Source organism: Pleurodeles waltl, chromosome 6 (genome assembly GCF_031143425.1).
Source record: "Pleurodeles waltl isolate 20211129_DDA chromosome 6, aPleWal1.hap1.20221129, whole genome shotgun sequence".
NCBI lineage: Eukaryota > Metazoa > Chordata > Amphibia > Caudata > Salamandridae > Pleurodeles > Pleurodeles waltl.
In genome coordinates, this window is record NC_090445.1 from 1,160,699,310 (window position 1) to 1,160,771,398 (window position 72,089).

Sequence of the window (72,089 nt, forward strand, 5' to 3'; positions counted from 1 at the left end):
GGCCTCCTCACTAAGGGCAGCAGGGCTGACAGGGGCAGGGGCTGAGGTACCTGGGGCGAAGGAGATGCCCACCCTCCTGGGTGAGCGGCCACGGGGCACACGCTGAGGGGCTGCTGGGAGGGCGGTGCTGGTAGGGGGGGTGGCTGCTGTACCTGTAGATGCGGTGGGCACAGAGGGGCCTGCCACCGCAAGGGAGCTCCCATCAGAGGAGGAGTCGGTGTCGCTGGTCTTAGCTCCTGTCCCCGTCGTGGAGCTCCTCTCGCGCTACGTCCCACTGGTGAATTCGGAGTCCGTAGTCTCACCCTCCAGGGCTATGTGGGATGCAGCTCCGTCCTGCTCCAGTGGCACTGCTCCTCCGCGTGATGATGCTAATGCACACAAGAACAGGGAGACCACAAAAGGGGGGGGAAGAAAGTAGAAAGACATGTTCAGTGCATGCAATACCGCTACCGTTGGCGGGCACTACAGACACAGCAGCCCTCTGCACTACGCCATGCACTTAGAGTTCCCTAGTTAATCACAGGGCCATGTGGTACAAAGCCAATGCCCGATTGCTGGACACATGGAAGTCACAGGAGCCTGACTAGGGGTAGATGGCTCTTAACACTGGTGTGGTGGGGTGCCACATGGCCTACCTTACGAAGGGACCTTGCCTACAAAACTAGCCCTGGCCTAGGGGTACCCACAGCCCACCTCCCCCACCCAGACACCTCCAATGTGTGTCGGATTAAGAGAAGGTGACTGTACTCACCCCCTTGAGGCTGCTGTGATGCCCTCAAGCGCCCATCCAACTCCGGATACGCCACCACCAGGATCCGGAACATCAGGGGGGTCATGGTGCGACAGGCACCCCTCCCACGTTGGGAGGCCATTCCCGGCTGGGCCTCCGCCGTCTTCTTGCTCCAGCGACTAATGTCCTCCCATCTTTTCCGGCAGTGGGTGCTCCGTCTGTGGTGGACCCCCAGGGTCCGGACTTCCTTGGCGATGGCACGCCAAATATCCTTCTTCTGGTGGGTGCTGACCTACAGGAATAGTACAGGGGAAAAGGAGAAGATATAACCGTCCGGACCATCACAGTCACTGGCCCATGTTCCTACCCTTGCCATGACGCACAGACACTCACCATTGTTTCATGCACGCCTCATTCCCCCCCTCCTATCCACACCACTCCAAACAGGCATTGCCCAAACAGCATGCTCACAGTGTACTCACCTCACCTGTTTGTCTGGAGGACCGTATAGTAGCGTGTACTGGGGGAGGACCCCATCCACTAGTTTGTCCAACTCCTCCGATGTGAAGGCAGGGGCCCTTTCCCCAGACATTTGAGCCATTGTCGCTTCCAGACTGAGGTCACAGCAGCACTTGCAGTGCAGGTCCTCTCCTGTCGAAGATCAGGTGTCAAGTGAGTGAAGAGTGAGAAAATGGTGGTCACGTCCGTGGCGGTGCGTACCGCCGGCGTACATCGTCATTGGCTCCTGGGACCCATAGGTTCCAATGTTAACCAATTCAGGATTGCGCCGCGGTCTTCGACTGCCTACCGCGACGGTGTACAACGCCAGCGCTGTTACCTCATATCCCCTTGTCCCACCTTACAGGTCAGGCAGCCGCCATATCAGGGGGCCACATGGCATTAATTGTAAATGCGTCACACATATCTAGGTCTTGCATACACACTAAGACAGGCACATAGCGGATTGACAAATGTGTGCAATAAATATTCTATTTAATACCTCAGTGTTGGGTGACTCTCTGCTCGCTGTTCTCGTCCATAGGGCACGTCTGCTGGGGCAGGTGAGGAGATGGCGGCATCCTGTCGACAATGGAAGAGCGACGTGTAATTGTCACCTACAGAATTGATCGTGCCACAATCCAGTAACTGTGTGCCCAGTTGGAGCCAGACCTGATTTCAGCAATCCGCCATCCCACAGGGATCCCTCCTCTAGTGCAGGTCCTGTCAGTACTCCATTTCCTGGCAAGTGGGGCTTTTCAAACTACAGTGGCCATAGAATCAGGGATGTCCCAGCCTATGTTCTCCAACATGTTGTCCAGAGTGTTGTCTGCCCTGCTGAAACACATGTGCAGCTACATTGTTTTTCATCAGGTGGAGGATCTGCCTACAGTGAAAGGTGACTTCTATGCCCTGGGACATATCCCCAACATCATAGGTGCCATTGATGGGACACATGTGGCCTTGGTACCCTAACGCAGGAGTGAACAGGTGTACAGAAACGGGAAGAGCTACCATTCCATGAATGTGCAGATGGTTTTTTTTGCAGACCAGTACATCTCCCATGTGAACGCCAAGTTTCCTGGCTCAGTGCATAACGCTTACCTTCTAAGGAATAGCAGCATCCCTTATGTGATGGGCCAACTCCAGAGGCACCGTGTGTGGCTTTTAGGTGAGGACAAGGACCCTATACCATGTGAATAGTTGTCTTGGTCTGGGGTTGTCCCTAAGGGTTAGTTGCCCCTCGACATTTGCAGGTGACTCTGGTACCACAGCCTGTCATGGCTACTGACCCAAGTGAGGAATCCCAGGACAAGGGCAGAGGAACGCTACAATGAGGCACATGGGCGAACTGGGAGGGTTATAGAGAGGGCCTTTGGCCTCCTGAAGGCCAGGTTCCGGTGCCTCCATATGACAGGTGGTTCCCTCTACTACTCACCAAAGAAGGTGTGCCAAATCATCGTGGCCTGCTGTATGCTGCACAACTTGGCTTTGCGACGACAGGTGCCTTTTCCGCAGGAGGATGGTCCAGATGGAGGTGTTGTGGCAGCTGTGGAGCCTGTGGACAGTGAAGAAGAGGAGGCAGAAGAAGAGGACATAGACAACAGAAACATTGTGATCCATCAATACTTCCAGTAAGACACAGGTAAGAAGACATCACTGCCTCCTACATCTGATACAATTGTTTTACCTCTCATCTGTCTGTCACTTTCACCCAGTGTATGGACCCTGATTTGTCACTTTCCCTTTCGATTTCACAGATGTGGGTCCCACTGTGTAACCTCTGCTATGTAACCTCATGGACTAGAGCTGTGTGACATAGGTATGTTGACAATAGAATGGACATTGCTATTTCCCTCAGTTATTGCAAATACACATTTGTGAAAGCACAGACGCCCTCCAGATAGTTTTGTGATTTAAGGGTGTTTATTTAAGTGCTAAATATTGGAGGGGGTTGTAAAATGGTTAGGGGTGATGGTGGAGGAAAGTCCATGGCAGAGTCCAGTCTATTAGTCTCACAGGTGCATTGTCCAAAGCATAAGAAGTGGAGCTGGGGCAGTTAAAGGATGGACAGGGTGACAAAGTGGGACAGAAGGATGACAAGCAGGGTGGTCTCATTTCTTGGCGGGGGTCTTGGCATTGTTCTCTGTCTTTGTCCTGGATCTCAGGGACCGCTTGCGGAGTGGTTCTCCATCTGCAGGGGGTGGGGTGCTGGTGTCGTGGTCCTGTGGCGGTCCCTCCTGCCCACTAGCGCTGGCGGAGGTGGTGGGCATTTCATCATCCAGGCTAGTGTCAGGGGTCCCTTGTTGTGCCACAGTGTCCCTCCTGGTGTTCACGAGTTCCTTCAGCACACCTACAATGGTGCCCAGGGTGATATTGATGGATTTGAGTTCCTCCCTGGACCCCAAATACTGTTCCTCCTGCAGCCGCTGGGTCTCCTGAAACTTGGCCAGTACCGTTGCCATTGTCTCCTGGGAATGATGGGAGGCTCCCATGATGTTGGAGAGGGCCTCGTGGAGAGTGGGTTCCCTGGGCCTGTCCTCCCCCTGTCGCACAGCAGCCCTCCCAGTTCCCCTGTGTTCCTGTGCCTCTGTCCCCTGAACCGTGTGCCCACTAACACTGCACCCAGGTCCCTGCTGTTCTTGGGGTGGTGGGTTAGCCTGGGTTCCCTGTAGTGGTGGACACACTGCTGCTTGATGTGTCCTGGGGACAGAGGTATGGGCCCGCTGGGTGGGTGCTGTTCTGGTGTTTCCAGAGGGGAGAGGCTCCGTGGTGGATTGTGCCAGTGTGAGGGGAACCGACTGTCCCGAGGTCCCAGATGGGCCGGGCTAGTCATCTAGATCCAGTTGGACAGAGCTGCTGTCATCACTGTGGGCCTCTTCTGTGGGTGGAGTGGACATGTCTGGAACCTCCTGTCCGGTGACGTTGGGTAGGGGTCCTGCAGGGGTGTAAAGGCATGATTATTGCATCTGTGTGTGCCATGGTGTGCAATGGGTGGGTGACCCTGTACCCCAGTGCTTGCATTCCTGTGTAGGACCTTGTGTGCTAATTGTTTAGGGGTCTGTGTGGGTATGTGTAGTGGCCATGCATTGGTGATGGGTTTCCATGCTTTGTTATTGCATGCAGGGCTTGGTGTTGGGATGTGTGGTTTGTGAGGAGCTGGAGTGATGGGGTGAGGTTGAGTGTGGGGGTATGTGATTGCATGCAGGTAGGGTGGGGATATAATAGTTAAGATTTGACTCACCAGAGTCCATTCCTCCTGCTACTCCTGCGAGGCCCTCAGGATGCAGTATAGCCAAGACCTGCTCCTTCCATGCTGTTAGTTGTGGGGGAGGAGGTGGGGGTCCACCGCCAGTCCTCTGAACAGCGATATGGTGTCTTGAGACCACGGAACGCACCTTCCCCCGTAGGTCGTTCCACCTCTTCCTGATGTCATCCCGTGTTCTTGGGTGCTGTCCCACTGCTTTGACCCTAACAACGATTTTGCGCCATAGCTCCATCTTCCTAGCTATGGTGGTGTGCTGCACCTGTGATCCGAATAGCTGTGGCTCCACCCGGATGATTTCCTCCACCATGACCCTGAGCTCCTCCTCAGAAAACCTGGGGTGTCTTTGCAGTGCCATGGGGTGGTGTGGGTGATGTGTGGGGTGGTGTGTGTTGTGATGTGTGGGGTGATATTTAGAGGTGTGTTGTGTGAGGTGCGTGGATGTTGTGTGAGTGATGGTGTTGAGTGCCTGTGGATGCTATTGTTCTTTCTGGTGGTGTCTCTCTCTGGCCTTCTGTTGCAATTGTTATTGTTGGGGTTTGTGGGTGATGTGGGCAGGTGTTTTATATTGTATTGGGTGTGTGGGAGTGGTGTGTGGATGTGTATCAGGTGTGTGTATTTGGAATTGTCCAATGTGATAGTGTTTTGTAAATGTGTGTGTATTTTGAATGTGGCAGTGTGTACCGCCAATGGAATACCGCGGTTGAAAGACCGCCTCGTGGATTCGTGGCTCATTAGAGTGTGGGCATATTCCTGTTGGCGTGACAGTGGAGGTTTTGTTATCGCCAGTTTATCACTGACCTTTGGTGTGGCGGACTTGTGTGGGTGTCTAGATTTTGGCAGATTCCGAGCTGTGGGTCGTAATAGCTGTGGCGGAATTCCACGGCCGCGTCAATGTGTTGGCGGTCTTCTGCACAGCAGTAAGCGACATTTACTGCCAAAGTTGTAATGAGGACCTATGTCTTTCGTTGTGACATCTGTCAACAAATCAAAGTTTCCACGGCCAAGCGCCCGCCGCAGACACCCCTCTTAATTTCAAACTAACCATTACAGTGTGTGTACTTGGACCACTGCAGTCCTCTATCACCTGATAGTGCATACAAATATATATTAGTCGCTGTTGATTCATGCTCCAGATTTGTATGGGTGTGGCCACAACGCTCTGCTGACGCTAGGACTGTTATTAAAGATTTGCAAGTCTTTATCGGTACATATGCAGTTGCCGCGTTCCATTCGGACCAGGGCCCTACTTTTGCCTCAATGGCATTCAGGGACACCATGGCTTCATTGGGGGCCCAACTGCAGTACTTGTCTCCATTTCATCCCGAGGGAAATAGTGTAGTGGAGTGATTAAACCGCATTTTAAAGCAATCCTTAACAGCCAGAGTCTTAGGTACGGGTCGTAGTTGGCTTAATCACCTGTATGGAGTCAAGAGAGCCTTAAATAACCTGCCTAGAAGGTCCTGTTATTTTTTACTTCATATGAGTGTCTGTTCGAAACTTAAATGTTTGTTCCGGATCTTGATGGTCCTGGCGTGGAGGCAGCAGAAACACCTTTTGACATAAATGAACGTGTCACTGTCTTACAGGAATTACAATAGTTCAGTGATGATAATTCTTCCAAAAGTGCTGCCTCCACAGGAATTAAGGATGTGCCAGTCACATCTACCAGATGGATTCCCAGAGTTGGGGATCTTGTGCGTGAAAAGGTCGCATTGAAAAAGGAATTTGGCCCTTCTTATCGAGCACCAGTCCCTGTACTAGGGATGCACAGTACCAGAACTGTTATTCTACCACCGTTGGCAGGTGCCAAAGAAAATCGTTTTGTCTCTATTAACAATGTCAAATTGCACCATGTGGCCGATCCTGCACAGCCGACCAAGAGGAACATCCAGTAGTTCCCGAATCCTTCTCACTACTGGCGAAGAAGTTCCACTACAAGTTATTTATACCAACACTGAAACCTCTCCAAGCTTGGGGAGGGTGGAAGATGATCTTGCATAAGTTCCACTAACATCAACTAACTTAGAAACATTTGATCAAGTTAACTCGACTACTACTACAAGCCAAACAGATGGTGCTGTCTATAGTGTGCCACCACAGGAAACACCAACTCCACCACTGACAACGGCTACGCCATTTGCAGAAACTGCCTCTGGTTATTTTGCCGACTTCAATGATGATTTCTCGGACTCATATGCCTCTTCGACAGCTGATTTGTCAAGTGCACGTATGCTAACAAACTGGCTTAAAGAAACACATTTCATATTTCCATGGAACTATATATGGCTTTCTCTGACTGTCCCAGCCTTTCTACTTTGGATTGGTTTTGTTATTACCTTTTTCTTATCAATACATTGTCATTTTCTTCCTGAAAGATCAACAGTTGAACAGGTGGAGGAGGTTTTGAAACCACATTTTTCATCACATAAGGTCCGAAGACACTTATCCTTTGTTAACATTTCCGCAGTGCCAATTCCTGATGGGATTGTTTGGGACAAAATAATGTTTGATATATATGGTCCCACAAAAATGATTCAAATACCGTATGTGTTCAAATTATCAATGAATGATATAGTAATACCAGGCATTGTATCTGATGATTGGGATGTGAAAACAGTCGATTCTATGATGACAGAATTGCAATATTATGCTGTCTTTGAAAACAAAGATGTTTACCAATTCAAAGAAAATTATGGTGATATGTTTTGCTATAATTATTATGGGCACCACTTCATACATAGAGCGAGCAGTCCAAAAATTATCTTTAATTACACGCAATGGGAACATTGTCCAACTCCACCGCAAGGGAGTTCTAAAACATATTCTGAAAAGTTTGCATATTTTTCTAGGCACAATCAAAAGAATGCTGAGTCATATTACTTTAAGGTACCACCTACTAAGGATATACACATGTTATTGACTAATATGAAATGTATATATTTGAATCCTTTGTTTTCCGGTTATCAATAGAAGGCTATGAATATTGGTCCTAATCAATTGATCTGAAAAGTGTCTGGGGAACAAAAAATTGGCAAATTAAGGGAAAAGAAACATTGTTTAGAGCATGTCTCATTCCTGTTCAAATTATCTTTTTAAATTAAACTGTGCAACAAATGTGTTGTTTAGGCTTAGCAACAATCAGGGAATTAAGCATGCCCAGTATACCTGCCCCTGAAGTTTTTTACAAATGGCAAAAATACACAAATGCAACTGAAGATAAACTTGATGAGTGGGTCGAGAATGGTACATTTAATGCTTCACTGACACGTCCAGGCAGGTGTTTATTGTGGCCGATAGATATCAATGGGTGTCATAAACGTTTTATTAACTCCTCAGGGGGTTTTAGGACAAGTAGGTCAGACCCTCGCTATACATCACCAGAGCATGCAGAAATAATTACAACATATATTGTGGGAAAATTATGCCAACATTGGCTAAAATCATCCTCACTGAACCCAGTTAGAGAACACCTCAATCTCCTGTCTAACACTACTGACTTACAAGATTTCTTGTCAGGCCCCAAAACACCACGTAAAAAGCGTTAATTTTTTACATGCAGTACTTGATGAGATTTGGAATCTTTCCCAACAAGATGCTGCTGCCCGGTTAAGGCAAATAGATCAGGAAAATCTAGAAAAGGCATTAGCTGTTGTGGATAATGGGATTAGCACCTTGTCCGACCGTATTTATATAATTAACAACATTGTCTCTTCTGCTATAGACATTATACAATCTGATATGTCTTCTTTATACCATGGACAGAGTCAGACCAGGTCCATTATGCAGTTGGGTTGGATGCTTCAAACATTAAAGGTGGGTCGCGTTCCATGGCAGCACGTCAGTGCAAGTGGAGATATTTTCTTCTTTTATTCTAACGCGACAACAACAACTAATGGCTAAGAAAGAAGTCACTTATGTCATGGTTAACATCGAGAAATTAGAAAAGTTGCCTTTTACCGTGGCCGAAATACCATCAGCAGAGTGGTTAATTCATGGGGTTATTAATCTGCCTATTTCAACACCACAATTCACCTCCTGTTTGAAACACATTCCGGTAGTCAGATATGAAAAGCTGGGAGATAATTGCATCCATGAGGTGTGGGAGCTTCCCTTCTCGTACAAATGCTTCAATGGCATGAAAGAGGTCTTTCTTAGCAGTAGTGAACGTGAGACTTCTGTCAGCAGTTTGATGATTTGTAAACAGCTGTCCTTGCATGGGGAGTGTAATGCCTCGGCTGCAAACTTGGCTTGTTATCTTAAGGGAATTCCAGTCCCCTTGATTAGACCAACGTTCCAGGTGCTTTCAAACGGCAGCTACGTCCTTCTCAATAGTGAAGACTGTTGTGGCATGCGAGCCTGAATAGTTTACGTTGTTTTGGTCTCTAAAGTCGTTACATGCTGCAGGAACGTATTGTTTCCCGCCACTAAATTTAAGGAGGTAGCTGATATCTGGCCTTACATTGCTACTTCAAATGTGAATTTTTACAAGTTAAGTAGACTCAAGGCTTTATTGTTTCAAAAGCATCAGGCCCTTACATCTGCACGCAAGACCTGCGCACTTCAAGTGGCAAGGTCATCAGCAGAAATACAGTCCCTGTTAAATACAAACTTTCTGAGACACTTTGGTGAACTCGTGGGACGAATATTTAATGTGTCCAGCATGACTGGAATAGCACATTGTTTTCAAAGTTGTTGGTTCTGATTTTGTTCACACCTTCTCCATTATATTCGGTTTGATACCTTCAGCTATCCACTCAATTTTCGGTAGTATTTTTGGGGGATTTCCGATAACTTTGGCTTTATTAGCCGGCAATCTGCTGTTGCTGTTGTTTATGTGCAATGGCTGTCCCACCGCAACAAGGACAAATGACGGCGCTCCCATCAGCGCAGCTGTGTCGTGAACATATGATGCAGCATTTTGGAGCAACACTCCTGGAGCATTTGGAGTGTGACTGGTCATTGTCATTCAGACCGGTTTTGTATTGTGTGCAGCCCGTGTTCCGGTGCCTTTGGTGCTCTTTTGAACATGCACTGGAAGTTTGTCTTTCACAGCAGCGCCCCCCAGTAATGGATGCTGATCTGTTGATGTTCTCGCTGAGGGTTCATTACCAGACATGTGCGCTGAGGCTGCGTTTGCTACGTGAAGCTGATTATGAGACACCCTTCCTGAAAGAAGTTGCCATCAACTCATCAATAGGCACTCCATGGGATGCCGCCTTGGTTGATACTGGAACACATTTGCTCCGCAATCATTTTTAGCACAGACTTTTCGGTTCTGTCATCTGCCGAAGTGGAAGATCTCCTACTTTCCATGACTCATACTTAATTTGGAGCTTTTCTAAATTAACGTTTTCTTGAATTTGGTTATAAGCCACATGCTCATATTTTAAATTATCAAGTGGTGTGCTTGTGTTTCCTTTTAACTCGTCAAAATTGACTAGCACTTATATATGAAAAAAGAATACATAGAACCGTTATTAAAGAAAACAAACCTAGACCCGCACGACCCGAACAACTACAGACCAATCACAAATGGACCTTTCCTGGACAAATTGATAGAAAGAGCAGCATTCTCCCAGATGTCACAATTCATTAAAGACAATTCTTTCAGACTTCCAAACTGGATTCCACTAAGGAAGGGGCACTGAATCGGCAGTCATAGCAATCTGGGATGATCTTAAAAACACAGTTGACCGAAATGGAGTTCCTGCACTACTTCTCTTGGATCTCTCGGCTGCCTTTGAAACGGTTGACCATGACACCCTAATTCAAAGACTCCATGAAGCCGGCATACAAGGGGCTGCTCTCGACTTGATTACTTCCTATCTTCAAAAAAGATCTAATATCATCTACTCGCCCCCCTTCTCGTCCAAACCCTACCTCACAAAAGCAGGGGTCCCCCAAGGATCAATCATCTCACCTTTGCTTTTCAACATCTACATGATATCATTACGAGAATTGATCAATGATTTCCATCTCACATGCTACAACTATGCAGATGACACATACATACTACTTAAATTAGAATGCCCCAAAAACATTAAAAACTCAGACATCTTCAGTTTCCTCAGAGCCGTTGATCAGTGGATGACCTGGAGCCATCTCAAACTAAATACCTCCAAAACAGAAATACTCATATGTGGTGACTGGAAAAGTTATGACCCTCTGTGCATCTGGCCTGACGATCTCGGACCACCTCCTCAATTATCCAAGGAAGTTAAAAACCTTGGAATCACCATGGATTCCAAGTTAACTATGATGCCCAAGTGGACAAATTAGTGTTGGAAAATGGGTTATTGGTAGGGCAGGTAGGTACCTACACCTAGCAACAAGCCACTAACCTCCACATAGGTACAGTTAGGTCTCAGTAAATTAATCCCAGCTCAACCCTTGGTAGCTTGGCAACGAGCGTCAAGGCTTAACTTAGGAGACAAAGTGTAAAGCATTCAAATATCACAAAACAGTAATTAAATAAAACACAGGAAACAGTTTAAAAATCCAAAACCAATTTATAAAAATAGTTTATATTTTTATCTTTAAAATGACACAAAAACGATTAAAATCGGTTCAGGGGAACCGGAGATATGAATTTTTAAAGAATTATTACTTTTCTAGCGCTTAGAAACAAAAAGCGCCAATCGGGTCATCTGGTTGCACCTCGACCGGGGCAAAGTCAAACTTTCAGGCCGACCGCGATGGAGCCCTGCTCGGCTACAGGTCGCGGGAGGCCTCGGTTAAAAAGTTACCTTCTGACTTAGTCTTTATTTTGAAGTTTTTCTTCACCGGGACGAACCTGCCAGTTGAATCCGACCTCCTGGAGCCCTTGTCCGGATACTCGATGTGGGTTTCCTCGGTGGAGACTTTTACCTTCGGACTTAGTCGTTTTTTCGAGATGAAAATCCTTCGACCGGGGTAAACCTGGATCTTGATCCGACGTCCATGGAGCCCTTCTCGGATACGATGGCTGGGAGGTCCCGGTCAACTTTTTACGTTCGGACTTAGTCTCTTTTTTGGATATTTTTCTTTACCGGGACGAACCACGAAGTCAGGCCGGGTCGCGGTTGAGGCAAGCCGGCTAGAATTTCCGCGGCGGGTCGGTCCCTCTCTGGAGCTTTTTTCCAAAAATTCTCAAATCTTTTCCAAACTTCTGGGGCTTCACCCAGATGTTCTTTTAAGGTTCTTTTGGGGTCCACAGCTCACCCCAAGGGTCCAGAATTTCTGTGATGGTCCTTGGGGGGTGCGGACTTCAACTCCCAGAATGCACCTGCCGCAAACTCCTTTTTGGCCACTGGACAGTGGTCAGCTGGTCGCTTTCTTCAGGAGTTGGTGCAGGGGACTCTGGTTAGCAATTTTTCACCTGTAGCAAACAGGGAGTCCCTCCTTGAACCAGTTGAAGCCAGGCAAAGTCCTTCTTGTGGTGAAGCCCAAGTGTGCAGCTGGTGCAGTCCTTCTGAGTGCAGGGTCCAGGTGCAGGCCAGGGGTCCAGCAGGGCAGTCCTTCTTCTTCTTTAGTTCCTTTCTTGTTGAATTCTGGAGGGGATCTGAGGCGTGGGTGCAGGTCTGCCAGTTTTATCCTTGCTCCTGGGTGAAAAGCAGGGGGGCCCTGGTTCTCCAATCAGGGACAGGGTCGTCCCCCTGTGATGACCACTTCCTGGGAAGTGTGGCAAAAATCCATCCCAGAAGGCAACAGTCTCTAAAAATCCAACATGGATGAATCTGATTTTTGGAGGTTACATCTGGCTGAGCCCACCCACTGGTGTGGCTAAAAATCATAAACACACCCCTCTCCTGCCCTCTCCTAATCTAATCAAGGGGGCACCTAATTGTCTGGGGTTGCAGGATGTGGGGGTGTTGCTGGGTGCTGCAAATGTCCTTCTCTGCCTTTGAAGACCAGTTTGGCAGCCCTCCCCCTTCCTGCCTCACCATCTGCTGAGGGGAGATTCTCTCCCCCAAGCACATTCCTTTGTGTGAAGCCTGGCCACTTCACACCTCATCAAGGCAGCCTGGCAGAAGCTGCTGCAGGCTGGCCAATCAGAGCACAGCAGCAAAAACAATGCAGAGCTGAAATTGGCAACTTTTTAGGTAAAGTCTAAACTTTTTACCTGGACAAGTTATATTAAATCCAACAACTGGAAGTTGTGGGATTTATTACAACAATCAATTTGATACCAAATTCTTGGTATGTAACATTTAAGGAGACTTTAAAATTTAAAATAAAGTCTGCCCATTCTAACCTATGAAGGCCATTTACTTCAATGAGGGAAAAACGAATTTGGCTGTTTTTACCTCACCAGGATTTATAAATCTATTTTTATAAAGTCCCTGCTTATAGTTACATGGCACCCAGCCCTAGGGGCACATAGGGCACACCTTAGGGGTGACTTATATGTAAAAATAAGGTAGTTTAAGACTTTGTAAGTACCTTTAATTCCAAAGTCGAATTTGCATATAACTTTAATTTAAAAGCAGCCAGCAAGGCAGGCTTGCTTTTAAAATGGCACTGGGCACCTCAGCAGTGCACCTAGGTGTGCACCACCTATGCTGTGGTCCCTAAACCTACATGCCCTACCATATACTAGGGACTTATAGGTAGGTTAACTTAGCCAATTTTAATTAGCCTAATTTGCATATCCATTTTACACAGAGCACAGGCCCTGGGACTGGTAAGCAGTACCCAGGGCACCTTTAAAGTCAGGAAAACACCAGCAAAAAGTGGAAAATGGGGGCAAAAAGTTATGGGGCCTCTGCAATCAGCCCTGTTTTCTCACACAACCCCCCCCCCCCCCCAGCCCACACGCCCAGGACACTCAGCCCAACCCTGGGAGAGTCTTCCTGGCTTGTTAGGCGAGGAAGACAGTGAAGAAAACTGGCTGTCCCTTTGCAGGGCCTACTCTGCCTTATATCCTCCTGTCAGGGTCACTCCCTATGGGTAGTGAAGCCATCCCAACAGTAAAAGGACCCAACACAAACTGAAACTTTCCTCTAGGGGGGTCTTCCTCCTTTCTCTCTGCCAACTTGGGTAGTGAGGTGCCCACCTCCCCTACTCCAAACTTTGCTAGGGCAACACCTAGCTTACCCAAAGAGGTCACCCAACACTTGAGCAACCCCACCATGACCAATAGGGTCAGGGGGCCTACTTTGCTATTGGCCCTGGGGTCTGCCTCCCAGGCCAAGTACAGTGCTGCCAGGAAGGCTAGCACCCAGCAGAGGCTACTGACAGCTGTCAGTACCCAGAACCACACCCTAAGCTCTCCACTGACAGGTGGCTGAGCTGCTTTAGGGGCAACTTTGGGGTCCTGGCACCCCTCTTGCTGTCTAGAGTGGGGGGCTACCACCTCCTGTGGCAGACACCCTCCTTCCACTCTCCCTTCTGTCAGTGCAGGGGCAACACCTTGCATCTGGACAGCTGCCTGACTACTCAGGACTTCCTTGGGGTCAGGGGAGGCCTCACCAGTGCCAACTCTGGGCTCCCCCCCTACTGGGGCAGAAGGCCTTTGGCTCCCTGGAACTCTCTTTAAGATTGGCCTACCCTTCCTTTTCTTCTTTCCTTTTCTTGGGGACCCCTGTCTCCTAACTGTAGGGACTGACTCCCCAGGACTTTGGTTTGGGGGGGCGCCCTGGGCGACCACCCCATCTGGGACCAGACTCACCTCTGGGAGGTCATTGCCCAGGATACAATCTAGGGGGAGGTCAGCACTGACTACCACCCTAATCCAGTCAAGGATACCCTCCCTCTCTAGGGACACTATGGCTACAGGTTTGGAGGTGACCTCTCCTGTTGCTATCCTGACTTTCCTTGTCTCTCCTGGGACATACATGCCTGGTGTCACTAACCGGTCACTCACTATAGTGTGACTGGCACAGGTGTCTCTCAGGCCAGTGGTAGGGATCCCATTCACTTGAATGTGGTGGAAGTGCCTACTCCCACCCTCAGGGATCACCAGCTTACCATCTGGTCCTGTCTCCCAGCACAATGCTAGGAGGACTTCATCATCTGAGGAATCCTCCTCTATGGCTACACTGGACAGCCCAGTGCTAACCACCTTCCTTGGACAGGCTGCATCTCCTCTGAAGTGACCTGTCTGCTGACAGTCAAAGCAAGCCCTACTGTCCAAGAGTTTTTTTAACCCTGGGTCTCCCTGTCTCTGCTTGTCAGAGTGGGAGTGGGATTTACTCTCCTCCTTCTTAGGGTTCTGGGGTACCGAGGGAGTCTCTGTGGTGGGCTTACCACCTCCCTCCTTAGGTTTTTGGGGACCTGTCCCCCCCTTCTTGGAGTCTCCCCCCTGGGACTTGACAACCACCCTGGTTCTCAACCACTCATCAGCTGCCTCCCCTAGCTCTCTAGGGTTGGTCTGCTTAGAGTCCACTAGATGCTGGCGTAACCTTTCTTGGATACAATTGGTCAAGATGTGCTCTCTCATGATCAGATTGTATAACCCCTCATAAGTATCTACTTTGTTACCAATAATCCAGCCCTCTAGTGCCTTTAGTGAAATGTCCACAAAGTCAACCCAAGACTGGGTACTGACCTTCTGGGTGTCCCTGAACTTCATTCTATATTGCTCTGGGGTCAGACCAAACTTCTTGGCTAAGCACCTCTTCATACTAGGGTATGAATCTGCCTCCTCCCCCCTTAAGGTCAGAAGCCTATCCCTCCCTGAGTTGGGGACCAACTCCCACAAAAGGGAACCCCAGTATTGAGGCCTAACCCTTTTCATTTGGAGTGCCCTCTCAAAGGCCCCCAGCCACTTATCTATGTCATCCCCCTCTACATAAGAAGGAACCACCCCCTTGGGTAATCTGGGGCAAACTCCCCCACCCATGGACACCTCAGCTTCTTTATCGCTGCCTCCATCTCTTTTCTCTTTGTATGCCCACTTTTTCTTTTCTAGGGCCAGCTTCTCTGCTTCCAAAGCTATGTATGCTAGCTGGGCCTCCAGCTCTCTTTCTCTGATGGATGGGTTCTCTCCCCCTGAAAGGACCCCCTTCCCACCACTAGCTTTGGGTCTGCCCCTAGTGACTGTATTTACTGAGGACCGTTCTTCCTCATCCTCACTTGGGCTCAGATGCCTTCCCTCCCCTGAGTGGTTAGAGTTTGCATCCTCCCTTCTTTCTCCCTCCTCTGGAGCTTCCTCTGACTCTACCTCTTGGGCCTCAGCCCATGCTGTCAGGGATGTGATCAGGATTTGCTTCCTGAGATCAGTGGTTGCAGGCAACCCTCTTTCAATACACAACCCCCTAAGCTAGACTACTGTCAGTGTGGGTAGGCTAGCCAGATCAAGCTCCATGGTTCCCTAGTTTTGTGTCAACAAAAACTTTTTGCAAAAATTGGAAACACGAATTTAGAAAAATTACAAAAATTCAATAATTGAAATTAATCCAAATTAAAAATTAAAAACAATTTTTGCACTAGGACAATTTAAAGGATTTTTAATTTGTTTTACCCAAAACTGTAACGTGATATTGAACACAAGTACAGGATCCCGTCGCTGCTTCCAATTATGTTGGAAAATGGGTTATTGGTAGGGCAGGTAGGTACCTACACCTAGCAACAAGCCACTAACCTCCACATAGGTACAGTTAGGTCTCAGTAAATTAATCCCAGCTCAACCCTTGGTAGCTTGGCAACGAGTGTCAAGGCTTAACTTAGGAGACAAAGGCCCTCATTCTGACCTTGGCGGTCGGCGGAGAGGCGGCGGTCGGACCGCGAACAGACCGGCGGTATTAAAAATGGCATTCTGACCGCGGCGGTCACCGCCGCGACCGACCGCCACTTCCCCACTCCGACAGCCACGGCGGTCATGACCGACGGGCTGGAGTCTGCGCACTCCGGTCCGGCGGTCGACCCAAGACCGCCAACGCTATCATGACCCTGCTTACCGCCGCGGTTTCTTGCGTTCGGGAACCGCCATGCGAACCATGGCGGTAGGCACTATCGGGGCCAGGGAATTCCTTCCCTGGCACTGATAGGGGTCTCCCCCACCCCCCACTGCCCCCCGAGTCCTCCCCCCACACCCTCCACCCCCCTGCCACCCCCCAGAGGTGGTACGATTCCCCTCCCCACCCCCACCCCGACATGCACATACATGCACCCCGACATGCACACACCCCCAACATGCACATATACACACCCCCTACACACACACATACACAACGGGGACACATACCCGCACACATACATGCCGACATGCGCACCCGCCGAACTACACACATTGCCCATAGGCACAGCAGCACTCCCCGCCCGCATGCACGCACTCACACACCCCCTCTACACACTCCCACGCACACCCCCATGCACGCACACATCACACAACACCCCCCCACCCCCTCCCCTCACGGACGATCAACTTACCTTGTGCGTTGGTCCTCCGGGAGGCGACGGGAGCCATAGGGACGTGACCGCCAACAGAAGACCGCCAACAGAAGACCGCCACACAGAAATGTGGGTCGTAATTCTGGGGGCGGTGTTCTGCTGGCATGGCGGTGGAGGTTGACCAGTCTCCACTTTCCCGCCGACCGCCAGTGTGGCTGCTGGCGGTATTCCGGCGGAACGCTCCCAGCGGTCGGAATACGCGCAGCGGCATACCGCCGCGGTCGGCGGTCTTTACCGCGGCGGTAACTCGGCGGTCTTGCGAAAAGACCGCCAAGGTCAGAATGAGGGCCAAAGTGTAAAGCATTCAAATATCACAAAACAGTAATTAAATAAAACACAGGAAACAGTTTAAAAATCCAAAACCAATTTATAAAAATAGTTTATATTTTTATCTTTAAAATGACACAAAAACGATTAAAATCGGTTCAGGGGAACCGGAGATATGAATTTTTAAAGAATTATTACTTTTCTAGCGCTTAGAAACAAAAAGCGCCAATCGGGTCATCTGGTTGCACCTCGACCGGGGCAAAGTCAAACTTTCAGGCCGACCGCGATGGAGCCCTGCTCGGCTACAGGTCGCGGGAGGCCTCGGTTAAAAAGTTACCTTCTGACTTAGTCTTTATTTTGAAGTTTTTCTTCACCGGGACGAACCTGCCAGTTGAATCCGACCTCCTGGAGCCCTTGTCCGGATACTCGATGTGGGTTTCCTCGGTGGAGACTTTTACCTTCGGACTTAGTCGTTTTTTCGAGATGAAAATCCTTCGACCGGGGTAAACCTGGATCTTGATCCGACGTCCATGGAGCCCTTCTCGGATACGATGGCTGGGAGGTCCCGGTCAACTTTTTACGTTCGGACTTAGGCCCTCATTATGACCCTGGCGGTGTTGCACCGCCAGGGCCAACGTGGGCGGGAGCACCGCCGACTGGCCGGCGGTGCTCCCTTGGGCATTCTGACCGCGGTGCTTTGGCCGCGGTCAGAAATGGAAAACCGGCGGTCTCCCGCCGGTTTTCCGTTGCCCATTTGAATCCCCCATGGCGGAGCAGCTCGCTGCGCCGCCATGGGGGATTCTGACACCCCCTACCGCCATCCTGTTCCTGGCGGTTCGCCCGCCAGGAACAGGATGGCGGTAGGGGGTGTCGCGGGGCCCCTGGGGGCCCCTGCAGTGCCCATGCCAATGGCATGGGCACTGCAGGGGCCCCCGTAAGAGGGCCCCGCTAGTATTTCACTGTCTGCATAGCAGACAGTAAAATACGCGACGGGTGCAGTAGCACCCGTCGCACCTTCCCACTCCGCCGGCTCGATTACGAGCCGGCTTCATGGTGGGAAGGTCGTTTTCCCCTGGGCTGGCGGGCGGCCTTTCGGCGGCCGCCCGCCAGCCCAGGGGAAAAGTCAAAATACCCGCCGCGGTCTTGCGACCGCGGTACGGTATTTTGAAGGCGGGACTTTGGCGGGCGGCCTCCGCCGCCCGCCAAGGTCCGAATGAGGGCCTTAGTCTCTTTTTTGGATGTTTTTCTTTACCGGGACGAACCACGAAGTCAGGCCGGGTCGCGGTTGAGGCAAGCCGGCTAGAATTTCCGCGGCGGGTCGGTCCCTCTCTAGAGCTTTTTTCTAAAAATTCTCAAATCTTTTCCAAACTTCTGGGGCTTCACCCAGATGTTCTTTTAAGGTTCTTTTGGGGTCCACAGCTCACCCCAAGGGTCCAGAAGTTCTGTGATGGTCCTTGGGGGGTGCGGACTTCAACTCCCAGAATGCACCTGCCGCAAACTCCTTTTTGGCCACTGGACAGTGGTCAGCTGGTCGCTTTCTTCAGGAGTTGGTGCAGGGGACTCTGGTTAGCAATTTTTCACCTGTAGCAAACAGGGAGTCCCTCCTTGAACCAGTTGAAGCCAGGCAAAGTCCTTCTTGTGGTGAAGCCCAAGTGTGCAGCTGGTGAAGTCCTTCTGAGTGCAGGGTCCAGGTGCAGGCCAGGGGTCCAGCAGGGCAGTCCTTCTTCTTCTTTAGTTCCTTTCTTGTTGAATTCTGGAGGGGATCTGAGGCGTGGGTGCAGGTCTGCCAGTTTTATCCTTGCTCCTGGGTGAAAAGCAGGGGGGCCCTGGTTCTCCAATCAGGGACAGGGTCGTCCCCCTGTGATGAACACTTCCTGGGAAGTGTGGCAAAAATCCATCCCAGAAGGCAACAGTCTCTAAAAATCCAACATGGATGAATCTGATTTTTGGAGGTTACATCTGGCTGAGCCCACCCACTGGTGTGGCTAAAAATCATAAACACACCCCTCTCCTGCCCTCTCCTAATCTAATCAAGGGGGCACCTAATTGTCTGGGGTTGCAGGATGTGGGGGTGTTGCTGGGTGCTGCAAATGTCCTTCTCTGCCTTTGAAGACCAGTTTGGCAGCCCTCCCCTTCCTGCCTCACCATCTGCTGAGGGGAGATTCTCTCCCCCAAGCACATTCCTTTGTGTGAAGCCTGGCCACTTCACACCTCATCAAGGCAGCCTGGCAGAAGCTGCTGCAGGCTGGCCAATCAGAGCACAGCAGCAAAAACAATGCAGAGCTGAAATTGGCAACTTTTTAGGTAAAGTCTAAACTTTTTACCTGGACAAGTTATATTAAATCCAACAACTGGAAGTTGTGGGATTTATTACAACAATCAATTTGATACCAAATTCTTGGTATGTAACATTTAAGGAGACTTTAAAATTTAAAATAAAGTCTGCCCATTCTAGCCTATGAAGGCCATTTACTTCAATGAGGGAAAAACGAATTTGGCTGTTTTTACCTCACCAGGGCTTATAAATCTATGTTTATAAAGTCCCTGCTTATAGTTACATGGCACCCAGCCCTAGGGGCACATAGGGCACACCTTAGGGGTGACTTATATGTAAAAATAAGATAGTTTAAGACTTTGGAAGTACCTTTAATTCCAAAGTCGAATTTGCATATAACTTTAATTTAAAAGCAGCCAGCAAGGCAGGCTTGCTTTTAAAATGACACTGGGCACCTCAGCAGTGCACCTAGGTGTGCACCACCTATGCTGTGGTCCCTAAACCTACATGCCCTACCATATACTAGGGACTTATAGGTAGGTTAACTTAGCCAATTTTAATTAGCCTAATTTGCATATCCATTTTACACAGAGCACAGGCCCTGGGACTGGTAAGCAGTACCCAGGGCACCTTTAAAGTCAGGAAAACACCAGCAAAAAGTGGAAAATGGGGGCAAAAAGTTATGGGGCCTCTGCAATCAGCCCTGTTTTCTCACAATTAGCATGAACAAGCCTCATCACCTTGAAGACTCTATGTCTCATCTTCCCCCACCTCGGATTTCCACTCAAGGTGCAAGCTACTATCTTGCTTGTACTATCCAAACTGGATTATGCCAATAGTGTCTACCATGGATCATCTCTATCTATTGTGAAAAAACTACAGCGTATTCAGAACTCCGCAGCCAGGCTACTATTACATGTAAAGCCGCAAGCCCACATCTCCCCTGGCTTGAGAGCTCTACACTGGTTACCTGTTGCCAGAAGATGCACTTTCATGCTGCTTTGTATCACCCACAAAGCTATACATGGAACAGGACCGCTTTTATCAGAAACAAAATAACCAAATACATCCAACAAAGAAACCTCCACTCAAGATTGGCACCACGCCTTAGAACACCACTATGCAAGAAAAAAAACTATAGGTGGTACATCCTTCTCCGTTCAAGCATCCAAAGTATGAAATTCATTACCCCCAACTATAAGAGCCACAGATAACTTTCTTGACTTCAGAAAACTAGTCAAGATTTGGCTCTTTACTTCATAACCATCATATTCAAACAACTATGGACTGCTTATGCCTATGTTGATAAATATTTTTTCTGAATATGAGTCTATTTCTGGTTATGTATAGTTCTTTAGAAAATATGTATCGCTACTATGTCATAACAATAAAATACACACACACTCTTTAAAACTAGACTAAGGGGCTCATTCTGAGCCCGGCGGGCGGCAGGAGCCGCCCGCCTGGAGGGAGCCGCCAAATGACCGCACCGCGGTCAAAAGACCGCGGCGGCCATTCAGACATTTCCTCTGGGCCGGCGGGCGCTCTCCAAAAGAGCGCCCGCCGGGCCAGAGGAAATGCCCCTGCAACGAGGACGCCGGCTCAGAATTGAGCCGGCGTAGTTGCAGGGGTGCGACGGGTGCAGTTTGCACCCATCGCGTATTTCAGTGTCTGCATTGCAGAGACTGAAATACACAGTGGGGCCCCCAAGGGCCCCGCGGCACCCCCTACCGCCATCCTGTTCCTGGCGGGCGAACCGCCAGGAACAGGATGGTGGTAGGGGGTGTCAGAACCCCCATGGCGGCGCAGCTTGCTGCGCCGCCATGGGGGATTCCAAGGGCAGAGGAAAACCGGCGGGAGACCGCCGGTTTTCCTTGTCTGACCGCGGCCGAACCGCCGTGGTCAGAATGCCCTGCGGGGCACCGCCGGTCTGTCGGCGGTGCTCCCGCCGACCCTGGCCCTGGCGGTCTGAGACCGCCGGGGTCAGAATGACCCCCTAAGTATATTTACCCATGATTCTAACTATGTATTGTATGTACATATAAGTGTGCATGTGTGTGTATTCAAGTGTGTTTGTATGTGTGTGTATGTGTGTGTGTATATATATATATTTATATATATATATATATACATATATATATATATATGTATGTTGGTCTGTGCTTGGCATGTTCTACTGGGTGTGTTGTTATGCTAGTTATCTATGAATCCCTGCTCTCATCTTATCACACTTGTCTACCCATCATCATATGTCATGTCTCTATCAATCTATCCTCCATTCCCACTCTGACTCATCCCAAATCCATTCTACTACTTTCATCTCCTAAATTACTCTACCTAACCTCTTCCCTCCGCTTCCACATCTAACTCACCAAACCTCACTCTACTACCATGACCTCCCAAACATCCCTACTAAATTCTCCCTCATTTATCTCACCCTGCTACTATGATCTCCCTAACCCATCCCTCCTCCATCCCCCTTTACTCATCCCAAGCCTTTGGGATGAGTAAATGAGGGATATACTCCCAATTAACGTTTCTGGATTTCTTTCCTCCTCCACCCCTCCATTACTCCAGTCAATCTAACTAACAAACTCTCATATCCGCAGCTCAAATAAACTCATAATAATACTAAAACTGTACTCATATTTCCCAATACTAATCCATCACTAATTCTTCTTGGGTATCGGAGTAGCGTGCTACTCGCCGAAAAGCGCTTTGACGCCTCGTCAGGTGTAGTAAGCGCTATATAAATACTATTACAATACAATGCAATACAATATATCTTAGGTTAAGAAATTTTAGTTTTGTCTTGAACCACTTTCAACCGACAAGGGGAGGGTGTTGTGTAGCTATTTTAGTTATAGCTCCATGCACGTTTGTTTAATACACTAGGCCGCTGTGCACCTTGACCTAGATATATTTTATTCAGCTTCACATTGTTATTTTTACAATAACCAGTTTTATGGTCTTATTTTGCTTAGTCCAGCACTGTGTTCTCAAACAACACACTCTGTGCTTCAGTCAAGGCTACAATCCGGTACATTGCCGGTGAACGTGGTAGAAGTTTAGTCTCCAACATTCGTAGAAAAATACACATCTTTATGTAGGGACATTTTCTTAGAACATCAGCTGTGTTAAATATAAAAACACTTCTTAGTCCCATTACACGTCAAGAGGGAGATTCCAGCCAGGGAACCACAGCTGTACACTGAATGCTTTGCTACAGATGCTAACGCAGACTACAAGCCTTTGCTCAGGTATGAGGGTTGATGTCCCCCCCGGGGAAACCTGAAAGGCAGGATTAGAGCTTAACATGCTGTGATCGAAATATGATTTAGATAGAAAACAGTCCATTGATTCTAGTGGCAATATGATAGCATTATTCTTATGCTTCACTCTCATCGTCACCTTTTCAATATTGTTGTGTTGTGTTGTTCTGGTTATTGCAGCTCTCGCTTTGCTATCTAAAATGCAGTTGTTTTATTAAACCAATCTTTAAAACTTATACTGCTTTTATTGTCATTTATACATGAGACCGAATTGTGAATGAGAGAACCGGATGCAACCTGAGTGACCACGACTTCCCTGAGAAGTATGATATGTCATGCGTTCGGCTGCCCAATCATCTCTACCTTTCGGGAGAGATGAGGCACTGCTAGTTAGCCGGAGCAAAGCCCGGATTTGGAGTGACAGGTGTCACCCACGATGGGTCAGACTCAGTCTCCCACACTGTAGACGATCTTGCTGCTCAAAATCCAGTAGTCTCATTAGAATAATGTGAGCCTACACGACACCTGGTATTACAGATCCCAGAATGCATAGTATGCATTGGTATGACATCAGTAAGTGTTACCCTACCATGTATACTCGTGCCCAAAGGTGCCAAAAACGTGCAGAAAATTGTGTTCCTCTATCAGAGAGGGTGACTCTTGGAAGTCCACAAAGACGAACAATGTTTTCTAAGATGATAGTTGCTAAGGTGTCAGAGGTTGGGAGACCCTTACAGGCAATGAACTGAGGATATTTGGTAAGACTGTCCACCACCACTAAAATGTTTGTAAATTGCTTTACTTGAGGAAGAACAGTAATAAAATCCATAGAGATATGTTCCCATGGATGATTGGGAACGGGTAGAGGTACCAATAGACCTTTGGGCTTGCTATGTTCGCGTTTGCATCTTGCACATACTTCACATGATTGTAGCATTTGCTTTAAGTCATGAACAAATGTAGGCCACCAAAAATACCTTTTCGTGAGTGCGAGTGTGTTTTGAGGACCTGGATGTCCTGCCAGAGGATGACTATGCAATTAATAAAAAGCTGTCTCTCCTAAATCCTCAGTGGGCAGGAATACTCGAGATTTGTGTAGAGGTAGGCCTTGTTGAATGGACCCTTTGGTGTCTTGCTGTAACCACTCTTGCCACTTGGTGATATGAAAATGATTATGAATAGGATCAAAGAACTTCTCAGCTGTTATTAAACACAACACTTTTGAAGGTGTTATAATAGGCATGGGTTTTTGTTCAGTATGTGTGATCGAAGAATCTTGTCTAGACAATATGCCGGCCTTACGCTTATCTACTCCTGGTCTAAAAGTCGCTATGAAATCAAATTCTGCAAAGAATAGCCTCCACCTCAGTTGCCTGGGAGTTAGTAGTCTGGCAGAGCTCATAAATTGTAAGTTTCTTTTGTCGGAGTATACAGTTATGGTGTGTGTTAGAAATGGAGTTTTTGGTTGGCAGTCAGGTTACCCTCTGTCCAAGCGAGAACCCTCACTCTAGTCAGGGTAAGTCACACACAATCCAAATGATCCTGTGCCCACCCTCTGGTAGCTTGGCACGAGCAGTCAGGCTTTACTTAGAAGGCAATGTGTAAAGTATTTGTGCAATAAATCATACAATAACACCATATAGCACCACAAAAATACACCACACAGTGTTTAGAAAAATATAGAATATTTATCTGGATATTTGCAGATCAACACAATAAAAGATGCAATAAGAATTTGTAGAAATATCACTGAAAAGTGATATAAAGGCCCTAATTCTGAGTCTGACGGGCGGCGGAGGCCGCCCGCCAGACTTCCCCCCTCCGAAATACCGCTCCGCGGTCGAAAGACCGCGGAGGGTATTCCGAGTTTTCCCCTGGGCTGGCGGGCGGTCTTCGCAAGACCGCCCGCCAGCCCAGGGGAAAACTCCCTTCCCACGATGACGCCGGCTCGTAATAGAGCTGGCGGAGTGGGAAGGTGCGACGGGTGCAGTTGCACCCGTCGCGTATTTCAGTGTCTGCTTTGCAGACACTGAAATACTTTTAGGGGCCCTCTTACGGGGGCCCCTGCCGTGCCCATGCCATAGGCATGGGCACGGCAGGGGCCCCCAGGGGCCCCGCGACTCCCCCTCCCGCCATCCGGTTCCCGGCGGGAGAACCGCCAGGAACTGGATGGCGGGAGGGGGAGTCGGAATCCTCCATGGCTGCGGAGCGCGCTCCGCAGCCATGGAGGATTCCTACGAGCGGCGGAAAGTCAGCGGGAGACCGCTGGCTTTCCGCGTCTGACCGCGGCTAAACCGCCGCGGTCAGAATGCTCGTAGGAGCACCGCCAGCCTGTTGGCGGTGCTCCCGTGGTCGGTGGCCCTGGCGGCCACCGACCGCCAGGGTCGGAATGACCCGCAAAGTGTCTTAAGTCTTTAAAAAGCAAACAAAGTCTCTTTCAAGCACAAAGTACCTGGTTTGGAGTGGAAAATCTCTGCAGAGGGCCTGCAGAGGAGGAGATGTGTGGGAAAATGGTGTGTGCATCAGTTTTGCCCCTTCACACACTGACTTGCGTCGTTATTTTTCACGCGGGTAGACGTGCGTAGTTCTGCAGGAAGAAAAATGGTGTGTGTGTCGGTTTCGCCCCTTCACACACAGACTTGCGTCATTATTTTTCACTCGGGGAAGACGTGCATCGTTTTCCGGCACACAGGCCGACTCCTTCTATGGTTCGCGGGATTGCTAGATGTCCCAGGGTCTGTGCGTGGATTCCTCGGCTTGATATCCGGCTGCACGTCGTTCCGGGAGGCTGTGGGTGGAATTTTCTTTCTCACAGCAGGCGTTGCATTGATTTCCTCTCTGGAAGCCGGGCGGTGTTGTCCATGCGAGGCCGTGCGTCGAAGTTCCGGTCGCACCGTAGGCGTCGCTTCGAGCGGCGTCTTTCTGGATTGGCGTGCAGCGATTTTCTCACTGCGGAGCAAGCTGTGCATTGAATTTTTCGGCGCACGAGGAGTCCAAATGAAAAAGAGAAGTCTTTTTGGTCCTGAGACTTCAGGGGACAGGAGGCAAGCTCTATCCAAGCCCTTGGAGAGCACTTTTACAGCCAGACAAGAGTTCAGCAAGGCAGCAGGCCAACAGCAAGGCAGCCGTCCTTTGTAGAAAGGAGACAGGTGAGTCCTTTGAGCAGCCAGGCAGTTCTTCTTGGCAGGATGCAGGTTCTGGTTCAGGTTTCTTCTCCAGTAAGTGTCTGTGGTGGTAGGGCAGAGGCCCTGTTTTATACCCAAATGTGCCTTTGAAGTGGGGGAGACTTCAAAGTGTGGCTTAGAAGTGCACCAGGTCCCCTTTCAGTTCAATCCTGTCTGCCAGGGTCCCAGTAGGGGGTGTGGCAGTCCTTTGTGTCAGAGCAGGCCCTCCACCCTCCCAGCCCAGGAAGACCCATTCAAAATGCAGATGTATGCAAGTGAGGCTGAGTACCCTGTGTTTGGGGTGTGTCTGAGTGAATGCACAAGGAGCTGTCAACTAAACCTAGCCAGACGTGGATTGTGAGGCACAGAAAGATTTAAGTGCAGAGAAATGCTCACTTTCTAAAAGTGGCATTTCTAAAATAGTAATATTAAATCCAACGTCACCAGTCAGCATGATTTTGTATTGCCATTCTGGCCATACTAAATATGACCTTCCTACTCCCTTCAGATCAGCAGCTGCCACTTCAACAATATATGAGGGCAGCCCCAATGTTAGCCTATGAAGGGAGCAGGCCTCACAGTAGTGTAAAAATGAATTTAGGAGTTTTACACTACCAGAACATGTAAACTACACAGGCACATGTCCTGCCTTTTACCCACACAGCATCCTGCTCTAGGGGTTACCTAGGGCACACATTAGAGGTGACTTATGTGTAGAAAAAGGGGAGCTTTAGGCTTGGCAAGTACTTTTAAATGCCAAGTCGAATTGGCAGTAAAACTGCACACACAGGCCTTGCCATGGCAGGCCTGGGACAAGGTAAAGGGGCTACTTGAGTGGGTGGCACAACCAGTGCTGCAGGCCCACTAGTAGCATTTAATCTACAGGCCCTAGGCACATACAGTGCACATTACTAGGGACTTATAAGTATATTAAGTAGTCCAATTGGGTATGATCCAAAGTTACCATGTTTAAAGGGGGAGAGCATATGCACTTTAGCACTGGTTAGCAGTGGTAAAGTGCGCAGAGTCTAAAAGCTAGCAAAAACAGAGTCCAAAAAGTGGAGGGAGGCAGGCAAAAAGTTAGGGGTAACCACCCTAAGGCATGTCAGGTCTAACAGTGTGTTTTGCTCCAAATAGATAATTTCTCCATTCTTTGAAAGTGTTGCGAATTGCTAGTAATTCTTTTTCTGCTATGGTATAATTCTGTTCTGCTTCGTTCAGTTTTCTTGACACATATGCTATGGGGTGCAATTGTCCAGTTTCTCGGTGACGTTGGGATAGGATGGTCCCAACAGCGACCTCGGGTGCATCAGCTTCCACAATGAATGGTTCTTCTACATTGGGGTGAGCTAGAATGGGAGCTGAAGTAAAAGCCTTTTTTTAAATCTCGAAATGCTTCGTCTGTCTCTTGGGACCAGTTGAAGACAGCCTTTTCCCTTAGCAATTTGGTAATTGGTGCCACCTTTTGGGAGAAGTGATGGATGAAGCGTCGATAAAAATTCACAAAACCCAAAAAACATTGCATGTCACGTACTGATATTGGTGTGGGCCATTCTGATACTGCTTGAATTTTTCTTTCAGTCATTTGTATGCCATCAGTTGTTAAAATTACTCAAAAAATTCAACTTCTTTGTTATGGAATTCACATTTTCTTAATGTGCAAAACAAATTATGGTTTTGTAGAGTTTGTAATACCTTTTTTGCATGTTCTTCATATATGTCTTCGGAGTTTGAATAGGTCAATATGTTGTCAATACAAACGATGACAAAGATATCTAGATATTCTCTCAGAACATCGTTTAGGAAATATTGAAAAACTGCTGGGGCGTTACATAGACCAAACGGCATCACTAGATACTCAAAGAGACCATAACAAGTCTTAAAAGCCATTTTCCATTCATCTCCCTCTCGAATTCGAACTAGGTGATAAGCACCTCGTCAGTCAAGTTTGGTGTAAGTAATGGCAGATTTCACCTGGTCTAACAAGACTGGTATGAGAGGTAGCGGATATTTATTTTTAACAGTGATCTTGTTTATCGCTCTAAAGTCAATACACGGACTCAATTCGCCATTAGCTTTGGGGATGAAAAACAGCGTAGAAGCCGCTGGAGATCGTGATGGCCGAATTAGCTTGTTGGCTAAGCATTGATCAAGGTATTCTCATAGGACTTGATTTTCTTTCTCTGATAATGCATAGGTTCTACAATTTGGCATATTGGGGCCGGGTACAAGGTCGATCTGACAGTCGTACAGCCTGTGAGGTAGTAAGGAGCTTGCTTTGTTTTCACAGAAAACATCAATATATTCTGAATACTGTGGTGGCAGCTCAATTTCCTTCTCGACTGGAGTAGCAATAGAATGTTGAAGATTTCTTTCTTTGTCTCATCTTGGTTGAAGACATTTTCTTGAACAAGAAGAAGAAGAAAAACAGAAAACCTGGTTGCCCCAGTCTATGCATGGATTGTTTAACATTAACCACAGCATTCCTAAGATAAAACCATAATGGGGTGCTTGGGTTATATTGAAGCAAATTATCTCACAATGGTTCAGATTCTCATCATCTTTGCAAATCATTTGTATTTGTGAGGCTTGTTTAGTAACGGTGCCTCCTGCCAATTCACAAACATCAACTGCATAAACAAGTTCAGGAACCTTTTTCTTGACACTGGGTATATGGAAATCTAGTGCAGTTTGTGGGTCCACAAAATTTCCTGTTGCCCCTGAATCAATTAGAACTTGTACATTATGGGGGTCATTCTAACCCTGGCGGTCGTCGACCGCCAGGGCTAAAATGACGGGGGCACCGCCAACAGGCTGGCGGTGCCCCGCAGGACATTCTGACCGCGGTGGTTCAGCCGCGGTCAGAAGTGGAAAACCGGCGGTCTCCCGCCGGTTTTCCGCTGCCCTTCTGAATCCTCCATGGCGGCGCAGCTCGCTGCGCCGCCATGGGGATTCAGACACCCCATACCGCCATCCTGTTCCTGGCGGTTCGCCCGCCAGGAACAGGATGGCGGTATGGGGTGTCGTGGGGCCCCTGGGGGCCCCTGCAGTGCCCATGCCAATGGCATGGGCACTGCAGGGGCCCCCGTAAGAGGGCCCCACAATGAATTTCACTGTCTGCATTGCAGACAGTGAAATTCGCGACGGTTGCCACTGCACCCGTCGCACCTTCCCACTTCGCCAGCTCCATTCGGAGCCGGCATCCTCGTGGAAAGGTTGTTTTACACTGGGCTGGCGGGCGGCCTTTTGGCGGTCGCCCGCCAGCCCAGTGTAAAACCCAGAATACCTGCAGCGGTCTAATGACCGCGGTGCGGTATTCTGGAGGGGGGAACTCTGGCGGGCGGCCTCCGCCGCCCGCCAGGGTGAGAATCACCCCCTATGTCTTTTTCCCTGTACAGTCAGTTGTACTAAAATTAAAAAATGTTTGACATAGCGATTTGTGCAAGAACAAACTGAAGGGACTGTCAATTTGCCCAAGAGGTCCCCTTCGTTTTTCCTTGGGCACTTTAGATTTCCTGTGAATTTTGCAAAGCAATCGCTATCTTTTTCTTTGTCAAAAATGTTGGATCAATTTTACCTTTGGGTTTCTTTTGACTTTCCTTTACTAAATTACCCTTTTTTCCACAATACAGACGATGTCCATTTCTTCGTCGCATGTCTTTCTACTTTTTGGTCAATGGTGGGTGAACAGTTCCAATATCCATCAGCTCTATAACAGGATCTGAGGACAACTGAAGGTGTCTGGACCTTTTCATTCGTCAGTTGGGGTTTTTCCCATTTTTCCCTACTCCTTTTCTCTCTGAGAGTCTATGATCTATCCGCAGGGTTAGATTAATTAAATCAGTACAAGTTTTCGGTTGCGGTTCAACTTGGGCCAATACGTCTTTCAGTTCGTCTTTTAGCCCTTGATAAAATACTGCTGACCTTTGTTCCTCTGGCCAAGCGGTTTCCACTACTAACCCGTTGAAGTGTGGCAAATACGCTATCAAGGCTTTGTTTCCTTGACGTAGTTCTAATAACTCTGTGTCTGCAGACATAGTTATTGCGCACCTGTCAAACACATTTACAAATTCTTCTACAAAACAACACCAGTTATACAAAATGGGACTGTCTAATCGGACTAATGGCACTGCCCAAGTAGCTGCATCACCATTCAGAGATGATATAAGGAATGCAATTCTAGATTGTGCGTCTGGAAAGGCAATGGGACGACACGTAAAATGTAATTCCACCTGAGTGAGAAAAACCTGAACCTTATTGGGGTCCCCAGAAAATATTTCTGGTGCAGCTAGAGGAATCTGTGTCGGCATGTTCACAGCTATGTTAGTAGGTGTGGAAAGCGTAGGACGAGACTCAGATTCAGAACCGTCCACCTTACTCTGTAACTGGGTTACTTTGTTAACTAAATCAGCTGTAACATTTTTTGAGTCTGTCAAATTTCTTTGAATTTGAGTGACTACTTGCGTAAGGGAGTCTAAGGTGGCCGTTTTGCGCAGCTCACATACAGACCAAGAGAAAAGTATAAACTCGTGGGCTCACTATTCTGTCACAGTGCCCTTTCCTCAGGATCTGCACGCTGCTGAACAAAAGGCCCACCTCCTGGCGTCACCAATTCAGAAAGCTATTATAGCACAGAGTTATGATGAAGCCAGGTGGGGGGAAGGGAATTAGGGTAGGGAACTGCAGTGAGAGAGTTCTGAAAAGAAACGGTTAGAACAAATATGGATACATTAATTCAAAACAGTATAACTCACCAATAGACTCTTGAATAAAGGCGTCTCCATGATATCAGACTGAGACCCTTTGTGAATTGGGATTAGCCCCTTCTTTGAATCATGGAACAAGAAAAAACTGCAACCTTTGAACCTAGAGATGGCAAGAGCTTTGGACTATGGTCATACTCTGAATATCAATCATGTAACAATTATGCATTCATAAGAGAAACTTTTGATCTCATCCTAGTAATTCTCAAAGTCTCAAATATGTATCTCACATATTATGCTACCCAAAAAACAATTAAACTATAATTTGCTTATCTCTGAAACGTTTTCACATTTACTACCTAGGCCTGAAAGTTTACTCATTGAACTTAAAGTGTTTTTGTTTGTTAGGCAGAAGCGCCTTGCTTGTTGTTCATGAAGCGCTTTGATCATCATACATGAAGTGCTTTGTTCATTATACCAGAGAGCGCTTTTACTTGCTTTGTCTGAAGCGCTTCGCTCGTTATGCCAAGGGGCGCTTTACTCATGTGGCCTGAAGCGTTTTGATGCTCGTGCCCAGATCACTTTACTCATGTAGCCTGAAATGCTTTGATTGTCGTGCCAAGGGCACTTTACTCTTGTGCCTTGAAACACTTTGCTCGTTGTGCTAAGGGGGCGCTTTTACTCATGTGGACTAAAGCGTATTGATCATCGTGCCAAGAATGATTCACTCATGTGGCCTGATTGTCGTGCCAGGGGCGCTTTACTCTTGTGCCTTGAAGCGCTTTGCTCGTTGTGCTAAGGGGGCGCGTTTACTCATGTGGACTAAAGCGTATTGATCCTCGTGCCAAGAACGATTTACTCATGTGGCCTGAAACACTTTGATTGTCGTGCCAAGGGCGCTTTACTCATGTGGGCTGAAATGCATTGATTGTCGTGCCAAGGGCGCTTCGCTCATGTGGACTGAAACGCTTTGATTGACGTGCCAAGGGCGCTTTACTCATGTGAACTGAAACGCTTTGATTGTCATGCCAAGGACGCTTTACGCGTGTGGCCTGAAGCGCTTTGCTCGTTGTGCTAAGGGGCGCTTTACTCCTGTGATCCGAAGCGTTTTGATCATCGCGCAAAGGCCGCTTTACTCCCATAACTGGAAACGCTTTGCTCATTGGGCTAAGGGGCACTGTACTTTTGGGAAGTAACGACTTCCTTCAAGATTGGGCTCATCAAGACATGTCTGAATTCACCATGGGAACAAGGATACTCCGACTTGGTGTCAATCTGCCATGCAGGAAATCTGCTCTTCTTCAGAGGAACCCCCACGAGGTCTGACTGCATCAAAGTCTTCAAAATAGTGAGCAATGTGCTTGGGTGTGGCTGGGCTTTATTGGCCTGCCACAACCCAAGATGACCGCTGCCTCTAAAAACCTGGGAATTGTAGTCCCTTCATAGAATAGCACTGATAAGTGCATCTTGTCCACCAATGTCCTGACCCTGCAGCTACATGAGCTTTACCACAGGGCAGGCGACGCTGATGACCACTTTAGAACAGGAAGGGATGACAAGTGGTGCACATAAAGTGCCGCAAATACGCACATAATTTGGTGTATGCCATTTTGTGGGGGAAATTTCCTGGTCAGTGATTTCCTTGGCTTACAGAGCAGTAGAACATTGTTTTTCTGACGTTTGTCACAGCTACTAGTAATTATCTCAGACACAACAACCTAGAAGTAAGAATATGCTGACATGTATACCACCAGTAGGTAAGCAGAACTTTAGAGAATGCAAGGCAGATGAGAAAAGAGGGGTGATGGGAAAGTGTGAGAGGGAAGAGAAAAATCTTGGAAATTGGCAAATTAGAAACCAAGAATAGAATTCATTTAAATACTTTTGTCGTGCTGCTGCGTGCGGCACGAGCCGACATTCGGCCCGGGCCGTGGCACGCGGTCTGCAGACACGCCGCGTCCCCAGCCTGCTGTGCACTTTACGAGGCCCCAAATTGGGCATGGGGCCTCTTTCTTTCTTAGCGCGATGGGCTTCCAGGCAGGTCTGACCTCCCCGACTCACCTGTTCTTCTTTTCTTCTTCTTTTCCTGTCTTTCATTGTGCCTTCCTTTATGTTTTTTTCCCTTTTCCCATATTACCCCTCTCTTCCCAGCATGCCTTTGTTCCCTACTCTCTATGGCTCCTAGGTCATTATGTTCTATGTGTTTTTCCCTATCTAAGATGGTGTCCTTTTACTTCCTGTTGGTCGCTTCCTGTTTGTTGGTATTTAAGGGCTTTGATTCTTTCTCTCCTTGCACTGCAACACTTTCTGTTTGGATGGTGTCTTCGCTCCTGCTTCCTCGTATTCGATACTGGCTAATGTCTGTTCCAGTGTTTTTCCTGTACTTTTGCTCTTGTATTTCCCTATTCCAACGCTCCATTTTCAGGAACCTTTCCTTTTTGGAGGATTTTCCCCCTTTCATGGTTTTTTTTCCCTCTGGCACTACTTCTGAAGGACACGGCCTGCTCTTGGCGTTTCCATTGCCTCCAGCACCATGGCTACCAGAAAGAGATGCCCCTACCTGGGCCGAACCTTCAGGAACAAGATCCTCGCCACTCGTTCTGCAGACTCCAGGCTAAAGCAGCGCGTAAGTCGTGACAGATTGCAGCACCAAATACTCCCGACGTCGTCTAACACCATGGATGATACAGTGGCGGCTGCTGCAGATCCTGATCAATCTCTTCTGGCAACCATTCAGCAACAGGCTCTGGAACTGCAACAATTACGCAATGAGAATGCTGCCTTATGACAGGCTTTGGCTTACCGCAGTGCAGATGTTCCGGCCGTCTCCACCTCAACTCCTTGTTTCTCTGGTGAACCAACTAAACTGCAAGAGTTCCTCCATGCATTAACTGTGTATTTCGCCTTCCGACCCACCCAATTCTCCCACAACAAGACAAAGGTGGGCTATCTTATCAATGCGCTATCCGGTCCGGCCTTGGCAACCCCAATGGTATCATCCAATGACCCAGTATTGTCTGACTATCCAGCCTTCGCGAATCAGTTCAAACAGATGTTTAGTCGTCCAGGATTGGAGGCCTCTGCTGAAGAAGCATTATGTGACATCCAACAAGGCTCACAAGATGCCCTTCAATATATTACCCGCTTTCGACAGCTAGCGGCTGAGACAACCTGGGTGGAACGAACTCTGATGACTTTATTCCGTAGAGGACTTAAAGAGGAGATCAAAGATGAGTTAGTACACTCCACCCGAGTTGAAGATCTTCGTGGTCTGATGGATCTAGCTCTTTCCATCGAATACCGTCTCCAAGAACGACGTATGGAGAAGAGAAAAAGTAGAGGATCCTCCCAGCCAAGCACTTCACGTGTCTTTTTGCATCGTCCTGAGGAACCTCGTCCTCCAGTCAGAGACACAGAAGGTGAACCTATGCAGGTGGATACTACTTGAGGACCACTTTCCGTCAGCGAGCGGGAAGAAAGACGTAAAAAAGGATTGTGCCTATATTGTTGTGCTGCCGGTCACATGCTTCGTACCTGCCCCGTTCGTCCTCTAAGGCAATCGGAAAACGCCACTTCTCGTCCTCTGTTAGAAGGGAGGGGACGGAATCATCTGCTATACCTTCCATCAGTTCATTCAAGGACAATTCCACAACTTTGTTTGTGTTACCTGTGACGTTACAGTTACCTGACGGCCGTGAAGAAAGAACTATGGCTTTACTTGATTGTGGTGCTAGTGGCATATATATGGATAAGACTTGGACCACAGCACAAAAAATACCAATACGACCCAAAGAAGTCCCGGAACAAGTTCACACAGTGGATGGATCCTTAATATTCTCTGGTCCAGTGGATACTACCACCCTGACAATAAGTTTACAATTTGGGAACCACCAAGAACACATCTCATTTGACCTAATATCATCCCCCAATCATACTATCATTTTAGGAATTCCGTGATTCATAAGACATAACCCTTATGTAAATTGGGAAACCCGGACTATTTCCTTGTCCTCACAGTTTTGTCATGAAAACTGCTTTACTTCAGACACATACTGGTCACCCAAGAGGTTGATGCCCACTGAAATTACTACCGGATGTTCCATCGATACAGTCCAAGGAGTCCCCGATCACTATCTAGAATTTCAAGATGTATTCCAAAAACCATCCAGACCTATGTTACCCCCACATCAAGATTACGATTCTGCTATTCCCTTAGAACCTGGGGCGATCGTTCCTTTTGGGAGAATGTATTCACTCACGGAACCCGAAAGGGAAGTTCTCAAGGAGTATCTGCAAGAAAACTTGCATAGCGGTCTGATTGTACCATCATCCTCTCCAGCAGGGACTCCTCTCTTTTTTGTACTCAAGAAGACGAAGGATCTTCGTCCCTGTCTGGATTTTCGAGGTCTAAATAAGATCACTATAAAAGACCATTATCCTTTGCCCCTTATCAAGGATATTCTAGAAGCAGTCAGAGGGGCTCAACGATTTACCAAACTAAATCTTCGTGGAGCCTACCACCTTTTGCGTATCAAACAAGAGACGAGTGGAAGACTGCTTTCCGAACCCCATTTGGTCATTATGAGTAGAGAGTTATGCCTTTTGGTCTCACTAACGCCCCATCAATTTTCCAAAGATTTATGGACTCTGTGTTTTCTGATCTCTTGAACCATACGGTCGTCATCTATTTAGACGATATCCTTATTTACTCTAGATGTCCTGAACTTCATTCTACTCACGTGAAACAGGTCCTCCAAACACTCAGGGAACATCAACTGTCCTGTAAACCAGAAATATTTGAGTTTGACAAGACCGAAGTCAAATATTTGGGATATCACCTTAGCCCCACTGGAATAGCAATTGACCAGGAAAAGGTACAAGCCATCCTAGACTGGCCTTCCCCTTCCTCTATTAAGGAAATGCAATGTTTTCTAGGACTGGCTAATTTTTATAGACAGTTTATTTTTGACTTTGCAGAACAAACCGGCCACATAACTCAAACATTAAAGAAGGAGAATTTAAATAAAGGCTTTGTCTGGACAAGTGCGGCTGAAACAGCTTTTCAGAGTCTAAAAAAGGCCTTCACTCAAGCACCGATATTGAGACACCCAGATACCAACAAACAATTTATTGTTATTACTGATGCTTCTGAAAGAGCCATTGGAGCTGCCTTACTCCAACAACAAGAAGATGACAGTCTTGAGCATCCTGTTTTCTATTTATCCCTTGTACTCTCTGCATCAGAACAACATTACTCAGTACTAGAAAGGGAGTTATTAGCCCTGAAAACAGCCTGCCTAGAGTGGAGACAGTTTCTTATGGGTTCCAAAGAGCCCTTCGAGGTGAGAACAGACCATTGTAACCTCCAATGTTTACGTAATATTCTATGCCAGAACAGTCGTCAGACTCGTTGGGCCTTTTTCTTCAGTCAGTATGACTTTTATGTCACCTATATTCCTGGATCCCAAAACACACTGGCCGATGCTCTGTCTCGCCATTATCCAGATATTACTCCTACCCCATCACAATACCTACTTGAGGCTAGTAAAATCATCGGTGTAGCTCAATCTTTCCTGGATGAGGTATAACTGGAATATTCCAACCTGTCTGATCAAGAGTTAAAAAACCTAAACACCCTAATACGTAAACAGAAGGGGTATTATTATTATAAGAGCCTGTTGTTCCTCCCTACTAACGGAGTAAGAGAAAAGGCGCTACAAATGTGCCATGATTCTCCAGTTGCTGGTCATAGAGGCATCAAGGCCACGCAGGAACTGCTCTTGTGGTCTTTCTGGTGGCCTACCTGGAAATTGGGTGTCGAAAGATACGTTCAGGCTTGTCCCATATGTGCCCAAGTAAAAATACCCTGTACCAGACCTGCGGGATTACTACAATCCTTACCTGTTCCACCTGCTCCCTGGCACACCATTTCTACTGATTTCATGTATTCACTGCTTCCATCAGCAGGAAACTGGGCTATCATGGTCACAAAAGATTACTTTACAAAGATGGCTCACTTCACTGCCCTGAAGAAATAACCTACCTCTCAAGAACTAAGTCAGATATTTATCCATCATATTTTTCGACTCCATGGACTCCCACACAGCATTGTATCTGACAGGGGACCTCAGTACATCTCTCGGTTTTGGAAACATTTCTGTTGGATACTGAATATCAATATAGCACTATCATCTGGTTTCCATCCCCAAACCACTGGACAGACCAAGCGTCTCAACCAAGGATTGGAGCAGTACCTTTGCTGCTTTTGTAATTCTACCCAGAGCAACTGGAACACTTTCCTTCCTATTGCTGAATTCTCTTACAATAACACTGTCCATAGTGCCTCCAAGGTCACCCCCTTTTTCTGTTCTTATGGCTATCATCCTACCTCTTTTCCTACTAGTCCTGAGTCTACATCTTCTCTTCCTGCTGTCACTTCATTTTCCAGACGACGTTTACAGATCCATAGATTGATTTGATCTAACTTGCTGAACACTAAGAGATACAATAAGAGAACAGCAGGTAAAAAGCGTAAGGATGCTCCAGTATATCCCCTCCAGGATAAAATCTGGCTTTCTTCAAAATGTTTGCCTTTACGCCTTTCTCAGAATAAGTTCACACCTCGTTCTTACGGTCCTTTCAGTATTCTTCAGCTGATTAATCCTGTCACTGTCCGTCTTCACTTGCCTCGTACCTGGAGGATTAATCTGGTCTTTCATGTTTCCCAGCTAAAAGCCTACCTGATCCTTACTCTCGACGGTTTCCTTGTCCTCCTCCTTTGTTAGTGAATGATGTACCAGAATATGAGGTACAAGAAATTTGTGACTCTCGTATCTTTCACAAATGTCTTCAGTATCTGATTCATTGGAAGGGTTACCCTCTCAGTGAATGCTCTTGGGAAGAAGCATCTTCTGTTCACGCCCCTCTTCTGATTCGTCATTTTCACCGCTTGTTTCCGCACAAACCTGGACCTTCGGGGTGTGACCTACTGTCGTGCCGCCGCGTGCGGCACAAGCCGAACATTCGGCTCGGGCTGCGGCACGCAGTCTGCAGACACGCCGCGTCCCCAGCCTGCTGTGCACATTACGAGGCCCCAAATTGGGCATGGGGCCTCGTTCTTTCTTAGTGCGATGCGCTTTCAGGCAGGTCTGACCTCCCCCACTCACCTGTTCTTCTTTTCTTCTTCTTTTCCTGTCTTTCATTGTGCCTTCCTTTATGTTTTTTCCCTTTTCCCATATTACCCTTCTCTTCCTAGCATGACTTTGATCCCTACTCTTTATGGCTCCTAGTCCAATATGTTCTATGTGTTGTTCCCTCTCTAAGATGGTGTCCTTGTACTTCCTGTTGGTCGCTTCCTGTTTGTTGGTATTTAAGGGCTGTGATTCTTTTGCTCCTTGCGCTGCAACACTTTCTGTTTGGAATGTGTCTTCGCTCCTGCTTCCTCACATTCGATACTGGCTAACGTCTGTTTCAGTGTTTTTCCTGTACTTTTGCTCTTGTATTTACCTATTCCTTTGCTCCATTTTTAGGAACCTTTCCTTTTTGGAGGTTTTTTCCCTTTTCAGGTTTTTTTTTCCCTCTGGCACTACTTCTGAAAGACACGGCCTGCGTTTCCATTGCCTGCAGCACTGTGGCTACCAGAAAGGTTCGCCCCTACCTGGGCCAAGGCCCAACCTTCAGGAACAAGATCCTTGCCACTCGTTCTGCGGACTCCAGGTTACCACAGCGCGTAAGTCGTGACAACTTTAGGGCATGCAATTTATTGTATACCTTTCATCTGGGCAATTGACAAAACATTTTCCAAGGTTCTTTTTTATCTTAATGCATTAATGGTTACTTTTTGAATAAAAATGTAGATCTTGAATCATAAAGGAAAACATAATTGTGTCGTATCACACTTTGAGTACACCTGCTAGGTGTGCCATTCAGAAAATTTAAATTCACACATAACACCAAATATTAGTTAGGGGCTCTGTCGGTGTTCAAATAAACACTTATGTATGCACAATGTTATGGCTAATTCCAGAGAATAAAATATAGGTTTCCTAGGATGCCTATGCAAATCACCATGTCCTTTAACAGGAATAATGAACAGCCAAGAGAAGTATTTGATGCCAAAGAATTGCAGACATGCCTACTGCAGTAGTACTAAAATCCCTGGTGCAGAACATTACTTATATACAACATAGGAGTAAATCACACACCACACACCACACACAGGACAAATTGTACTAATGCAAAATATGCAGACAAAAAAACCACAATTGCATTGTTTTCCCACCCACATTAATTACAAATAAGGATTGGAAATGTCAAGTATAAGAAATTATATCACAATCAGTCATATAAATACATTTTGACCAAAATATGTCCATTGTGAAATGCAAAACACCAGCACAGCAGTAAAGCAATACACCAATTCACATCATTGATATGTAATGTCTAACATCCCATGGCAGGGATGAGTTGCAGCTCATAGTGAAATGCATTTGTGTGTGACAAAAACAGAAAATGGCAGTGACTTACACCTTACCACAATAATGACAAACACAGTGTCACATACTATTATCAAAGACTGAGTAACCCATCATTCCTGAAGGGAACCCACAGAACACATGCACTGATATTAGTAAAAAGGAACATGACTTTAGTCTAATGAAGGGCTAGTGAGGCATATCATTTCCACTTTTGAATCCCTTATCCAAAGTAACAATGCCACATGATTTGATTGACTGCCACTGTGTTAGCCCTATGCCAGACCTTGCTGTCAACCACCAACCACACAACCAATAATCATCCCCAGTGTGCATTAGGTGTCCATGGTGGGTGGAGCACAGCACCTGGTCTGTGGCCAGGCCCAGCAGCCAAACTTTGATGTGCCCTGCCTTTAAGTGCGGAAATGCCTTGGCTACCCATAGCAAGATGGGCATAGGTCCCGGGCAAAGACCAAGTCCTGATACCAACCCACACTCCACACAACTGAATGCAGCACACAACAGGGGCAGGCTATTTACAGCAGGTTGAACAAAGGAAACTGTGGAATGTGATACATTTTCAAAAGGAGGTAAACAACTCTCAGAAATAAATAAAAGCAAACCTGAAGTTATAGTTAGCTTTGGTTAATAGACCGAAACCTAGCTAAATATAAATCAGAATTCACTACAAAAAACACAGTTCATGTGAAGATATGGTTGTAAATTAAAAAAGAAAAAACACTGAAATTCACAACTTATGTCTTGGACCACAACCATGAACTCGCACAACAGACATGCAAACCATAACTTGCACTCCAAATGAAATTGTTATCAGTGCACAATATTCATACCAATATGTAAGAAAACCTAAAAGCACACAATTAACAATAAATACCTAAACCAATAAATTATGCTAATTTTTAAGGGGCTGTTCACAAAGGCAACACTTGTAAGTAATTTACAAGTGTAATGTACTCTTGTAATAAATGTACTACTTCTGGCTATTTCACAAAATGCCAAGGTAAAGTAATTTAAACATGTAGAATTACATGTCTCCACTCCCTGAAAAAGGTGGTGAGGCCAAATTCATGTGTGTAAGTTACTATTTCCAAAAACAATCTTTAGCAAGTCCAGCACCACAAAAGGCGAACCACTGTCCAGCAATAACCCCTCAATCTCAGACACTGGTAATTACACTGGGCTACATCCCAGTTAGTTGTTTTTTTGGTCAAAGTGACACCTCAGATTCGACCCAGCCATGGACAAATGATGGACTGGGATGAGGCCCAAGTAATTACCAGTGACTGAGGTTAAATCACAAATTCCATTCATCACTGTTTTGAAGTTTACATTGTAATGCCCCAGGTGTAACAGATATGCCCAGTTGTGGGTTCAGTGCTCACTTTGCCCCTGGAACAAAGCTTCACCGAACAGAAGAGGTCAAACTAGGCAAAAACCAGTCTTGAGTTACTTGTGTTCAGGTCTGAAAAGGCCTGCGTTAGACTTGGCATCCTTGGCGTGGTCTCCCCTAACTTTTTGCCTCTGTTTCCCAGATTGTTGATATGTGCTGGACTCTGTTTTTGCTGTTTGTGATACTCTGTGCACTTTACCACTGCTATCCAGTGCAGTTGCTTCTATGTAAAATGTATGTGTAATTGGCTTTCCATGATTGGCATAATTGATTTACCAGTAATTCCCTAGTACAGTGCACTAGAGGTGCCCAGGGCCTGTAACTCAAATGCTACTAGTGGGCCTGCAGCACTGGTTGTGCCACCCAGATAGGTAGCCCTGTAAACATGGCTCTGACCTGCCACTGCAGTGTCTGTGTGCAGCTTTAAACTGCCAATTCGAATTGGCCAGTGTACCCACTTGCCATGCCTAAACATTCCCTTTTCATGCATGTAAGGAACCCCTACGGTAGGCTCTGGGTAGCCCCAGGACCAAGTTGCAGTGCCTGTTGAAGGTGGGACATGTACTGATGTGTTTTACATGTCCTAACAGTGAAATACTCCCAAATTTGATTTTCAGTGTTGCATGGCCTATCTCTCTCTCGTAGGTTAACATGGGGGCTGCCTTTAAATATTATGTAAAAGCAGATTCCCTTGGGGAGCAGATCAAATATATGAAAGTTAGGGTCACTGAACCCACAATTTAAACATACATTTTTTAGTGAAGTTGTTTTTTAGATTGTGTGTTTGAAAATGCCACCTGTAGAAAGGAGGCATTTTCTTGCTTAAAACCATTCTGTGACTCTGCCTGTTTGTGGATTCTCTGTCTGGGTCAGTTTGACAGTTGGGCTATTTGCACCTCTCTCTAGACAGTGACACAAAGGGAGCTGGGGTGTAGCCTGCATATCCTGATGAGCCATCTGTGCTGGGAAGGAGGGGAGGAGGGGTCACTTACACCTGAAAGGGCTGTGCCTTCCCTCACAATGCAATCTCAAACCCCCTGGTGAGTGTCTGAGGCCTGGCCTGGGCAAGGAAGGATTTCCCATTCAAGGGAGACTTTGCTTTGAAGTATGCCTACTTCAAAGGAGAAATTGGGTATAAGAAGGGCACCCAAAACCACAGACTTTAGAACACTTCTGGAAACCAAGAAGAACCTCTGCCTGGGGAAAAGCTGAAGAGCTGAGGAAGAAGAGCTGCCCTGCCTGTGACTGTGCTTTGTGGAGCTATCCTGCTGCGTCTGCCAGAGTAAGAGGGCAAAGACTGAACTTTGTGTGCCTTCCATCTTGTGAAGATCTCCAAGGGCTTGATTTAGAGCTTGCCTCCCGTTGTTTGAAGTCTTAGGGACAGCAAAGACTTCTCTCTGCCAGCACCTGGAATCTCTGGTGGGACTCCTACTCTGCCAAGTGGTGCCCATCCAGTGAATGTGACCCTGAAAGGAGAAGCTGGCTGCCGAAGAGGAAGAAATCCACGCACAGAATGGCGTGCGGTGAAAAGATCGACGCAACTCCGATCTGCGGCTGAAGAAATGCCGCGCTGCCGGCTTCGCGGCTGAAAATCGGTGCTCGCCTGTAAAGCAACCGAAGAATTGATGCACAGAGCTGGAGAATTGACGTGCAGCATTGCTGACGGAGGCTGGGATATCGCACCCTGTGCTGCGTGGTTTTCGGAACATCGTGTGGCTGGATTTCTGACGCAAGCACCGCTGGGCATGTAAAAATAATGCAAGGCCTGCCCGGACCTGAGAGTGTTGACCAAATCCACGCATCGCTCTCCTGTGGATAGAAGATACGATGTACCCTGACCCGACGAAAGGAGAAACAATGCAAGGTCTCGCTTGTGAGTGAAATTGATGCATCGCAAGCCCTTTTTGATGCACACTCACCCATACGGGGTTATTTTTGATGCACCCAAGGTACATTTTCACACTAACAGTGCTAGTGTGTGTTTAAAATTACATGAACACTCTTTTTGCTTTTTAATTGATAACTTGACTTGTGTATTGTGGATTTTTGTTGTTTTCGTCTTGTTTTGTTTAGATTAATATTTCCTATTTTTTAAAACCTGTGTTGTGTCAATTTGTAGTGATTTTGTTAAGTTACTGTGTGTGTTTGTACAAATAGTTTACACCTAGCACTCTGAAGTTAAGCCTACTCCTTGTGCCAAGCTACCAAGGGGGCATGCAGGGGTTAGCTGGAGGTGATTCTCTTTTACCCTGACTAGAGTGAGGGTCCTTGTTTGGACACGGGGTATAGTGAATCCTAGTTTGTTTTAATGGGATAACAGGAGCTAGCTTAGCCTCTGGCTTGCAGACTTGTGCCCCTGTTATCTAGTGACTTTTAACCTACTTAGCTTGCTCTATCTTAGCCCATTTAATTATTTAATTCATCTAAGATCACTGCCTTGTTTATAGTTAGGCCACTTGTTATGCTTTGCATTATCAGTGCCATCGCGCTGAGGCGTCAAGATCAAGCAATAAAGACAAACAAACAGTAGGTGTTCACACTTAGGGATTTTCCCTCTCTATACTTTCAAGGGATTGTTTATAATAATTGCCGTCCCAAGCATGTCTGTTATCTATTGTTTGGGAACACACCTACGTCAGGGGTCCTGATAGATCTGTATAAATACATCGCACTTTAGACAGATAATCAGAGGGATTCCGACCAGAGGGCATCACCACCATCGCTGATACCAATGCTGCATGTCGTCTTGACGCTGACCCAGTCTTCGTGTCCATGCGGAGTCTGAGATAGAGACCTCATTCCAAGGTAACGAGGTTTGGGGGCTCCTCTCATGGACATGGCATTGGCATATTAGGTTTAGCAAACCCAGCTCTCCTTTAGGTAGGAGGTTAGGCCTATGGTATTAGGGTATTAGGGCATATTACATCTTGTTTGTCTTTTACATGCATTGCAAGATGGTGGGGTTCTTTGTCATAATGACTCTCGTCTTCACAATTCTGTTTCTTGCATTATTCATTATCCTAATCATTGCAGCCCATGCAACATATCGCATATTGCAGTTGTGTTAAATAAAAACTATTGAAACTTTACTGCATCTTTTTCATTGCCTGTGTTTGTATGAGACATGATATATCTGTGAGAAAGGGGTAATCTCAGTTTAACCATGACACTCTCTGAGATGTCTTATCCTCGAGTCCATGCGTTAAGGCTGCCACAAATCACCTTTTACTATTGTGTTTTTGGTGAGGTGCTGCTAGTGAACCAGTAAGGTTGGAACAACAGTTGCGACTTGTTGTAGGATAGGCATAGTCGCCTACAAACAAAAGTACTGTCATCCTTTAACCAGCAGTCTTGCCTAGAGCAAGAGTCCAAACTACTACAGGGGTAACCTGACTGCCAACCAAAAACCCCATTTCTAATAACCTGCAGCATAGATTGTACCACCCTCTTAAGTAGCCCTTTGAACATGTCTCAGGCCTGCCATTGCAGTGCCTGTGTTTGCCATTTCAAACTGCCAAAAGTAAGCTTTTGCCAGGTCCAAACCTTTGGTTTTTTATACCTATGTCACATCTAAGGTATTCCCTGGACAGCCAGATGGCAGGTACAATGTATTTAAAAAGTTTGATAGGTTCTTTTTTAGCTTTACGTGGCCTGCAAGCGAAAAATGTGTTTTTCACTACTGCAAGGCCTATCTCTCCTATAGGATAACATTGGTGTTGCCTTATTAAATTGTAAGTGTAATTTCCAAATGGCAAGGAATAATCAGTTCATTTTTTATGTCTTTGGAATTGGGGTAAAAAGCTTTATTTAGTGGTGAAGTTGGTTTTTTGATCACAGTTTTTGAAAAAATGGCACTTTTAGAAATGTGGCATATTTCTACCCTTAGCCCTTTTGTGCCTCTAGCCTAGCCTGGTTCACATGGCTGGGTGTAACTGACAGTTAGACTTTGTAATATGCTCCCAGACATGCACATAATAGAGGGATTAGGTGTGCCTGAGTGAGACATCTGCTGGCAGGATGGGGAAGGAGCTGAGCACAGCCATGCTTACATCTGAATAGCCTGGACTCTGGCTTCACACAAAGGGTCTGATGACCCTGCATTGTCACCTATACTAGCTTGGACCAAGCCAGGGAAGGCAGGAAATTCCATTCACTTCAAAGCTATTGTTTAGAAGCTTCTCCCACCTTCCAGAACCAGGGCACCAGAGAATAAAAGATGGATCTGAAACCCAAACTCTTCAGTACACTTCTGGACCTGTGGATACTGCCTCTTTGCTGGACTGTTACTCTGAAGGAGATACTGCCCTGCTGTGCTGACCTGTTGTCAGCTTCCCATGTGCCTGTGCAGGAAGAACTGAACCTGAAACCCATCTTGAATTCATGACCTCAGAGTGACTTCAAGGGCTAGTCTGCCGGCCTCTAGATCTAAACCTCAAGGACATAAAAGGCTCCCCAACAGCTCCTGGATCCGTCTTCAGTGGTTTCCTGACCTCCAAGTGGTGGCTCACAGGCTCTTTAAATTATGCATTTGGGCTCTTCACAAATGGGCCCATTCGCACCAAGACACGCAGCTCACATCAAATTCCAGTGCGACGTGCCGCCAGCAAGTATCTCTGCATAGCAAGCATTGATCACAGGAATTTTCATAGCATTCAGGATTGTGTTCTCTTTCATTCAGAAGTCTCCTTAATTTGCAATACCTACAGCCTCGGGCTTCCATGGGGTGACTGCTGGGCCAACAACTTTTCTTAAGATTGCCTGTTGATGAACAACATGCATTGACTGTGAACGGTCAGATGTCACATCATCTATTTACCATAACCAGCCGAGTATCCTAAAAAGATTATGGACACAAACAGTCAAAAGAGGCAACCGTTCTCAATCTTTTAGAACCTCTTTTGAGCAGTCATTTAGGCATCAGCCAAAATTATTTTGGACTTGAAGAGATTTAATGGAAAAGCCATATAGGCATCTTAATTCCTATTGTAGGCGTTCATTTATATAAAGTGTATGTTGGGCAGCACAACAGCCACAGGTAACGTTAAAAAGCACTTGGTAATACGTTTCTGTGCTCCTTCCAATCAAACAGGAGCAAATTTGATGAAAATGCAGTGCTAGACAGGCCACTATTTCAAGGCTTTTGGTATTGAATCACTTTTTATATACATTGATTTTCTCTCTCCGCATCATGAATAATGGTAAACTCTGCACAAACGGCTTACTCAACTCCCATGACACATGTGCCACATTTCTGTGAGTTATGCACATAACCACAAGCCCTGCCTAGTATGGGCACAGATGGGTAGCATACATTTTTTATCAGTAAGTGGCAATTTTATTGAGTTATTCTTAACTACCAATATGTAAAAAGAAAAACTCTTTCTTTGCCCCTTTCTCAGTTAGGAATAATTTCATAAATTGCGCTAACCAATGAAAATGTAACGTTTATTTACTTAAGGTTTCTTATATAATCTTATTCTGCCGTTGGGTATTTGCACGCATCGCAAAGATAAAGATGGCATTCTGGGACTCCTGTTCCTTGGTGAATATGGTTGGCCTAGCCCAGTGTGTTTCTCGCAGCTATTACACTGCAGTAAGTTTTCTGGTTTATTACGTTATCATCGGCAAATGATCCACCAGCTCCCTCTCTTAGCAGCCACTGCCTTTCAAGGAATATTTTCTCCACCAAGTTACACATTATAGAACTAGAATTTCCTCCTCATCCTTTCCCTCATACAAGCTAGACACATTTTTAAAGGCAGCACTGGTTCCTTTCAGGAACACGGGGAGCTCTGTTAAAAAAAAAAGTTCCTCATTTGGCAAAGCAAATACAGGGATGTTGGTTTGCTTTTCTTTGTAGGCCACCGTCCATGTGTTTGTGTCAATCACAGGCAGTAAAAAATAGCGACTTATTTAAATAATATTCATTGGGCATATAGGGGGTCATTACGACCCTGGCAGTCGGAGATCGCCAGGGGTAATGTAGCGTCCGTACCGCCAACAGGCTGGCGGTACGGAGGCCATTATTACGACGCTGCGGTCGCATCGCCGGGGCCGGTGGTTTCCCGCTGTTTTAGCCCCGGCGGTGATAATCCGCCAGGGCAGCGCTGCAAGCAGCGCTGCCCTGGGGATTATGACACCCCTACCTCCAGCCTGTTTCTGGCGGTTTGCACCGCCAGGAAGAGGCTGGCGGTAAGGGGTGTTCTGGGGCCCCTGGGGGACCCCACACTGCCCATGCCACTGACAGGGCCCCGGCCAGCTTTTGACAGTGAAAAGCGCGACGGGTGCTACTGCACCCGTCGCACGGCCGCAACACCGCCGGCTCCATTAGGAGCCGGCTCCTATGTTTCGGCCTCATCCCCGCTGGGCCGGCGGGCGCAAACTTGGTTTGCGCCCGCCGGCCCAGCGGGAATGTCGTAATGGGGGCCGCGGGAGTGCGGCTGCATTGGCGGCCGCATGGCGGTTACCGCTTGGTGAGCGGTGGTAGCCGCCTGCCAATGTCAATCAATCAATCAATCAGAGAACTTATTAAGCGCACTATGTACCCGTCAGGGTTTCGAGGCGCTGAGGGGGGGGGGGAGGGAGCTGCTAGCGTTCGAAGAGCCAAGTCTTGAGGAGTCTCCTGAAGGTGAGGAGGTCCTGGGTCTGGCGTAGCGAGGTGGGGAGAGAGTTCCAGGTCTTGGCGGCGAGGAAGGAGAAGGATCTGCCGCCAAAGGTCTTGCGCTGGATTCGGGGGACGATGGCGAGGGCGAGGTTGGCAGAGCGGAGTTGACGTGTGGGGACGTAAAAGTTGAGTCTGGTGTTGAGGTAAGTGGGTCCGGTGTCGTGTAGAGCCTTGTGAGCGTGGATGAGGAGTTTGAAGGTGATCCTTTATTCCACGGGGAGCCAGTGGAGGTCTTTCAGGTGGGGGGAGATGTGGCATCGGCGGGGTATGTCGAGGATCAGGCGGGCGGATGCGTTCTGGATGCGCTGGAGTCGTTTGATGTCTTTTGTTGGGATGCCTGTGTAGAGTGCGTTGCCGTAGTCAAGTCTGCTACTGACGAGGGCTTGAGTTACCGTCTTTCTGGTTCCTATTGGAATCCACTTGAAGATTCTGTGGAGCATTCGGAGGGTGTTGAAACAGGAAGAGGAGACGGCGTTGACCTGTTTGGACATGGTGAGAGCGGAGTCGAGGATGAATCCGAGGTTTCTTGCGTGGTTGGCTGGGGTGGGTGGGGGTCCGAGTGCAGTGGGCCACCAGGAGTCGTTCCAGGTCGAGGGGGAGCGTCCGAGGATGAGGACTTCCGTCTTGTCGGAGTTGAGCTTCAGGCGGCTGTTGTTCATCCACTCGGCGATGGATTTAGTCCCTCGTGGAGGTTGGTTTTGGCGGTGAGAGGGTCTTTGGTCAGAGAGAGGACGAGCTGGGTGTCGTCGGCGTAGGAGATGATGCTGAGGTTGTGTTGACGGGCCACTTTTGCAAGGGGGGCCATGTAGACGTTGAACAACGTTGGACTGAGAGAGGAGCCTTGGGGGACGCCGCAGATGAGGTTGGTGGCTTTGGAGCGGAAGGGGGAGAGCCGGACTCTCTGGGTTCTGTCGGAGAGGAAGGATGAGATCCAGTTGAGGGCTTTGTCTTGGATGCCGGCTTCGTGGAGACGGGCCAGTAGGGTGCGGTGGCAGACTGTGTCGAAGGCGGCTGATAGGTCGAGGAGGATGAGGGCTGAGGTTTTGCCGTTGTCTATTTGTTGTCTGATGTCATCAGTGGCGGCGAGGAGTGCGGTCTCGGTACTGTGGTTTCGTCTGAATCCAGATTGAGAGGGGTCTAGGATGGAGTTGACTTCTAGGAAGTGGGCGAGCTGTGCGTTGACGATCTTCTCGATGACTTTCGCTGGAAAAGGGAGGAGAGAAATCGGTCGGAAGTTTTTGAGATCGTTGGGGTCAGCCTTGGGTTTCTTGAGGAGGGGTTGGATTTCTGCGTGCTTCCAGCTGTCCGGGAAGGTGGCGGTGTTGAAGGAGAGGTTGATGATCTTGCGGAGTATGGGGGCGATGGTGGCGTCGGCTTTGTTGAATGCGTGATGTGGGCATGGGTCCGTGGGAGAGCCTGAGTGGATGGAATTCATGGTTGTTAGGGTTTCGGCGTCGTCCACTTGGGTCCAGGCGGTGAGGCGGCAGGCGTGGGCGTCGTCGTCAGGGGTGGGGTCTGGCGGAGGAGCGGTGTTGAAACTGTCGTGGATGGCTGCGATTTTCTGGTGGAAGAAGGTGGAGAGGTCGTCGCAGAGTTTCTGGGAGGGTGGGATGTCGTTGATGTTGGCGTTAGGGTTGGAGAGTTCCTTCACGATGCCGAAGAGTTCTTTGCAATCGTGGGCGTTGTTGTTCAGGCGTTCAGTGAAATGGGCGCGCTTGGCGAGTCGGATCCGTTGGTGGTGATCACGGTTGGCGTCTTTGAGGGTGGCAAGGTTGTCGGGAGTGCGCTCGAGGATCCATTTCTTCTTGAGCTTCTGGCAGGTGCGTTTTGAGGTGGTCAGTTCTTCTGTGAACCAGGCTGGTTTTTTCTTTCCTTGGTTGGTGGTGGGTTTCTTGAGTGGAGCTAAGGTGTTGGCGCAGTCGAGGATCCATTGATGGAGGTTGATGGCGGCGGCGCTCGGGTCGTTGGAGTCGGGTGGTGGGTGTTTGACGATGGAGCTGGTTAGTTGGTCTTCGGTGACTTTTCCCCAGCGGCGGTGAGGTGGTAGAGGGATGCGGTGGTGTTCGGTGTTTTTCTTGAAGGTAAAATGGACGCAGTGATGGTCGGTCCAGTGGAGTTCGGAGGTGTGGCTGAAGGAGATGTGGTTGCTTGAGGTGATGAGGGGGTCAAGCGTGTGACCGGCGATGTGGGTGGGAGTGTTGACCAGTTGGTGGAGTCCGAAGTTGTGGAGGTTGGTGGTCAGTGAAGCGGTGTTGGCGTTGTTGTTGTTTTCAAGGTGGAAGTTTAGATCTCCCAGGAGGATGTAGTCTGGAGAGGCAAGGGCGTGGGTGCTTACGAGGTCGGAGATGGTGTCGTAATGACCCCCATAATTCTGTGACCCACATTCTCCACTACTGGAGATTTTGCAACACAAACTGTAGTACATACAAGATGGGTCATAAAAAAAATCAGTGAGCAATTCACAACCACTTTTTTCAAACTGCCTCTTAGTACAATTGTCCCATATTCCTGTAGTAAGATATGCTGTTCTATAGCACAGTATGGTATGGGGAGGAATGGTACAGTATGAAGTGGCATGGTATGCTGCTCTGGAATACTATTACTCATGATTTACAGCTGCTCAATCACCTTTAATGAACACTTAATAGTTATAAATGTAGGCATAAGTGCTTGTACTGCTACATTGCAAGGCCCAAATTGCTTTGTGAATCCGATTCTTAAAATGTGTCAGTGTACTCAACCCAGGGGCCATTGCATGACAATGCATGCTTTGCAAAACCTGGTATGGTGTTCTTGCTTTTCTGTGGTTCAAATAACTAATCATCAGCTTGCCCATATGTCCTTTGTTGGTATTAGCACAGAATCTCCAGTGGGGCAAGCAATATGAGTAGCAAGGAAGTTGTTCCCCTCAAAAACAAGAAATGTAACTTGTGTCAACCTGACCTCAAATAGTTCTCCGTGTAACCCCTTCACTTTGAAACTCTCTCCCCTTCAAAATCAGATGAGACGAAATTTAGGATCTTAAAAACAGAGGGGGTTATTTACAAGCCCAGTGGCACAGAGCAGCACAGCAAATGTCTCGCTGCACCACCTTGCACCACCAGGAAAGGGCAGAAATGCACCATATCTACAATATATGGCTAATTTCTGTCCTCTCCACCTGCGATAGCACACAAATTACTGCCTAGCGCCAATGCTAGTACCCTTGCACCTGTGTTGTGAGGATAATCGTTTTTGCGCCGGAAGGGACACCTTTCTGCACAAAAACAATCAAGAGAGGTGTTTTCCCCTTTCTAATGGTGCTTCAGAATGCAACACATATAGCAAGAGGTAAAAATGGGGAGAAAGAAATACATTTCTCTCCATTGTGTCACTTCTACTCCACCTCTGAGGTAGTGTAAGACTCTGATGCATTCCCAGACTTGTAAATCTGGGAATGCGTTAGATTCCTTTGCATTTCATGGGTGTTGCGTGGTAATTCCCACAGCAACATCCATGGAACGCCCCTTTCACGCAGTTTTATGCGTGAAAGGGGGCCATTTTTACAAGGCCATGAAAAGCCAAGCAAGGTGGCTTTGCTTGGCCTTCTAAATATGGGATGGATCACTGCACGACCAGAGCGTAAACAAAGAACTCTCCAGTGGCACAGTGTGCCGATAGGGCCTTTGGAAGTGAGGCCCCTAGGGGCATATTTACTGAAAAGTGGAGCAGGACAGCACAGCAAGTGACGCTGCGCTGCTCTGCGCCGATGGAAAAGGGCAGAAATGCACCGTATTTACTGAATACAGAGCATTTCTGTCCTCTCCACCATTTTGCAGTCTTTAGGTGCTGGGGAATGTTTCAATTACTATATTTTTGAGACATTTCTTGGTGATAGGGAATGAGAGAACATGTCTGATGCTTTTAGACCGGGATTTCCAGATTATGTTTGTCTCTATTTTACGCCAGATGTGTGTCAATAGTATGTATTGTGCTTCTGGGATGCCTGAGTCCACCTGATAACTTTAATTTCGGTGTTAAGTATGCAGGGTTGTTTGCGCGAAGTGCTTTATAAAGTGTTTTAAAAAAAATAAAAAAAATTATGAGCGTGTGTCCTCTACGAGCAGCCATTTGAAACAAGTTGTAAATGAAGAGATGATGTGTCACGTTCTTGCTGTTAGTTAGAAACAAGCTTCCGCAAGGAGTACACCTCCATGGTCCAGGTGAGATGTGATTAACAGCTTGACCCTCAGTTTTTAGGTCACGTTCGAATTGCATGTGTTTGATATTTGGGGGAATTAGGGCAAAAACAATTTAATTTACATCTTTACTCTGTGAAGCTGATCTTAACTTTTCAGCGAATCCAGTTTTATCAAGTTGCCGGAGAAGTTCACACACACACAGATGCTACGTAGGTTATGTCTGCTATTAAGCAAAATGAAGGAACAAAAAATGCACAAACTGATCATTAAAATCATATGCTTGCTAGAGAAAAAACACTAAGAAAAAGCCACCCCACCAACAGGCTGTTGCTACAAGAGTAATCCCTCGGCGAAGTATATACCTGTAAATATCTGCAAAGACAACATGACTAATCCTTTTCATGTGTGCAGTTTTATAAATTATTTTTGATAATTAAAAAGATAATCCACATCTGCCTCTGAAAATGCTATAAACTAAGTTATGCAGCAGCCCTCTTAAAGAATGGAAATTGCAACTAGGTTTTTGCAAGGCACGTGCATACTTCTGTGTTCGCACGACTACTCACGCTCTGGGTGTAAATGATAATTTTATGGCAAAGCTCTTACACTTAAAAACGTATGGTGTATTAATTGCAATCTTGTGAGACGTGTAATGAATATTAACAGAAAAGTGTTGATGAGAGTCAAGCTTTACTCATACTTCTAAACTCAAAATTAAGTAGCACAAAAATGGAAAAGACTCGTTCCTGCTACCCACAACCATGACACTCCTTTACTGCCACGTGGCTAGGACTTCAAAGTATTTTGGAGCCATCAGGACATTTTTCTCATAGCGCTTAAGTGTTTAGTCTCAGTAGCAACTTCTAGGGGCCTTTGCTTCATTTGGAGAATTTAAAACAGAGAAAAAATAAGAAAGTGTCTCACAATCATCTTTAGGCAGAGCAATCACACTCTTTTGCATCATAGCGAACAGTGGAAAAAGTCAAGGCAAAGAGTGTCCAAAAGTGCGATCTGAGCTGGTCTTGGGGTCTGTGTGTGCTATGAGGGCACTAGGCCGCAGCCCTCCATCAAAGCAAGGGAAGCGGTCAGCGTTAGGCTGGTTGAGGCTTGTGTGTGAGTGGAAGACTGCTCCTGCACGGCAGCCCGGAAAGATCACCCTGACAACAGCGTAATTATCACTACCACTTCACAGACCGAACTGGAGACAACAAGAATAAGAATATGACGCGTTCAGTAACAACTTCAGCAACTGCCCGTCCTCTTACAAAAGCTCACAAAGCTTCAGAGGCTCACCGACTCACTTGGCAAGAAGTGTAGTACTAAGGAAGAAGAAAGCCATTTATCCCTGGGTAGGGTGGAATTCAAGCTCAGGGGGCGCTTGTGCCTACCTGTCTAAATTGGCTTCTTACTAATTAGAGGTGTTAATTGATGAAAATCGATGCCATTAGGGTAAGGAAGCCCCCAAGTAGGTTTTCCCAAACCAGTACCAAGACGGGCAATTCTGCAACATTTAACAGTATCGGCTGGGCGGCAAAGTAGGTGCAAAAATCTGTGCAGAATTGTGGCAATATTATGGCAAGCAATAATGAAAATTGCTCAAATCCGCTCATAATCTCCAGCCACCAACATAGAGCTGACTAACTGGGAAAACTTCTTCACGTCAAGTAAGTTTTTGATCTTCCGGAATAATAATGCAGCTGGGGAAAGTAAGGATGACACTGGCTTGAGGGAGGAACAAGGCAACAGAGACATGGTTCTCCAGGATCTTTAGAGGAGGACAAAGCTACATGTCAGGGTGAAACCTCAGGTCTGACAACTCCCACAAGAACAGCTGCATCCAAGAAAACAAAAGTAGCAGCTACCATTAAGAAAGAGGAAAATAAAATTACCCACTTTATATCAACAAAACCCTCAGATAACTTGCCTGCCATTTTGAGCAGTCCTTTGCAACCCTCATTACCAGACTCTGAAATTACACCTGCAAATAGTGAAGAGGCCCTCTCGGCGAATGGAGGTTGCCGAGTTGTGTCAGAAACCAGCAAAGTACAGAAGCCGTATTTTAGCAACCCCAGCCAAACAATTCAAGTCATAATTGCAATCCGCATGGCTCCTTCTCATCTTTAAATTTCAGTAATTGGAATCATTTGAGTCTGACTTCTCCATTACCAAATCAGCAGGGGCAATCAGATAGCATAGGCCTGCAGGATCAACTGCTAATTGACCTTCCAGAAATAGTATTATGCAAGCAGGATGCCAGTGCAAGTCTCGCAACTCGCTCTCGGCACAGCCTCCTATCCCCCATAAGGGGAGGTGGGACAGATGGACACCACGAGAGTCAGCTTAAGCCATTTTCTATTTGCAGCAGTAGTTCCCCAGTCAAGACCAAATTTTCCTTCGAGCTCAGGAGTTTGAGGAGTTTCAACAAGCAAGATGAACAAATTGACATTGCATCAGTCTGTCAAGAGAAATTTGACAACCTTTTGCCTTCTTCACATTTAGCTAAAGTCAATAAGGCAATTCCTGAACCTTCCGTAACAAGAGAGCCAGTAGCTACATAGCGTGCCCTCTTGTCAACCATGGACGCAATTTCCACAGCAATTCACCATCAAGGTGACAAACAGGAACTTCTAGTGGAGCCCAACTATATCTGGCAATGCACATAGCGGGTGCCGACAAGAAGCTACAAGCGCTCAATGATTTGATAAGGAGGGCTCAAAACCACTGTTACACTAAGGAAGTCTCATGTCAGTGTGCACTTTCAGGGGAAAAACCCCAAGTGATCTCAGCAATCTTTAATGACATCTTGACATAAGTAAGGGCCCAAACATCTAGATCCCTTGCAGGCACCGCGTTGTAGAACATGAGATTAATGAAAGAAACAGTTGCAAAGGGCACAGCAGATGCTGAAGTTTCTCAGGCAATAGCAGATACCCTTACACAGGCTGTTTATACCTCCCTCATGCAATGGGTCAGATCTCAAATTAAAATGAAACAGGCTACAGCACGCAAAATTCAGTCGCTCCTGGGACAGAGAACAGCGCTGAAGTGGCCGCAGAAACAGCAGAGAATAGAACCACAAGCACTAGGAGGGAAAAGTAAAGGCAAAGGAAAGAGTGTAAGAAAGGCAAGGTGGTGCAGGTGGCTAGGGGGAAAACAAGGTAAAAAGTAAAATAAAAGCCTCTTGACAGGACAACTTACACAGGAGTCCACGGAGGATCATGGCAGCGACATGCACCCAGAATATGGCAAACAGTGTGCAGGAAAAAAAAACTCTGGCCAGTTAACAGTTGGTCATGATTAAGGTTTTAAGCCGATGAGCAGTCCACCAGCTAAAAACATGGAAACGGGCAAACAAGAAGATGATTATAGAGCCAAAATACAGGGAGCCATTGAGGATTACTCTTCGATATTGGCACTCAAAAATTTGAAATGACAAAGTCACTCATTGATCAAAAGAAGCCCAAAATTTAGAAAAAGTCAGGAAGGCAGCCAAGTTCAACAGGTAGAATCAATAAACCATCCTCTAGAGCAGAAGTACAATAACCCTCAACCTGACAGCCAAAGAGTCCAGCAGGTCCACTTCCTGTTTACTGTACAATCAAGTTGGATGAATAACCAATCAGTACAAGCAGGAATTCCAATGTTGTCCCAGAGAAGGTGCAACACTCTATGCCTGACAAGGACCAGCAATCAAAAGCAGCCACGCTATCAAGGTATCAACACTCTGGGATGCAGCAACCAAGTGGGGGCCCTGGAGACAACAAACTATTGTTAATTCCCTATGATAACTCAATGGGGACATTCAATACCTTAAACAGAGGAACCTGTATCAAACTCACAAATTAAATTCAATTCCTAGTATGCATTAGGTCTGCAGACTTGTGATCAGTTGAGTTTACACCATATCCTTACAGAAGGGATAGAGAGTCAACATTAACAACCTGGGCCTCCTCAGAAATCATAACCCACATTCTGGAAAATCAAGGGAAATCATTGTTCAAAAGATCGAACCTCCCCACTACTCAAGTGCATTCCTCCTGACAAAAACTATGGGGAGCTCAGCCTTAAGAGGAGCAGTAGGAGTAGGCAACACAATGAGAAAATTGGAAAATCTAACAATTGTGAAGCATCCGAGTATGCTCCACCAGAGCATGATTGTTGGAAAATGGGTTATTGGTAGGGCAGGTAGGTACCTACACCTAGCAACAAGCCACTAACCTCCACATAGGTACAGTTAGGTCTCAGTAAATTAATCCCAGCTCTACCCTTGGTAGCTTGGCATCGAGCGTCAAGGCTTAACTTAGGAGACAAAGTGTAAAGTATTCAAATATCACAAAACAGTAATTAAATAAAACACAGGAAACAGTTTAAAAATCCAAAACCAATTTATAAAAATAGCTTATATTTTTATCTTTAAAATGACACAAAAACGATTAAAATCGGTTCAGGGGAACCGGAGATATGAATTTTTAAAGTATTATTATTTTCTAGCGCTTAGAAACAAAAAGCGCCAATCGGGTCATCTGGTTGCACCAGGACCGGGGCAAAGTCAAACTTTCAGGCCGACCGCGATGGAGCCCTGCTCGGCTACAAGTCGCGGGAGGCCTCGGTTAAAAAGTTACCTTCTGACTTAGTCTCTTTTTTGATGTTTTTCTTCCCCGGGACGAACCTGCCAGTTGAGTCCGACCTCCTGGAGCCCTTGTCCGGATACGCGAAGTCGGTTTCCTCGGTGGTGATTTTTACCTTCGGACTTAGTCGTTTTTTCGAGATGTAAATCCTTCGACCGGGGTAAACCTGGATCTTGATCCGACGTCCGTGGAGCCCTTCTCGGATACGATGGCTGGGAGGTCCCGGTCAACTTTTTACCTTCGGACTTAGTCTCTTTTTTGGATGTTTTTCTTTACCGGGACGAACCACGAAGTCAGGCCGGGTCGCGGTTGAGGCAAGCCGGCTAGAATTTCTGCGTCGGGTCGGTCACTTTATGGAGCTTTTTTTCAAAAATTCTCCAATCTTTTCCAAACTTCTGGGGCTTCACCCAGATGTTCTTTTAAGGTTCTTTTGGGGTCCACAGCTCACCCCAAGGGTCCAGAAGTTCTGTGATGGTCCTTGGGGGTGCGGACTTCAACTCCCAGAATGCACCTGGCGCAAACTCCTTTTTGGCCACTGGACAGTGGTCAGCTGGTCGCTTTCTTCAGGAGTTGGTGCAGGGGACTCTGGTTTAGCAATTTTTCACCTGTAGCAAACAGGGAGTCCCTCCTTGAACCAGTTGAAGCCAGGCAAAGTCCTTCTTGTGGTGAAGCCCAAGTGTGCAGCTGGTGCAGTTTTTCTGAGTGCAGGGTCCAGGTGCAGGCCAGGGGTCCAGCAGGGCAGTCCTTCTTCTTCTTTAGTTCCTTTCTTGTTGAATTCTGGAGGGGATCTGAGGCGTGGGTGCAGGTCTGCCAGTTTTATCCTTGCTCCTGGGTGAAAAGCAGGGGGGCCCTGGTTCTCCAATCAGGGACAGGGTCGTCCCCCTGTGATGACCACTTCCTGGGAAGTGTGGCAAAAATCCATCCCAGAAGGCAACAGTCTCTAAAAATCCAAAATGGATGAATCTGATTTTTGGAGGAGAGATCTGGCTGAGTCCACCCACTGGTGTGGCTAAAAATCATAGACACACCACTCTCCTGCCCTCTCCTAATCTAATCAAGGGGGCATCTAGCTGTCTGGGGTTGCAGGATGTGGGGGTGTTGCTGGGTGCTCCAGATGTCCTTCTCTGCCTTTGAAGACCAGTTTGGCAGCCCTCCCCCTTCCTGCCTCACCATCTGCTGAGGGGAGATTCTCTCCCCCAAGCACATTCCTTTGTGTGAAGCCAGGCCACTTCACACCTCATTAAAGTAGCCTGGCAGAAGCTGCTGCAGGCTGGCCAATCAGAGCACAGCAGCAAAAACAATGCAGAGCTGAAATTGGCAACTTTTTAGGTAAAGTCTAAACTTTTTACCTGCACTAGTTATATTAAATCCAACAACTGGAAGTTGTGGGATTTATTATAACAATCAATTTGATACCAAATTCTTGGTATGTAACATTTAAGGAGACTTTAAAATTTAAAATAAAGTCTGCCCATTCTAGCCTATGAAGGCCATTTACTTCAATGAGGGAAAAACTAATTTGGCTGTTTTTACCTCACCAGGGCTTATAAATCTATTTTTATAAAGTCCCTGCTTATAGTTACATGGCACCCAGCCCTAGGGGCACATAGGGCACACCTTAGGGGTGACTTATATGTAAAAATAAGGTAGTTTAAGACTTTGGAAGTACCTTTAATTCCAAAGTCGAATTTGCATATAACTTTAATTTAAAAGCAGCCAGCAAGGCAGGCTTGCTTTTAAAATGACACTGGGCACCTCAGCAATGCACCTAGGTGTGCACCACCTATGCTGTGGTCCCTAAACCTACATGCCCTACCATATACTAGGGACTTATAGGTAGGTTAACTTAGCCAATTATAATTAGCCTAATTTGCATATCCATTTTACACAGAGCACAGGCCCTGGGACTGGTTAGCAGTACCCAGGGCACCATCAGAGTCAGGAAAACACCAGCATAAAGTGGAAAATGGGGGCAAAAAGTTAGGGGGCCTCTGCAATCAGCCCCAGTTTCTCACAATGATTCAGCAAGTGTAAGTTGGCCCATCACCTCTTAATGATCAGACCAAGCACTGGCCTTTAAATGGTCAAACCAACAGCTGGTCCTGACGAGAAACCCCACAGCCCAGCAATAGAGGACAATAGTATAAACATCTGTTCCTGGAACACTCATGGGTTGGAGAACCAACTACTGGAGAAGAGGAAGTTTCTCCAGAATTACAACATCATTTAGACACAGGAAACTTGGCGCACAGAGCCAATTTAAAGTTTAGGCGATGTTGTGTATCATTTTCCAGCAACAAAGTCCCTGAAATTGGGACACCCTAAGGGAGGTCTCTCAACGTTTTGCTCTACCAAATACAACTGGGCCATTGAACAAATTGACCTTGGAGTAAAGTGGATGCTTCCAATCAAGCTGGTGCCCAAGAAAGCATGTATCCCTTATACGTCATTGCTGCTTATCAATGTATATATTGATCTGAACAAAGTACAAAAAAGTGAAAACATGGAAATGTTGTTTAAAATGATTACATTCTACAGAAGCAGTATAAGCATGCAACTTTTATTATCTCTGGAGAGTTTAATGAAAAGCTAAGCAAGGCCAGAACAAAGGCAGACTCAAAACTTAGTAGAATGAATCTGGGAAAGAGGTTTTCACCCAAAGGAGGTTTCATCCCCCTCAATTACATTCTTAAGTGGCAAAAAAGTTAAACAATTGGCTTTACATTAATTAGCGAAGTAGCTTTCCTCAAGTTACCACCTACCAAATATTTTTCCATCCAGATTCAGTGCAAGTTCCAGCAGTTGTGTCCAACAAATACCACAATTTCCACCCCAGTAACCTACAATACAAAACATTTAAAGGGGTACTGACTTGGGGTAGGGAAAGTGCTGGAAGATGTTTACCGATGAGCGGGATCCATCAAAGTTGTCAAGAGGGATCTAGAAAGGCAGACAACACTTGAAACTAAACCAGGCCAGCGTGAAATGGCATGCTTACATTTATGTGTCTCCCTACTGACAAAATGTCCCACAAACAAACAACCCCTAACATCACTAAATGGGACAAATAAAAATGGAGGTCATGGAAAAAACCATGGTACAACAGAGAGCTGCGTAACCTAAAAGCTTGAATCACACATGAACCAAGAAATGTGGCAAAGAAGTTACTTAGTAAGAAGCCAGATAAATCCAGGCTCCATAAACTGAAATGGCAATACCAGAAAAATTGCTGGTCAGAAAAACAACACTACCAAGAGGATTTGTGGACTAAGGTCCAGATGTACGAAGCCTTTTGCATGTCGCAAACTGCGAAAAACGCAGTTTGCGGCATGCAAAAGGCCGAACTCGCAATTTGGGGATGCGACTCGCAAATAGGAGGGGGTGTTCCCTTCCTATTTGCGACCGCATCGCCATTCAGAGTTGCTTTGTGACCACGAATGCGGTCGCAAACCAACTTGCAGTTACCACTAGTGTCACACTGGTGGTAACTCATTCGCAAAAGGGAAGGGGTCCCCATGGGACCCCTTCCGCTTTGTGAATGCTGAAAAAAATGAAACCAAATGGTTTCGGTTTAGTTTATCATTTTGCAGCCCGTTTTCCTTTAAGGAAAACGGGCTGCAAAATGAAAAAAAAGACTGCTTTATTGACAAAGCAGTCACAGACATGGAGGTCTGCTGACTACAGCAGGCCACCATTCCTGTGAGTGCACGGACTCGCTATGGGGTCACAAACTGCGACCCACCTCATGAATATTGATGAGGTGGGTCTTTGCGACCCCATAGCGAGTCGCAGAAGGTGTCTGAGACACCTTTCTGCATCCAATTTTGCGAGTTGCAAATTGCAAGTCGGTCAGACTCGCAATTTGCAAGTCGCAAAATTGAAGTTTCATACATCTGGCCCTAAGCTCCTCATGTCCAGCAAACTGCAGAATAAAAAAAGTTCTGGCAGCTGGTGAACAGGCTGTCATGGGGAAAAACTAGACAACTTAAAGCAGGGACTGATCGAGTCATTTGTGAAGTGCATGTGCTTACGATGTTCTCAGTGCCAGCTCAAGAGGTTAAGGTTGAAGACCCATTGCCACGTTGCAAAGCAAGACAAGCCTGGCGCCAACCAAATTTGATTTTGGAGTGAAGGCGGAAACTTGCATGCCTCCAAAAAATCACGAGCATGCTCCCATTGCCGTGGACTTAAAACGGTTGAAAAGAATTATAAAGAAACTGAAGATGGAAGTGGCTGCCAGTCCAAATGGAATTCCGAATGCCCTATTCAGAGGAGATGTAACATATTTGCCTTATTAATTAGCACAACATTTTAATGATCTTTACCGTACTAAGGGACTGCCAGATTCATGAAAAGTAACATTAACATTAACAGATACTCTAAAAAGTGGGCTGAGGTGTTTTTTAAGAAAATTGATAATTTTGACGGTCTTTTCTAGCCCCCTTATAGTAGAGCTAGCTAGAGAGCCCCTTGATTAAATTACCCTCTCAGACAAGAGACCCCCAGTTCAGTACTAATATGGATTGCTCTTCAAATGTTGCTTAATGCTTTATGTTGCACTGGCAGGTTAAATAGGCTAATTGACTCAGCCCGGTATTCAGGACCAGCCTTTCGTGGGAAAAGGATTCAGTGGGCTTGTAGCACAGCTCGTCTTCAGCATTCCTTTGTATAAAGTAAACACTGGTGCCTTATAAGCTGAAACAGAGTGTATCACTCGCAGGTATCAGTGCACATTTATAGTTCAGTCTTATGAATATGTTTTTCGGGCAATATCTTTTAGTATTGGATTGCCCCTACATTTTGGAGCACTTTTATGTGAAACAATGAAAATGATTTTCTGTGTGTTTACATTTTCTGGATGTATGTGAATTGATTTTATAGTTGCCACTGGTTTTAATTAATTATGCCAATAAACTTGACCTTGACTTTGACACTCTCCTGCCAATGAAAGTACCCTTTTAGAACATTAAACTCAACATTCAATGATTATGAGAACTTTTGACTCACAGAAGGTGCTTTGGCTGTGCTTCCATTTGAGTATCCTGGCAGAAGAACAATTTTTAGATTCTACATGACAACCGATCATGTATGAATCTTTGCGAGGAACAGATATATGTTGATATAGGAACAAAACAAAGTCTACCATTTGCATTTAATTAAAAATAGCATTGTCAGTTTTGAAGGTAATACTTTCTAGTTCTGCAGTGTGAGGGCATATATAACAACAGTAGTAGATCATTTTGACAGATGCAATCACATGGTCTTCACTACAAGGGATACACCACTTAACTGTAGATGGAATATGTAAACTTAAAGCCCATACACCAAGGTAGATGGCATAAAGGACAGAACAGTGCTTTCTCTTACCCACCATCACATCTTTTGGAACTCCACACGAGTTCTGACACAAGTGGGTTTTCTTGTCAGGCAAGGGTCGAGTGAAGTCCCCACCAGAAGGATGACCTCCTTGGTCTCAACTGTTGAGGTACGGGACACACATCGTGTCGATTTTGGGGAAGTCTGTTGGTGATCACTTCTCACACTACTTAAAAGTAGACCAGCAAAATGGTGGCCTACATTTCAGTGGTTCCTCCTTTGTCTGTGGGTTCTGAAATGCTCACTCATCATTCCCAGCCAACTGAGTGTGTTGACACATTGGAATGGGGCTTGTCGTAAATGTGAATCCATCATCTCCCTATTTCTCACCCAAGTTTGATACACAGTGGAGCCCCTGCATGAAGGGGTTTCTGAAATGTGTAATGTGTATGTGGCACTGCCAACATATGGCAAGCATGCTGATTATGTACTGAGGGCTTTGAACAAAGAGGGCCATGGACAGTGCCATGCTGCTCAATTTTATCATGTTCACCATATTTGGTTTATAGTGTTGTTAACTCAATGTGGATTTCAACTTTTTGTCTTGAGGCATGCTTACTAGATATATGCTATTTGTGTATTACAATCCTCCCTCCAGCATGCTGTTACATTCATGTATCGCTATGTATTTTATCAGCCTACAAATTAAATAAACCTATTAGAGACTATGGCAATATGAATAACTGACCACTGCAATGCACTACTCAGTGATTACCAGAAGTCAAATCTTGCTTAGCTGATAGTGTAACTATGCTGTCGGGCTCATTTCCAAAACGAAGAAACTCTAAGTCTCTGGTTCACAGTTAACACAAAACAGCTCTTGTGATAGTGAGTCCTTTCAGTGTAAAAGCACAAATTAAGCAGCTGAGTAATAACTTTTAAGCTGTATGACATAAAGGGGGAAAAGTCTATCCAAAGAATGTTTACTTATTGTTCATTTGGTATTTTATATAGTACTGTAGTTATGTTGAAATAAAGAATTATATCACAGGTAAGATAATAATAATAACAACAATAATAATAATGATAATAATAATAATATTTATTCTTTGTATTATTGTTGCTATTAATATGAATTATTATTGTTGTTATTATTGTTGTTATTATTATTATTATTATTATTATTATTATTATTATTATTACTGTTGTTGTTAACCCCTTTGCTGCCAGTCCTTTTCCTCCAAAGATGCCAGGCCTTTTTTATTCTATTTGGGGCAGTTCTCGCTTAGGCCCTCATAACTTTTTGTCCACATAAGCTAACCACACTGTTGGATTTTTTGACTTATGCAGGGTCATCCCCAATCTTTTTGCCTCCTGTCTCCTATTTTTTCTGACTTGTTACTGTTGGCTTTTGAACTCTGAGCACTTTACCACTGCTAACCAGTGCTAAAGTGCATATGCTCTGTGTGTAAATTGTATTCAAAAGAGACTTTACTTTGAAGTAGGCCTACTTCGAAGGAGAAATTGGGTATAAGAAGGGCACCCAAAACCACAGACTTTAGAACACTTTTGGAAACAAGAGGAACCTCTGCCTGGAGAAGAGCTGAAGAGCTGATGAGACGTGCTGCCCTGCCTGTGACTGTGCTTTGTGGAGCTATCCTACAGACTGGACTTTGTGTGCCTTCCATCTTGTGAAGAAATCTCCAAGGGCTTGATTTAAAGCTTGCCTCCTGTTGTTTGAAATCTCAGGGACAGCAAAGACTTCTCTCTGCAAGCACTTGGAGTCTCTGGAGAGACACCTTCTCTGACAAGTGGTGCCCTATCCAGTCCCTGTGCCCTTGAAAGGAAAGCTGGTGAAAATCCAAGGAACTCGACTTCGGACGACTTTGGACCGACGCCGCTGCTGAATCCGGTGACGCCGCCTGCACCCGATGCCGTGTCCTTTGCTGGAACACGACGATCTTCGCAGGCCCGACACCGCTGCAGCCCCGCTGAAGTCCGCGACTCCATGGAAGTCGCTGCACCTCGTCGTGATCAACGCCGCTCGAAGTGCGCGGATTCAACATTTCGCACAGACGCAGCGATCCCCGACTTCGCGCATCGACTTGTTTTCACTCTTAACCAAAGGTAGTGTACTTGGGGGTCTACGGGACTCCGTGTCCAGCGCCGCTGGTGTCGGCTTGTTGAGAACGGCTCCATCACGATGCCTTGTTAACACCTCAACGAAGCATTTTGGGTTTCTAATTGCTATTTTTGAGTTTAATCTTTAAAAATTCATAACTTGACTTGTGTATGTCGGATTTCTGTCGTTTTGGTCTTGTTTTGTTTAGATAAATATTTCCTATTGTTCTAAACTGGTGTTGTGTCATTTTGTAGTGTTTTCAATAAGTTACTGTGTGTGTTGGTACAAATACTTTACACCTAGCACTCTGAAGGTAAGCTTACTGCTCTGCCAAGCTACCAAGTGGGTAAGCAGGGGTTAGCTGTGGGTGATTCTCTTTTACCCTGACTAGAGTGAGGGTCCTTGCTTGAACAGGGGGTAACCTGAATGTCAACCAAAGACCCCATTTCTAACACACACCAAATTTGCATCCTTTTTTTCCAACATCCTAGGGATTCTATAGGTACCCAGAGTTTGTGGGTTCCCCTAAAGGAGACCAAGAAATTAGGCAAAATACCCCAAAATGTTTTTTTTTCTTCAAAAAAATTTGAAAAAAGGCCTGCAGAAGAAGGCTTGTGTTTTTTTTTCTGACAATGGCATCAACAAAGGGTTTACGGTGCTAAAATCATAATTTTCCCACCTTTCATGAATAGGAACAGGCACACCTGAATCAGAAAACCACATTTTTCAACACAATTTTGGCATTTTACTGGGACATACCCCATTCTACTATTTTTGTGCTTTCAGCCTCCTCACAGTTAGTGACAGAAATGGGTGTGAAACCAATGCTGTATCCCGGAAAGCTAAACATTTCTGAAAAATAGACAAAATTCTTCATTCAGCAAGAGGACATTTGTGAAGATCCTACAAAGTTTTCCTACAGAAAATAACTTCTGAAATAAAAAATATTGAAATTGAGGTAAAAAAAACAACAATTTTTCTGCACATTTTACTCTGTAACTTTTTCCTGCAATGTCAGATTTTTTAAAGTAATAAAGCGTTACATCTGCTGGACTCTTCTGGTGGCATGGATATATAGGGCTTGTAGGTTCATCAAGAACCCTAGGTACCCGGAGCCAATGAAGGAGCTGCACCTTGAAATGGGTTTTTATTCTATGCTGGGTATACAGCTATTCATTTGCTGAAATATAAAGAGTGAAAAATAGGTATCAAGAAAACCTGTGTATTTCCAAAATGGGAAGAAGATAAGGTGTTGAGAAGCAGTGGTTATTTGCACATCTCTAAATTCCGGGGTGCCCATACTAGCATTTGATTTACAGGGCATTTCTCAAATTTACGTCATTTTTGCACACTGTCTTATATTTGGAACGAAAAATGTAGAGAAAGACAAGGGACAATAACACTTCTACTGCTATTCTGTGTTCCTCTAAGTCTCCCGATAAAAATGGTACCTCACTTGCGTGGGTAGGCCTAATGCCTGCGACAGGAAAAACAACAAAGACACTTCACATTTTTACATTGAAAACTGACATGTTTTTTAGAAAGTGCCTAGCTGTGGATTTTGACACCTAGGGGAATCCAAGATGGGGTGACATGTGGGGCTCTCACCAGGTTCTGTTACTCAGAATCCTTTGCAAATCTCAACATTTGGCCAAAAAAACACTTTTTTCTCACACTTCTGTGACGGAAAGTTCTGAAATCTGAGAGGAGCCACAAATTTCCTTCCACCCAGTGTTCCCCTAAGCCTCCTGATAAAAATGGTACCTCACTTGTGTGGGTAGACCAAGTGCCCGCGACAGGAAGTTCCCCAAAACACAATGTTGACACATCACATTTTCCCAAAGAAAACAGAGCTGTTTTCTGCAAAGTGCCTAGCTGTGGATTTGGCCTGTAACTCAGCCGGCAACTCGGAAAACCTACCAAAGCTGTGCATTTTTTAAAACTAGACACCTAGGGGAATCCAAGATGGGGTGACTTGTGGGGCTATCACCAGGTTCTGTTACCCCGAATCTTTTGCAAATCTCAAAATTTGGCCAAAAAATCACCTTTGTCTCACATTTCAGTGAGAGATAGTTCTGGAATCTGAGAGGAGCCACAAATGTCCTTCCAACCAGTGTTCATCTAAGCCTCCTGATAAAAATGGTACCTCACTTGTGTGGGTAGACCAAGTGCCCGTGACAGGAAATGCCCCAAAACACAACATGGACACATCACATTTTCCCAAAGAAAACAGCTGTTTTTTGCAAAGTGCTTAGCTGTGGATTTTGGCCTATTGCTCAGCCGGCAACTAGGAAAACCTACCAAAGCTGTGCATTTTTTAAAACTGACACCTAGGGGAATCCAAGATAGGGTGACCTGTGGGGCTCTCACCAGGTTCTATTACCCAGAATCCTTTGCAAATCTCAAAATTTGGCCCAAAAAATACTTTTTCCTCACATTTCGGTGACAGAAAGTTCTGGAATCTGAGAGGAGCCACAAATATCCCGCCACCCAGTGTTCCCCAAAGACTCCTCTAGCTCAGCCAGCTACTAGGAAAACCGACCAAACCTGTGCATTTTTGAAAACTAGACACCTAAGGGAATCCAAGATGGGGTGACTTGTTGGGCTCTCACCAGGTTCTGTTACCCAGAATCCTTTGCAAACCTCAAAATTATGCCCCAAATAAACGTTTTCCTCACATTTCAGTGACAAGAAGTTCTGGAATTTGAGAGAAGCAACAACTTTGCTTCTACCCGGCGTTCCCCCAAGTCTCCCGATAAAAATGGTACCTCACTTGTGTGGGTAGGCCTAATGCTTGTGAAAGGAAAAGTCCCAAAACACTATGTGGACACATCAAAATTATCAAATACAAAACTACCTGTTCTTGTAGGGGCACCTGCGATTTTGGTCCTGGGCTCAGCTGCCATACAGAGAAACCCAAGGGAATCCAGGGAGGTGTGACTTGCGTGGATCCCCCAGTGTTTCCTTACCCAGAATCCTCAGCAAACCTCAAATTTAGCTAAAAAATATCACATTTTCCCCACATTTCTGTGTGGGATCACTGCATCGTGACAAGTTTCCTACCACCCAACGTTCCCCTCAGTCTCCCAGTAAAAATGATACCTCACTTGTGTAGGTGGGCCAAGTGCCTGTGACAGGGAAGAGCCAAAAACATGTTGAAATTGAGGGGGAACCAAACCGGGTCGAAAAGGTCAGTTTGAAAAAAAAAAAATTTAGGCTGACAATTGGGGCAGTATTTTATCGGTATAGATGTGACAATGCTGGGTGGTAGGAATTTTGTAGATTCCAGAAGGTTCCATCACAAAAATGTGGGAAAAATGTGTGATTTCCAGCAAAGTTGGAGGTTTGCAGGGCATTGTGGTAAAGAAAATGATGCAGGGTGCATGTGAAGCACACCATCCTGGACTCACCCAGTTGTTTAACTTTCAGATGTGTCTAGGTCTTGTGGATTCCCTGGTGTCTAGGGATTTCTGCCCCCTCTGGGGGCAGATCGGACTAATTATAGCAGGCCGATCTGCCCCCAAGGGGGGCAGAAATTGCAGTAAAATAATTCCCCCCGGGGAGCAGCCCTTGCCCAAGGGGCCGCTCCCCTTATGCATAACATTTAAAAAAAGACAATTTCCCTGGTGTCTAGTGGTCATTTCTGCTGCCCAATTGCGATCAGGCAGCAGAAATGCTGAGAAAGACATGAAAGCAGAGGAAAGGCCTTTCCTCTCCTTTCATGCCACCCTCGCCCCCTCCACGTGGTCAGAGGAGAAATGCTTTTTCCTCCGATCAGACCTGGCGGGTAGGCCTCTGATGGGGTCAGCGTGTGATGGCGTGCTGACATCATCAGTCACCACAGGGGAGTCAGGCGGTGCAGGGAAGCGATAACCCTTCCATCCCTGCCCAGGGGAGAGGGGTGCTTGGCCTGGGGGGGGGCGCTTGCGCTCCCCGAGGTCCCATAGCAGGATGAGCTGGTCTCGTCCTTGGCACCGGGCAACTGTTGCCTCACAGGACTGTTTTTGTGCAGGAAGGTGATCCACTTTAGTGCTGTCTTAACGTCAAAGAAATGACAGTATGGCGGCACTAAGGTGGTGCTAGCAGCTCTTAAATCTTCCCTCTAATGTTTTATATGGCTCTCAGTTGGTAAATGAAATATTTTATTATTGCCTTGATGTAGGTATCTAAGATTAGTTTACAGTTTAGGATGAAGCCCAGAGATTTTGGTGGTGTAACACATTTGGATATCTTACTCTTTCTATACTAGTGCCCAGCACAGTGTATTGGTAATTAGCAGGGTAGGGAATTCTGTTTTGGAGAACTCAGGGGCTTAGCGGCCTGCGTAGGCGGTGCGTCACTTTTTGTGATACACCTGTGGCACAGGCTACTGACCCATATTTACCGTCCACACAAAGCTACTTTGCATGGCTTTTTGTGGCCTTGTAGATATGGAGTAGGGCAACGCAGCGCAAGTCGCTGCGTTGCCTCACGTTGCATCAGGGAAGCATTTCCAAGGGTGTCCCGTAGGTGTTCCCACACAAAATCCATGGATTACAAGTTTTTGTAAAACTGGGAACGTGTCAAAAGCCTACACCAACCCAGAGGTGGAGTAAGGAGGAAGCAACAAGGATAAATATCTTTATTTGTCGCTGTTTTTCCCCCTTTCTGTGTGTGCTGTATTTTGCAGCGCACCTAAAAAGAGGTAAATGCCTCTTATGATTGTTTTTGTGTCGGAAGGTGTCCCTTCCTGTACAACAACAATCCTCCCTGCAACGAAGGCACACTTGCACCATGGTGCAAGGTTGCCTGCATTAGCGCATGGCAGTAATTTGTGCACCAGTACAGGGGGAAAGAACAGGAATGTGCTGTATCTTGCAGATACTGCACATTCCTGCCCTTTTGTTTTAACTCACGGCTGCTCATCAAGAAGATTTGCAGTGCTGCCCTGCATCAAAACATTGTAAATGAGGTCCTCAGTTTGTTAGATGTTTCATCCAGACCTAAATTTCAGAGAGGCACATAGAAAGTGTCTAAGAACTTTTCGAACTGCCATGCATTAAGATACAAAAAATATTTTCTGAGTAGTTATTGATAATAGACAACTGCCTTCTATTTAATTAAATGGTTTGACTGAACTCACCCACAGAACAGTAGAGAAAGAGATATGCACAAGCACACTATCGGAACCAACAATACTGTATTGTGGCCAAAAATACAGTGTCATTATACTTTTCCTATACTTATTATGGTAAGCACAACAATGTAAAAACAAATGTAGTTGTACAATAATATCATTAAAAAAATACAAAAATATCATATTTCAAATATATCTATCAGTTTAAAATAGTAAATGGTAAATATATGAATATAAAACGTTGCTATGACTATATAAAAGTATATACTTCTATGACACCACACACGTGTAACTTTATATACATCCAGTTATAGTTAGGACCTAGTTTCAAAAGAAAAAGTGTTTTTTTACTTTCCTATATCTTTGGCACTGGTTGATGAATCCCATAAAATTTCACTTCAGCTGGTGTCTAGAAAGTTTTGGGGTAGTCTGTCAAGCAAGGGCCCAGAAATAGGGGGGTCCCAAAACAACTTTTCTCCATACATTTTTCCATTGGGGTTTTGAACATGACAACAGACTGCACCATTGGATGGAATTACACCAAATTTTACAGAAAGATAGTACCTGGTCCAGAAAGAACCCTTTTAGGTATTCAGTGTAATTACATTCAGTAGTTTGGGAGATATTAAAGTAAAAAAAACAATTTGTATATATGGATGAGAAGTCAGTGCAAACCCTCCAGATCTTGTGCTGAAATCTGATTGACTGCCAAAGCATCGACTATGAATAAGGGTTGGCAAGCACCTTGTGACTCCGCTTCAGCTGCGTCCCAGAAGAAATACAAAAAGAAGAAGCAAATGGGGTAGGGAAGGGACACCTTGACTCCTTAGCTCTGGTGTTGGGGTCCCAGAGGATATCCACCAGCACAAAAATGTTTTTTTTTTTTTAAATGTTCTGAAAATCACAGTGGAGCCGCAAATCTTGTGAATGCTAAAATCTTTTGAATAGAGCCTCAGGGTGGCCCAGGTCCTTTGGGTATTTTTTTTAAAAAAGGAGGGGGACTTATGGGGCTCCCCTCTTAAGGCTCCTTGAGCCCCGGGCACCACCATCTCCCTGGGCCTTTGTTTTAAACCACAGAGGGGGGCTTCTAAAAAGCCCCAGGGACCACCACCTCCCTGGGGATTTTTTTAAAATCACAGAGGGGGGACGCACAGACCACCATTTTGGTCATGCACCTAGGAGGTGGGAAATCGGCTGGGACCATGTGGGTATTCGGGCTCCCCCTACAGTCCCCAAAAGTGCTGACTGGGTGCCCTGGGGCCACCCAGGAGACATGGCTGGTCCCTTAGGGATGGGGTCCCTGTGGCTGAAATGGTCCCGGGAAGGGGAGCCTCACGGCTCTCCTCCCTCATTTGTTTTTGGCTGGGCCCTATGGAGGTGAATGCATCCCTGATCTATTGGAGCACAATCTGTATGTGACTGACGAGCGGGTTCTTTCTTGTCCTTTCCTGGTGAGATCAGAGTCTATGGTTCTCTCTTTAAATAGCTACAATAATGCAAATGTGCAAATCTCCTGGAAGCTGCACCTGCTTGGCCCCACACCATCCACCTTAGTGGTATGCAAAGGTCTTCTAGCCTTTTGATAGGATGATGGACAGCTAACCAAACCGCCCCCCAGTGTGGTTACCACAATTTTGCTAGCATGTTCCTTATGCAGAGGAATATAAAGACATCACCACATAAGAAAGAAGCACTTACGTTGTATAGATAACAGGTAGGACACTGCTTTGGTGGAAATGTATGTCTTTGCAGTCTTGTTGGCTTCTCTGCAGGAGGATTCATGTTATCAAAGAGTTCTAGAGAAAAGCGCACCAGGAACTATCATGTTGCCAAAATGTCCAAAAGGTCACTGGTCACATTTCCTTGTCCTCCAGTACATAGCTGTGGTGTAGTCTACACACTTGACATTTACCCAAGGAGGTAGAAAGAACTCCAATTGGGTAGATATGTTGTGCCAAGCTGTGGACTCCTTTAGGATAAAAGGGCAGGTGAGGTTCTGCTGTGGTCAAGTCACTCACACAAATACTGACACACCCACACAGACACACACCAACTCACAGACAAACTCAGACACTCACTTAAACACTTATACACCCAGTCACAGACCCACTCAGAGACTCATGTACTCACTCACAGACCCACTCAGACATGCACCCACTCACAGACCCACTTAGACACTCATGCACCCACTCACAGTCCCAATCAGACATTCACACACCCACTCATAGACCCTCTCAGACATTCATGCACCTGCTAAAAGATACACTCAGAGATTGATGGACCCAGTCACAGACTTATTTAGACACTCACAAACTCACATACCCACCCAGAGACCCACTCAGACACTCATACACCCACTACAGACCCACTCGGACCCTCACGCACACACTCACAGACCCTCTCAGACACTCACACACCCACTCACAGACCCACTCAGAATCTCACATACCTGTTCATAGACCCACTCAGACACTCATGCACACACTCAGACAATCACATAATTATTCGGAGACCCACTCAGACACTCATGCACAAACTCAAACAATCACATAATTATTCGGAGACCCACTCAGACAGTCATGCATCCACTCACAGACACATTGAAAGAGTCATGCATACACCCACACATCCACTCAGAGACTCAGGCACCCACTGACAGACCCACTCAGAGACCCATGCACCCACTGACAAACCCCCTGAGGTACTCATGCTCACACTGACAGACCCACTCAGAGACTTATGCATTCAGGGTTGGGTGGTTTAAGGGGTTAGCCACAGGGCCTGTCTACAAGTCAAGTCCTGTGTCCAACCACTGCTGTGCATAGCCAACGCCACACAGCACAGGGTTGGGGGTTGCGTGGTATATATATGTTCACTGAAAAAAACAAAGGTTACAGGGACATTATAGTTAGGTTCTGAATTTACTCGTACAAAACCATAGACATTCAGCTGTTATTTCAAGTAACTATAACTCGCTCCCCAAAGTAACTATAACTCGTGCCCACACCATACACAGTTTTGTTCATATATTTGAGTGCTAATTCTTCATCTATTTATTTAATAACATTACAGAAGCTGTCAAGAGTGCTGTACTACCTGGGGTAATTAGCAGTGCATGGCCATCATGTGAGTTATAGTTACCTTAGGGTGTACCCACTCAGAAACTCATGCACCCACTCACAAACACAGTCAGAGACTCATGAATCCACTCACAAACCCACTGAGGCACTCATGCACCCAGTCACAGACACACTTAGACACTCATGCACCCAGCCACAGACCCACTGAGACACTCATCTACGTACTCACATACCCACTTCAAGACCCATACACCTAATGACAGACCCACTGAGCTACTCATGCACACACTCACAGATCCCCTCAGAGACTCATAATCCGATTCAGAAACCCCCTCAGAGACTCATGCAACCCATCAATAACCCAATGAGTTACTCATGCGACTACTCACAGACCCACTGATGTACTCATGTACCCAGTCACAGACCCACTATGGAACTCATGCACCCACTCACAGACCCAGAGACTAATTTACCCACTCACAGAGCCACTCAGGCACTCATGCACCTAGTGACAGATCCACTCAGACACTCATGCACCCACTCACAGT